At 31.6% G+C, this 72,089-nt stretch overlaps 2 protein-coding genes and 1 long non-coding RNA gene across 7 annotated transcripts in view; 2 read left to right on the top strand and 1 right to left on the bottom strand.

Moving 5' to 3' along the window:
* LOC115891581 (E3 ubiquitin-protein ligase MARCH8) overlaps positions 1–17,967 on the top strand; it is a 19,788-nt gene extending 1,821 nt beyond the window's left edge. Inside the window, exon 4 of the mRNA XM_030912076.1 lies at positions 17,455–17,967. Within this exon, the coding sequence (XP_030767936.1) occupies positions 17,455–17,887 (433 nt within the window). The 3' untranslated portion in view covers positions 17,888–17,967. The remainder of the gene's footprint in view (positions 1–17,454) is intronic.
* Positions 17,968–22,453: 4,486 nt separating this feature from the next.
* On the top strand, positions 22,454–60,815 carry LOC115891578 (period circadian protein-like). 5 transcript variants are annotated; one of them, XM_030912071.1, is made up of 23 exons: positions 22,454–22,533; positions 35,282–35,401; positions 35,460–35,540; positions 38,339–38,466; positions 38,821–38,904; positions 39,789–39,937; positions 40,001–40,208; positions 40,621–40,833; positions 40,889–41,074; positions 41,127–41,410; positions 42,104–42,250; positions 44,597–44,823; positions 45,365–45,529; positions 45,693–45,825; positions 45,980–46,171; positions 46,416–46,578; positions 47,008–47,144; positions 49,616–49,777; positions 51,304–51,423; positions 54,464–54,634; positions 57,479–57,646; positions 57,736–57,873; positions 60,450–60,815. In XM_030912071.1, the coding sequence occupies exons 2-23, from the start codon at positions 35,316–35,318 to the stop codon at positions 60,534–60,536; spliced, it is 3,429 nt and encodes a 1,142-aa protein (XP_030767931.1). In that variant the 5' UTR covers positions 22,454–22,533; positions 35,282–35,315; the 3' UTR covers positions 60,537–60,815. The 5 variants fall into 5 exon arrangements, with proteins under 5 accessions (XP_030767931.1, XP_030767929.1, XP_030767933.1 ...); XM_030912069.1 differs by having other exon boundaries at positions 57,467–57,646; XM_030912070.1 differs by having other exon boundaries at positions 22,487–22,537; positions 57,467–57,646.
* Positions 60,816–66,053: 5,238 nt separating this feature from the next.
* Positions 66,054–68,306, bottom strand: LOC115891577. Its single transcript, XR_004051881.1, has 2 exons — positions 68,220–68,306; positions 66,054–66,589 (listed from the first exon to the last, which is right to left on the bottom strand). It is a non-coding gene; the product is annotated as an uncharacterized LOC115891577 (long non-coding RNA).
* Between the last annotated feature and the right edge of the window lie 3,783 nt (positions 68,307–72,089).

Below are 72,089 nucleotides of genomic sequence, written 5' to 3'. Positions count from 1 at the left end.
CAAAATTTTGAAATACTCTAAATACAAAAATATTTAATTCTCCATCTATTGAAAAAATAATATACCTACAGTGTGTTCCATTTAAAAAAACGAAGAAAAATTATTTTATTTAATGTAAATACCTAATATAGCTTTGATTTCAGGTTCAGGACATTTCTTGTATTTTTAATATTTTTTTTAAAAGAGAATGAAAAATATATTTTTTATTTATTTATGAGGAATATCTCTGAAACTATCGAGATATATTTACTCATATCTTAGGATTATGTAAAGTGATCTGAAAGTTAATAAAGCAATAATATACCGGGTGTTCCATTTAAAAAAAAATCATCCCAATCCACTGACACTTCTTTGAGCTACTCTATAGAAGTTAAAACATTTTCCTGAAATACATACTAGTAGATACATACTTTAGATTTGCACTTAAACAAAATTCCCGAGTTTTTTATTTTAGGAGCTATGGATACCCGACGCACTATAGCCGGATCCTGTATTTGTATAGGTACAGGGTGGGTCAAACTGGACACTTTTAAAAGGAAACGCCCTCTTCTATAGGAGACGAAAACTAATATCGGTGTCTGGAGCTCAATTTTCATCAAAAACATGATGGTGAAAACCGCACATCAATATCTGATATCGTTTCGGAGTTTCGGGGTGTTTTTCAAAAATATGCATTTTTACAAATTGCTGTAACTTTTTTGCTATGGAAAATTTTGTATTTCTATGAAAACATTTCCAAAGCACCTTTTTGCAAATAGAATAGAAAATGCCCTTTTTGCATAGAATTTAATGGTTTAAGTATATTTTTTTGAAATTAGTAACTTATAAGAGTTATCAACAGAAAAATTGATTTTTACTTATACTTACCAGTTATGAGAGGGTATCTTTCACCCCTACTGTGTTAATGATTTCCTCGAGAAATGTTCAAAAACGGCCCCGTCTGTCCATAACAAAAGACGGTCGATATGTCGGAACACCTGTAGCAAAATCTCATGTCTTGGTTTGCTATTTATTTTTATTGTTATTAGATATAGTTTAGATGTGTTGATGTTGGTTAAATATATTTTAAATTGTTATAAAATTCTGCATCTCTCATAGCAAATATTATTTTCGTTTTAATTGATGCTCACAGCTAGAATTTTTTTGCATTACAGCCGATGCCGTTCAAAGCCTACTTATTTAAAGCGGGCGAATTTTTATATACTCTATATCTCGAAGAGGAATCGAGCAAAATATCAAGTGTGTTATATTTTTGGAAAGGTAATTTTAAATTATTTTCAATGAATTAAAAATATACAGGGTGTCCCATATAAAAAATCAAATTTTTTGTTGATAATTCTTAAATTATTAATTTTAAAAAAATTATACTTAAACCATTAAATTCTACGTAAAAAGGTGCTTTGGAAATGTTTTTATAAAAATACAAAATTTTCCATAGGAAAAAAGTTACAGCTACAAACAGCTTACAGTTACAAAAGTTTAATTTGTTAAAAATGCATATTTTTGAAAAACACGTAACTCCGTAACGGTGACAGATATCGATGTGCGGTTTTCACCATCATGTTTTTGACAAAATTTGAGCTCCAGACACCGATATTAGTTTTCGTCTATCTCCTATAGAAAAGGGTGTTTCCCTTTAAAAGCGTCCAATTTGACCCACCCTGTGCATATTAATTTAAAAGCAGCTTCTGTCATAACACTTTAACTTTTATATTATTATAACTCGTCTATCTCATATCAATTTGGCGCTTTCTTTTCAGATTTTTGTTTTGAGTATTTAATATAATCTATAAATACTGTTTAACTTGGCACAGATTCATTTGATGGTTCAGATATTTACGTAAAATATTATAACATAAAGAAAAAATAATAATAGACATCTCGTTTACAATTATAAAGATCTACTTTTTGAATCTGGAGCCATCTCAATATTTATTTATTTATTTAAATAATTTTGCCGGGTATTTTTCAAAAATGTTTTTCACCTTATATATATTTTTTCAGATATAAAACGAGATTTAGTAAGTTAGTATGTGACATAAATGAGGATTAATTGTATACATATTAAATTAGTTTCATTCACCTCCTATTTCACTAGCAACAGCTTGCAGTAATCAACTGTATCCATAGAGAAACCCTAATATTTAGCTTATAAAACAATAAACTTTTGGTTTCTAACCACATTTTCTCATGATGCATGATAATCAAAGGCCAAAATGACATTCCTCGCAAATTTGAAGTATAATTAGTGGAAAAGTCAATTTTTTTTTAACTTTTTCTACTAATTGAAAATGACTACCACTAATTTTGACGTTCTGAATGCATATATTGGAATAACAGGAACAAACCTCTACCCTAATTAAAACCACTAATTAGTTCGACTAATTGCGAGGTTCCGAATGAAGCTTTATTTGATAGAAAATGGCCTCGAAAATGGCATTCTGAATAGAATGACATAAATATGTTATATATATTATATGTATTAATCACAATTAATAAAATTAAAATAAAAATAGAATTAACAAATTATTTACTTAATGTAATTTATTACTAAATTTTATTAAAATTTATAGCGTTGATGTACAGCAAATTCACCCAAAAATAATGGCATTTAATATATTTACAAAAGGCCTATTTTTAAAAAATTTTAACATCCTGTAACTTAAAATGCATTTCCACAACCATGTTTATAGGAACTTTTTTTCATATTTTTGATGAGGAATCAATAAGTACTTATTTAACATTTTGGCAAATTAATTTCATTAATTTCTTAAAGAAATTGATTAAGGCAAATTAATTAAATTACGTTTATCTCATCAAGTAGACCGAAATCGACAAAATATCAAGAGACAACTTTTAGTCAGCATTTAACTTTCTACACAGTTTGGCTAACAAGAGAAAAAAGTCAGTAGCGTACATATTTTTTTTAGAAAAATATTACAGTGGTAACTGATATACACGTCCCTGGTGAATATGTCGACATTTTTTTAGCATTAAAATATGTAGCACTCATAGTAACTTTTACCCTCCAAATTTCATTCGAATCGCTATAAGCACTTGGAAGAAAATTATAATAAATCGAAAAACTATGAAGATTTTAACCCCCTGTAGCTACGAAACAAGGCAGACATTTTTACGAGAGGAATCTCCCTACGAGACATGGCACATGCTTTTTTAAACACCCTGTATTTGTAGTTTGTTTAGATGCAGAAATTTATAAAGATCAAAAAAATAATTGAACTTAAAATTAAAATAAACATTTTTCCAAATGTGATCAAATATTCTGAAGACACTCCGCCTGTCAATTTGGTTAAAGTGCCATATATGTATGTGTATTTTGTCTTCTTAAAATTCGAGATGTAAATTATTTTAAATCCGGAATAGGAAGATGTAAATTATTTATTATCAGGATCGGAAATATAAACAATTACAATCCAATAATTTTACAAATATATTCGCAACCTCTAAATCGGAAACCAGTAAATGAAAATTATTACATTATAAAAGTCAAGGCAAATGAGTATCACTTTTGCTTCCTTTAGTTTCTACGAAATTGTCTCTTTTTCTTTGAAATTTTAAACAGAAATGCTTGATAATATATTTAAATTTGATTCATGTGTTTATTATAAATTTTAACATAAACAGTTTTTAATCACAGTAATTGTATACGAAAACCGCGAAGTTTGTCATTCTTGAATCTTATTAATAATGATAAAATTAATTTTCGTGAGAACTTATATTGAACCTATTAGTTACACTTGTGATACTATAATATTCCACAGAAATGTATGTTCCACCTAATTATTATTTGTAATTGGAAAAATGATCAAACTCATTTGAAATTCATGAATGTCATTATAGTTAATATTGGGTAGTACAATATAGTACTGATAACGTCTGTTTTTAATTTTTGTTACTACACTCAGATGCAAAAAAATGCAACAGAGAAATTTAAGTGTTATATTTTTGTTATTTTTAGCTCTATTTTCATGAATTTTTAGCAAGCTATATACAGGATGTCCCAGAAATGAGTGCAAATATTTTAAGAGGTGGTAGATCTGGCCAAAAGAAACATATTTTCTCTTTATCACTTTTAAAATAGATTGAAAATAACCGAGTTATTTAACTTTTAAAAAAAAAGAGAAGTTTTAAAAATAAAAGAAAGTTTTAAAAATAAATTGCGACATTTTGAGAGCCGCCGCACAGTGGGGTATTTGACACCGATAGTTGATCGAATTTTTTTTATGTAGACCTTATATAAATTATTGCTATTTTCAATTAAAGAGTGGAGTATAGTACTACGAATGATCCGCGACCAATGCCCAAACCGCTAAAGCCGCTACTAATGCCAAATTGTGCTATACTGCTAATGGCACTATGCGAACGCTTTGTAGACAACAATGCCATCGCGGTTTACACCTCGCATTAGTATATCACTGATTTGCAAATTAGAGGAAACCAAGAATGTTTTTCTCATTTTATCAGCAAAGTCGCAAAAAGTCGCAGTGTTTTATTTTGCTGTATGAAAGCACATTGTTTACTAAGTAAAACGTATATAGACAATATGCTGAATTCTTCGAAATGCGCAACTAAATCTCTAAGTATAATAAAAATTTCACAAATTTAATCAAATTTTCTGAACGCCTAACTTTTAGTTGCAAAAAAAGTCGTTAGTATAGAGAATATCAAAATAAATAATATGTTTTTGTAGAATAGGTACATACCTGCAGCTTGCTGAGCCATTTTCAATCAAAACAATAATATAAACGTAAACGGAGCATAAGAACAACAACAATTTATAATTTTAAACATAAAATTTAGCCATTTACCTCTTATCAGTGAGAAGTAACAACTTTGACGTTTCGTTGAAACAAATGAATGCAATTAAACACACCCATAGCAACGCCATTCATAGCAGACATGATTTAGCTTATCATTTACCTTTTTTTGGGAAATCTTAAACACATTTGCTTTTTCGAATTTCGATCACCTTTTTCATGCTAATACTCCACTGTGCGGTTCTGGTTATAAACACCAGGACTGTATCGTTAGTCTTTAACTTTTTTTTTTAAATTTAGCATAGAGTATCCAATGCAGCGTAATATGACGTTACGACAATATTGACCAAAACCATCTCGTCATATTAAAAAAAGACATCAAAAAGTAACGATAATTGAAAAAATTGCAAATTGATTGTGATCAGTTCATTTCGCTCTTAAAAATTAACCAAACCATGTATTGACATGAATCAAAAATCAAAATGCTCAGAAGTCATGGTTCTGACCGTAAAATGATATTTTAGGAAAATTTACACACGAAATTATTGCACAGGGTGTTTTAAAGTTAAGGTAAAAAACTACCCCTCGATTAACCCTGTATAATATGCCAAATACTAAAGTTTATAAAAAAACTTACTTTACTAATTAAACTTGATATAATTATATACAGTTTGCTAAAAAAATCATGAAAATAGATTTAAAAATAACAAAAATATAACACTTTAAATTTGACCAAAGTGTAGATATTACAAATCTGGCATCTTGTTATAATCTGAAGCAATATAGCTACAGTAATTTCAGGACAGATATTTATTTACTATAAAATAATGTTATATTATCTATGTTATTTGTAAAAAAATATTATATGACTGCAATGACGCAATGACTGCGAAGAGGACTGCCTATGACTGCCATGTAATTATTATAAGCGGTTGCCGTAAGACTGCCAAGAAAATGTACATGTAATTCCAATAGTGAGACACCCCTTGTGTTTTACAAATAACATATATATATATTTGTAAAACACAAGGGGTGTCTCACTATTGGAATTACATGTACATTTTCTTGGCAGTCTTACGGCAACCGCTTATAATAATTACATGGCAGTCATAGGCAGTCCTCTTCGCAGTCATTGGCAGTAGGTTGGCAGTAAAATTATATTTTGGCAGTACATTTACATTTTTTACCCAAATGAGACACCCCTCGGTAAAACAGTAATGGAATTACTTGCATATTTTATTTTACAATAATCTTACATAGCTACGCCTTTGGTTTACTATACCCCAGCTATACCCTATCGACAAGCGAAATCTTGCGTCGGTGTTTACATGTCTGGGAGTGAATAGCTATGACAATCTAGTAAGCCGGAGAGAGAAAAATGCGGAGTATTTATTACACAACCCCTTAATCCAGCGCTAGATTTCATGCGGTTGGGAAAATACTTGCTCTTCTTTCTTTATTCAGTACATATTATTGTATTCAGCGTATTGACTACGCTCTTCGTACACACGAAAGTCGGTACCCAAAGTCAGTAATACCGACTCGGTATATTTGTTTATTATACAGGAAATATTCATTACAAAAACTGCACTTGTAATCTTGATGACTTATTGGTTCTGAGTTGGTGTAGCTTTTGGCGTGACTTTGTGTATTTGGGCCTGAGGATGGGATATAATTAATCCCGAAAGTCAAAAATGGTGTTAGCAGGTTTTTCAACGACGAATATCAAGTTGCTGAAATTAGGTAAAAATATTCTTTGGATATATCATATATACATGGTGTTGAAACAGATACTTCACTTACAATATCTTACTATATGTTTTTATCCCTTGACTAATTTTTTGAAATAAATAATTTTCTAATGTAAAACTGTGAGTTGAGATTTTTTATTTATCTCTACACATTTTTTTCAGCATAAAACACTTGAATTATAGTAATCTCGTTAAAACTGCACGTAAAAGTCGAAAAAAAACATTAAGCGACTATCAACATTTTTAGCTACAACACAGCTACAATAATTGACCTAAAATAAAACATATGATAATATAATAATCTTAACGTTCTTTGCCTGGCAAACGTGTTTATTCAAATTGAGATTGAGATGTATATTGTAATATTGGTTGACCCTGTATAATCAAATAACTTTGAAGAGAAACGATATTGTTATATGAAAAATTCTGTTTATGAAAATGCAAGCGCGTCGCGTATTTTTTCGCAATTATTCATTTAAACCCTGTTGTGTCCATTGTGTCAATTTTTTTTGTATTGAAATAAAATGTATTTTGTTTATTAAACTTCATTAAAACAATCATATGATAAATCTTTTTTAATTTAATGTAATTGTTTTATATTTATATAATATGTCCATTGAAAACTCTAATTCAACAACAATCACGAAATATTTAATCACCATTGCATGAACAAAATTGATGAAATATAATTAATTAGTTGCAAAGTAGTTCAAATAACCATAAATATGTTACGTAAAAACGGTTATGATTATATTAAAAATATATAAAAATAAGCCATCGTTTGCAACTACAAATTATGAATAGCTTCCTGGCAGAGACTTAAAACATGATTTTTTTCTTCTGGTGTCTGATTGAAGGAAGTGCAAATGATGTGTCTGATTGAAGGAAGTGCAAATGATGGGAGATCCTGGTATAAATGTTAAACCTTTATATTTATGTCATAATATATTGTTAATTGTATAAGTAATATCTTTAAGTACTTTGTTAATTGTTACAATTTTTGAGTGTGTTTATTAAATATTTTAATTGATACTTTGGAAATAATGAATATGCATGAGAAAGATAACAATTGTAATAAATATAATTTGGACTTTTAGACCCAATAATGACACCGACTGCTAAATTAGAAAATTCTAGTGAAAACAGTAATAAATGATGGCAACGTTCTCAACATATTATTTTTCGATTGCCTACATTTATTTTGTTTTCCAAGGTGATTATAGTTTACTTTCAAATTTGTGATAAAATTTATTTGCCCTATTCTTATATTTTATATTAGGGATGCTATATTTAGTTTATATATCTCGGTTTATATATTATTTAAATCGAAAAATAAATTGTTGCTCTCGGGTACCCGTCAAATATCCGTTGGCAGTTAATGTAATCATTGGCTACAAAATTTGATGGAATTTCAAAGATTCAATTATTAAAGATTATCATGCAATGACTAAAGAATACACGAATCCGTAATGCGCCTATTTCTTTTTCTAATAACAAGTGGCCGTCCTCACTGCGACCTATGAGGCCTATTGTTATTTTTATATCTGCACCCATTCTCCTGTACCTGTGTCTTGCACTAACTTATGCAGGTCCTTGATAGGATGGAAGCATAGTTACTCCGGTTCTAACCTAGCTTTCCCAAATAAAAAGTGTCGCTTGTATCCAGAGTCTGCAGCAAAGACTTCCCTGATACAGGTTGAACTTTAAATTTGACCAAAATTTTCTCCGTTCGTTTTTTTTGCATCTGAGTGTAGATCTGGCATCTTGTTATAATCTGAAACAATATAGCTACAGTATTTTCTGTCAAATATCCGTTGGCAGTTAATGTAATCATTGGCTACAAAATTTGATGGAATTTCAAAGATTCAATTATTAAAGATTATCATGCAATGACTAAAGAATACACGAATCCGTAACGCGCCTATTTCTTTTTTTAATAACAAGTGGCCGTCCTCACTGCGACCTATGAGACCTATTGTTTGTCCCCTTTTTATATCTGCACCCATTCTCCTGTACCTGTGTCTTGCACTAACTTATGCAGATCCTTGATAGGATGGAAGCATAGTTCCTCCGGTTCTAACCTAGCTTTCCCAAATAAAAAGTGTCGCTTGTGATCCAGAGTCTGCAGCAAAGACTTCCCTGATACAGGTTGAACTTTAAATTTGACGAAAATTTTCTCCGTTCGTTTTTTTTGCATCTGAGTGTAGATCTGGCATCTTGTTATAATCTGAAACAATATAGCTACAGTATTTTCTGTCAAATATCCGTTGGCAGTTAATGTAATCATTGGCTACAAAATTTGATGGAATTTCAAAGATTCAATTATTAAGATTATCATGCAATGACTAAAGAATACACGAATCCGTAACGCGCCTATTTCTTTTTTTAATAACAAGTGGCCGTCCTCACTGCGACCTATGAGACCTATTGTTTGTCCCCTTTTTATATCTGCACCCATTCTCTTGTACCTGTGTCTTGCACTAACTTATGCAGATCCTTGATAGGATGGAAGCATAGTTCCTCCGGTTCTAACCTAGCTTTCCCAAATAAAAAGTGTCGCTTGTGATCCAGAGGCTGCAGCAAAGACTTCCCTGATACAGGTTGAACTTTAAATTTGACCAAAATTTTCTCCATTCGTTTTTTTTGCATCTGAGTGTAGATCTGGCATCTTGTTATAATCTGAAACAATATATCTATACTAATATATAAAATCCTTAAGTGACTAACATACTGATTAATCACGATCCTGCTCAAACCACTCAACATAAGAAGCTCAATTTTGGCATATAGGTTGATTCTAGGGTGTAGAGGTTCGATAAGAAGCGATTTTTCGAAATTCCAGTTCCAAGAGGGTGAAACCACCCCTCAAATATTACAATATTTTTTATTTAAAAAACGGTCAAGTTTCCGAAAAAACGCTTAAACACGTTTATTTTATTTTGTTTTTTTACATATTTTAAGATTTTTTAAAAATGTATACAGGGTGTTTCGAAAAAGCTGGTCATTGATTAATCACGACCCTGCTTAAAGCGCTTGACGTAAAAAGCTGATTTTTGGAAAACAGATTGACTTTAGGGTGTAGAGGTTCGATAAAAAGGGATTTTTCGCAACTCGAATTCTAAGGGGGTGAAACTATCCCTCAAATATTAAAATAATTTTTATTTAAAAACCGGCGAGTTTTTCGGAAAAACTCTTAAACATTATATATTATTTTGTTGTTTTACATATTTTAGGATTTTTTATAAATTTATACAGGGTGTTTCATAAAATATGACCATTGAGTAATCACGATTCTGCTTAAACTGCTTGACGTTTAAAGCTGATTTTTGGCAAACGGATTGACTGTGGGGTGTAGAGGTTCGATAAGGAGGGGTTTCTCGAATCTCAAATTCCAAGAGGGTGAAAACGCCCCTCAAATATTACAATATTTGTTATTTAAAAAACGGTTAGTCTTTCGGGAAAACGCTTTGACAAGCATAATTTATTTGTTTTTTTACATATTTTGAAATTTTTTAAAAAATCATACAGGGTGTTCTAAAAAGTTGGGTAATTTCTTAATCACTATTCTGCTTAAACTGCTTGACGTAAAAAGCTTATTTTTGACAAACGGATTTTTCGAAAGTCAAATTCCAACGAGATGAAACTACCCCTCAAATATTACCACGTTATATAACTATATAAATTATGTTATATAATAATATCGCCATATTGTTTTTTCTCATGCTGACATAAATGTGAAAATTTTTTATCCAGTTTGTATGTTAATGGAAATTCTTGCTTTGCTTTATCATCACCATTACAAATGATTAATTCGACGCGAACGAAGTCGCTGGTACACGCTAGTCTATATATATATTATATTTAGCGGATTCTTGATATGCCCTACATATTATGCATAATACATACTCCATAATATTAGTTTGGTACCTTCTGTCAAAGTTTTTTATTCTGTAAACTTTGCTTCTGTGAACGTTTTCAGACGTTTTTATAGTTAATTTGCATACCATGTAAAGAAGCAACATCTACTATAGGTGTAGGCGAAAAATGTATCACTATTATAAATAAATTAAGATCATTGATTCAGACAAATGTGTGAAAAATCTAATTAAAAACTCATACAATAATTTGTAAAAACTATTTGCGAAACAATTAAAATTCAAATTTTTATTTAAATCTGATTTTTTTATATTAACCCTCTGACTGTTTGGTGACATAACTGGTAACAATTTGGTCTCGGGTATTCTTTAATCATTGTACGCATGTAATATGGTTGGTTCGTAATATTGTATGAGTATTGACTTATTAAAATAATTGTGTTTCCTTCATTATTAAAATATCATCAGGTATCATTAAAGTCTGATGAATTTAAAAAAAAGTCGTGAGGTCTCGTGATTTATATTAAGTCAGTAATGCCAAAACAACGATGATAATTTTAAATTATATGAAGTTATATGTTCTAAAACCAATAAAAACTATGTTTACTAAACTAAGCTTTCTACTATAATGATATATTGAAAACCAGAATAATCAAATTTTCGTAAATGGCATTTTAACGAGGTTATTGCATTATAAATGTATTTTTAATTACTAATAATTGCCAGGTGTTTCATATTAGCTTTCTTTACATCCACTTTATGTCCAGTAGTCAAAAATATGAGAGGAGAAATATATCTATAACAACGGCAAAATTACGAATTACTCTTTTTTAATAATCAACTTTTTTTTTAATTAATTATTTTCCCAAGCGCGTGAAATTAGCGTCGGGTTAAATTTTAAAATAATTTCTTTTTACATAAGAATATACACGTTTATGCGTAGTAATTTATGAAATGCTGTAACGACGCGACGTCACCAATCTCTTTCATCTGATTGTCAAGTGAAACAGAGACTTCAACAATGTATGACGTTGAATGATCGCTGAAAAAACAATACGTATGTTGCAGCTAATAACATGACATGATATAGATCAGGGGCCGGAAAGTGAAATAGCAAAAGCGGTTCCACCGTTTCCACGGAAATTTCAAATAAAATAGTTCCAGCCTCGGGCGCTAGGTGGTAGTGCAATTATTTTTTAGGTTAAGAAGTTGCTACTAGTTATTGCCAGATGGCGTTCAATCAGATTTTTTTTGTAGTTTCCATAGTTTCCAACGGCCATTGTCATACTATTGTCAAATTCTCAAAAAATATTGTCGTTGTCATAGCGCCATAGTCATAATATTATCAAAAATGATTATCAAAACGTTTTTCAAACTATAATTTGTTATATGTGTTTTTATCAGGCCCTAGACACTCAATAGTAATTTTATGGAACTACAAATTTAGTTTCTTCCGCATCGCCAGGTGGCGCAAAAGACATTAAAGTACAGGTTTCTAATTTATATATGAAGGTGACATGACAGCCTCTATATTTACTATCATCTATGGTCTAGTTGTCAAAATGTTGGTGATCCGTCAAAGTATTTTTAAATAATTATTAATTCAGATATTCCTGATTTGCCGGAAAGTTCGGTGATTTGTGTTTATAGTTTATATTTTTATTCATTTGTGCATTTTGATATTTACAGTCGATCATTATTTTCGTGCTGGATACTAAACATTTTTATTAAAAACATTTTAGACATCTTAGAAATAATACATTTATGAACAAACTAAAAAAAAATGTTTAATCATAAATAAGTAAGTACATAGTTGGTAATATAGTATTTTTAGTAATAGTTAAGTACTAGTCTATACTATATTATAATTTATTTGTTAAATCTAAAAAAATAGGCGGTATGTGCTCTATTGTTGGTGTTTAAAATCTATGTTTTCATAATTTTATTTTTAGTTTTGAATGTGTTACACTTTTAATGATCAACTAAAACATAAAATATAGTAAACAAGTCTATATTTATTATTTTATATTTTACAAGAAATAATTTTGCGCTTGAATAACGTTACCGTTTTAGTTAGCGTTAATAAACAACGGAACGCTAAAATTATGTTATGCTAAAACTCTCCATTAGTTTCTTCCGGATCACCACGTGGCTCTAAATGATGGACTTATTTGTTTTATATCAGTGTCCAATCTATCTCTAGTAGTGACATTAGTCTATGGTTTTTATTAGACAATTCCTTTTGTTTGTGGCCCTAAAAATATAATGTAAGTCTTTTATTTTTGCCATCATTTAAGTACCTATTTATATTTACTCCATTTACAAAACTTTGGGCGTATTACGTTGGTCTTATTATAATAAACGATGTTTAAATATTTGACATATAAATAAAAACTTTAAATAATAAATAATATTTACACATGTTTGGCTTTAATTTTATTTAATAATTGTATAAATTATACTGTTAAATCTTATTTTTTACACATCACAACGATACTTATTAGTATTGTTGAATTTGTGTAAAAAATAAGATTTAATAATCAAATTTAATTATTTTAGAGCAAAATTCAATAAATACGCTCATTTAAAAAGCCCGCGCTTCGATCCATTTAAAAGAAGCCCTACTCAATAGATGCTACTTCCGTAGGATGCCACTTCTGTAGAACCATTTTTCAGTATGGCAGAGTCCATTCTTTTTCTAGCTAGGTATATTCTTTGATATAAATTTAAATTAACCAACTACTTATTACTACAGGAAGGATTTCAACAGATGACTATAGTGTAAAATGAAAAGGTTTTTCACACAGGTGGATATATACGTAAAAGCGCGCGATCGTCATTCATTGCTAACATCTATATATACACTAAAAACAGGCACCTCAAAATTTTGATGTATTTTAAAGTTTTATAGTTTAACTTTTGATGATCTTTTAAGCTTTATTTGCAGCTAAATTATTTGATTCTAAAGTATCTTTTTCTAAATAAAAAATGAAAGTTCCCATGTGTCAATTATACGAGGGAACACAAAATATTGTTCTTTTGGTGTTTGGAACGCCGCGCCCTGGGGAATATATTAAAAAAACAAGGAATCATTTTATTATTTACGTACATGTTTTTTCGATAGTTTCATTTTTTTTTTTGATAGTTTATTTTTTGGTACAGGTGCCCGGTGGCGTAGAGGTACAGCTCTCGTCTACCAATCTAAAGGTTGTGGGTTCGAATCCTACAGCCGGCAGTTTATCAGCCGACTATTTTTAATAAAATAAAAATAGTTTAGGTACATAAACCTAATATTTTATCTCAGCCTTAAATAAGTACTTGGGACGCGCAATCCTGAGGTAATAATAGGCGGTTGAAGCGTAGTGCTAGCCACATTATCTTCCTTGTATATCGAACGGCTCTAGCATGGCGAGCTGTACTTTGCTACTCCCAAGGCGTTAAACGCTATATACTGAAGCTATTATTATTATATACTTTTTGGTTTCTCCCAAAACCTTTTTTTGGAGATATTCGCTTTTGAAGAAGACACTAACATGTTTCGTAATTTTTACATTAAAACCATACCTGTGCTTTTGGTCCCAGTCAAGAAACCTATGAAATAATGTTTATAATTTATGTAATGTCACTTATTGAAAAATCATATTATTATTGTGTTGTGCAGTAACTCTAGCAGAGATGATTTTAAGTCCAGAAGTTGTATCCACTATAGTTACTTTAATTGATCATAGAAATTAAAATTATGTCGCAAACAGATTTAGGTGTGCACGAAGTACAGTGCAGTCGCTTCCCCGAGGGAAGTTCACATGCTAGACGTCCAGGAACCGTTGTATGAGGACTGGACTTTGAATCGAAACAATTGACTTATTGTAAGTTTATCGCTAAGAAACCGCCGCGCCGTTTGTAAGCTTTTCAAAGTTATAATGAATAGCACCTAAGGAACGTAGGTACATGTAAGTGAACGTACATGTGAGAAGAAGATTAATCGAAGCAAACCTAATGTCAAGAAAGTCTGCTTCGGAATCACAACTTACTAGGACAAAAAGCAAAAGCATGGTTTTCATGCAAATATTACAAAAAATGTTAGTGTCTTTTTCAAAAGCGAATTTCTCCAACAAAAGTAACCTATTGAAATGAACCAAAAAGCAAACTATCGATAAAGGATGTATCTAGACGATAAAATGATTTTTAAATTCCTTGCTGTCTTAACATATTCCACAGGGTGTTTCAAACTTTCACATAAATATCAACATTTTGTTTTCCCGCGTATAATTGAGAAATAAGAACTTTCATTTTTTATTGAAAAAGAAATACTAAAATGTACGATAATTTAGCTACATATTGCTTAAAAAATCATCAAAATAGGCCCACTAGAACAAAATATATTAAACTTTAAAATACATCAAAATTTTTAGTTTTTTGTATCGGTGAGTGTATGGATCTTAACTGTATGAGATTGAACTAAAAAAATCTGTTTAAATTTTTCTTTCCTCAGCTATTACTTATTTCATTATTATTTTGGCATTGCTCCAACCTATTTGGTATCATGCGTCCCAGGAAGTTAAGTGTGTTATATCATTATGTTTTCAAAATAAAATATAACATAGGTACTAAATTTAAGATTAACATAATGTTATTTATAGCAATTAAAATTTTAAAAATGTGTAATTATGCACAAATATATACATCCTACTTTACAGATAAAACAACATTATTTTGTTATCTATATTTTTTTCTTTCTACAGTCATAAATTGCCCAACAATTAATGTATTTTTATCGACCTATTTTTACAATTGCAGATATTTGTCTGATTCATTGTTGCATTGTTCTGTCTAATCCATCTCATAAATGAAGCTATAGTCGGTATTCACTACAGCCTAAATTTATGTTTAGATTGATGAAGACAAATCGCCAAAAAAATAATTTAAATTTTTCAAGGTTTTTAGTGATACTTAGTGCGGAACCTGCACGCTCATTGGAGGTAGTAAAAAACTTGTAGACTTTTTCGGAGGTTTTACCTGCACTGTCAAAAGACCAAATAAAAATTAAAAACGATCAGAAAATTAAGAAAAATTTATAAATTCACTTTTTATGGTACCAAATATTTCTGAAAACCTTGTACAGGGATATCATTTTAAGTGTCTCACTCAATATACAATTTTTCTGATTCCTATTTAAAAATAGTAGAAATATTTTTTAATGTTATGCGAGGATGCCGATTTTAACAATAATAATGATAATAATAACTATTATCACTACGAACCTGCTACAATCCTTGAAAACAATGAATATGAAATGCACTGGGACAGAACTATAATAACAGATAAAAGACTAGAACACAATAAAAACCAGACTAGAACAAAGAAAACGAAGAACAGAAAGAAAAGAAAGAAGTTCTAGAAAAACTAGAACACACCAAACCAGACATAGTAGTGAAGAAGAAAAAAGAAAATGAAGTGATGCTCATAGATTTTGCGGTGACAAACAACAATAACCTAACACAAACATACAGAGAGAAGATTATCAAATATATTGATTTATGCTTTGAATTTAAGGATATGTGGAAATACGATCGAGTCCGGGTCATCCCATTAGTACTATCGAATATGGGTGTAATACCAAAAACACTAATTGAATCGCTGAAGGCAATAGACCTAGAACAATACCAGTACCAACTTATGCAAAAATCTGTAATCCTGCCATACAGCAAAGCTATTTCTATACAAGTAACTTCACCATCATGGTTGAGACGAGTCACTCCTCCAACCACGAGAAACCAACGGATGTAGTTGAGATAAAACGATATAATAATAATAATAAATAACGCTTTATTGTACAAAGAGCCAAAATAGCTTAATCGACAAAGCAATTAAAAAACAAACAATAGCACTAAAATATACAAATAATAAAAAATATCATACAATTCCAAAATATTTACGTCATTAAAATTACAAATAGAACATACATGGACATTGTAGAACACAAAAAAAACGTATCAATAAAATCAATAAAATAAAATTTTCTACCTCACAATTTTATAAAACCTCAATTTTGACAGATACGACGCCACCTTAATTTTTTTTAATAGAAACCCCCTCATATTTTAGCATCTTCCAGTAGACATATTTTAGCTAATTTCAAAAATATATAGTTTAGTATACTTTTCGCTTATCGTTTTCGATATACCATTTAAAAATGAAATGTTCCAGAATCATTTTAAGTGTCTCAGCTAATTTTAAATTTTCCTGTTACCTATTTTAAGATACTAAAAAGATATTTTAATGTAAATTTCGTTAGGATGCCTAATTTCTACCTCAAACATGGGACTTTTTTGGAGAGTTAAAATGATTCTGGATCATTTCATTTTTAAATATCGAAAACGGTAAGCGAAAGGTATACTAAAATATATATTTTTGAAATTAGCTAAAATTTGTCTACCGGATGATGCTAAAATATGTGGAGGTTTTCATTTAAAAAAAATCAAGATGGCGTCATATCTGTTAAAATTGACTTTTTAAAAGAGTTTCAGATAAAAAATCGGGATCCTCGCGAAAAATTACATTAAAATATCTTTTTGCTATCTTAAAATAGGACACAGGAAAATGTAAAATTGGGTTGAAACACTTAAAATGATTCTGGAACATTCAATTTTTAAATGCACTGTTTATCGTAAATAGTAAGCGCAAATATACAAACCATATATTTTTGAAATTAGCTAAAATATGTCTACCGGAAGACGCTAAAATATGTGCGGGTTTCCATTTAAAAAAATTAAGATGCGTTGTATCTATCAAAATTGACTTTTTAAAAAAAATTGAGGTAGAAAATTGGCATGGTCGCAAAAAGTTACATTAGAAAATCTTTCTATCTTCAAATACGAAACAGAAAAATTCTAAATTGAGTGAGACACAAACTAGCATCCGCTAGTTTAAAGCATACATCCGAACAATTTTTTATGTTGTCCATTTAGTGCTTACATCTAACCTTTTGAAGCTCAATGTAGTTTTTTCTTTTTATATCGTTTTTCTAATTTAACTATTTTATTGTTCCAGGATCATTTTAGTGCAGAACGCACCAGAAAAACCTCCCCCGTTGGACACCACCCACCAATACATCTTCGCGAAGGAGAACCTCTTAACTCACCCTATTCCCCCCGTGGGAGATTATAGCGTCCCTCCATCCGATCCCAACTCCAACTCGCAGAGCGACGTCCAGCTGTGCTACGTGTTCGAGGCCGAGTGTCCGAAGGCCAAACGGCTGGACAGTTGCGGCTCGTCCGTCCAAAAAGCGGACGTGCACGTGGAGGACCTGTGCGAAAGTCCCGATGGCGGCCAGTACTTCAGAGATAATATCGTGGCATTGGATATCGAATGTCCGGCCACCGGGAACAGGAAGCTGATTTCCAACAAGACTGAGCACGCACCTGGCACGTGCAAATCGTTGCCGAACCTGCTGACCGCCAGCAACGAGAATTTGTTGGTGTGAAAGCGGACACGGATCAAAATCGCCCTTTATTTTAATTATTATACTTTATTGTGAATAAATTTTATTTATTATTTAGTTAATTTGTTGTATAATTCTACATTAAATAATAGCTCCAATTTATTGACATAGGTCATTACGTTTACAAAAAAAATTGACGCTGATTTTAACTGAATTTAAGGTGCCAGGCCATTTCATTTAGACCATTATAAATAGTAATAAAAATCAGTCGTCTTTGAAGTTGCAAAACATTTCTGCTAGAATAGGGCTGAGGATAGTTTTGACCGTTCTCGTTCCCTTTCTTTTTATTGTGATAGTAAAATGTTAAAATACTTAAGAAATCATAGACGCCTCAGATATCGCATTAAATTCGAAATATCGGTTCTCAAAATGTCTTTATTTTTTAAAATTTAGTGCCCTCTAATGGACAAACAAAGCATTTTTGTATAGATGTAAGTTGTGTTCAATTAACAGATTTTGATTTCAAGAATTTTTTTACAACTATCAGTAGTAGAATAAATAATAAATAACATGTAGAATGTAGAATGTTTAGGAGGGGAGTTAATCACCGCGACCTTATAGATCTATTGTGTGTTCCCCTTTCTTGAGTTATAACGAGTTATAACTCATCATACAGTCTCAGGGCTTTAAGAAAAGCCAGTATCTGAGACGGCTCCACAGAGGCCAGTTCTCCATCCTCGACATCAGACGTACCAAGGTTCATGGCACGAATGGTCGTCTCGGCGCACTCAGTAATAAGGTGTTCTTGGGTTTCCCCGTTTTCCCCACAAAATCTGCATTCGCCGTTGTTTCTCAGTTTCAGCCTACTGAGGTGTTCGTTGAGGAGACAGTGTCCTGTTAGAAACCCCGTGACAATCCGAAGATTGTTTTTACTTAAATCAAGGAAAACCTTTGATTTTTCTCGGTCATAAGTTCTAAGGAACTTTTTCGAGTGTCTTAGACCGTTGGAGGACACCCATTCCAAGTTACGGATGGAGTCTTCCAGATTCTTCAGTTCCGCTTTCAGTTGGTTCCCGTTTGGAAAACAGAACGGTTCTGGTCCAGTTAGTGGAGTGTTCGCTCCTTTTCTAGCTAGATCATTTGCTTTTTCATTGCCTTCTATCCCTTGGTTGTGAATGTTTGTTTCTTTGCCTAATTTGTTGAGCTTCTCCAGGCATTCTTTGACCAACTTCGAATTGATGGTTACTGAGTTGATCGCGTTAAGTGCTGCTTGACTATCGGATAGGATGGCAATTTCCTGTTTTCGATAGTTCCTATCTAAGATAAATTGTACGCATCTTTCGATAGCGCAAATTTCTGCCTGAAGGATACTGGGGTAGGTGCCCATTGGTTCGGAGTATTCAGTTTTTGGCCCAAATACTCCTATCCCTATCCCTGCTTTGGTTTTGAAGGTGAGTAAGCGCTGAGTAAGCGTCTCTTTCTTCCAATCCTTTTTATTACTCAATACTACAGTGAGGTGTTTCTCAAAGTTGTAAATTCTTGGTATGTCATCCACTGGGAGTTGGAGAAGTGGAATTTTCTTTTTGAGGGTGTTCCAAGCCCCTGACCTGAAAATTCTCCCAGTACTGTTTCCGTCAGTAACCATTCTAAGCATACCTACCGACGACAATGTGCAGTTAGGTCTAGAATGACCTCCATTGCTGCTGTTGGACATGTTCTCATGGCACCTGTGATGCAGATACATGCCAGTCTCTGTACTTTGCACAGGTTTTGCCTTGCTGTACGTTGCTCTAGTTTTGTATACCAAGCAACTGCTCCATAAGTAATCATGGGTCTTACTGTCATGGTATACATCCAGCGCAAAATGTTAGGGGCGCAGCCCCACCTATTTCCCGCCAGTCTTCTGCATATCATGAGAGCCTTTGTGGCTTTGCTGGTAATGTTCTTAATATGCCTGTTCTAGAGAAGTTTACTATCCAGGGTTATTCCCAGATATTTCACTTCCTGTGATGGCAGTATTTCCTTTCCATCTAGATGGATTCTTTTGAAGTTTTTCAAACTTCGCTTTCTGGTGAATGGCACTACTGCGGTTTTATCTGAGTTAATACTCAGCCCGACAGTCCTGCACCATCTCTCAGCGATGCGGAGTCCCCTTTGGATAATATCACACAGGGTGCCTTCATGTTTCCCCGTGCAATGATGACTATGTCATCTGCGTACCCTATGCAGTGTATTCCCGCTAGAGTTAATTCTTCCAGTAGTTCATCCACTACCAAGCTCCACAGTAGGGGGGAGGTCACTCCACCTTGTGGAGTTCCTTGCGTTGTTTTAACAACTACAGTTTTGGTACCTATCTCAGCCTCTGCTGTTCGTGTTGAGAGCATTTCCCAAAACCAGCGAATTATCGTACTGTTTACCCCTCTTGTTTCAAGAGATCGCTTGACCACCTTGTGAGGTATATTGTCAAACGCCCCTGCAATGTCCAAGAAGGCACAAAGTGCTGTTTCTTTGCTATCCAGGCTTGCCTGTATTAGCTCAGTTTACTGGTACAGAGCAGTTTCTGTGGATTTGCCCGCTCTATATGCATGCTGACTATCGTGCAGTGGTTTAACTGTAGATGATTTACTCTAATATGCAAAAAGTCCACTACTTTCTCCATCGTTATTAATATGAACGATGTGAGACTAATAAGCCTAAATTATTTGGGGTTAGGCCAGTCGGTTTTGCCTATTTTGGGTATGAAGATTACTTTCGCTCTTTTCCAAATGGTTGGTCAAATGTCCCATCGCTAAGCTGTCCCATCGCTTCTTGTAATGTTTAATAGATGGAGTGTAGCTATTTCCTGACCCTTCTTTAGAAGGGCAGGAAAAATCCCATCTATTCCTGCTGTTTTATAAGGCTGAAAGGTGTCAATAGCCCATATCAGTTTTTGTTCTGTTATTACTAGCTTGGCCGTCTCCCAGTCTTCCCTGCGAGGATTGTGGGGTTCGGTCGGAGCTACTTGCGTATCAATAGATATGCTACCTGGAAAGTGTATATGAAGTAGGAGGTTAGCTCTCTCTTCATCTCCTTCCGTGCAGCTTCCGTCAGGTTTCTTAAGTGCCATGTTGGGGATGGGTCCACTCTTGGCCATAGCTTTGTGTAGCCTAGCTGCATAAGTAGTTGAAGTGATGTTTTCGCAAAAGCATCTGAAGTCAGACCGCTTTGCCCTTCTAATCTCCTTATTATACTCAGTTAGTTTCTCGGCGTAGAGCTGCCATTCGCCGCTGGGTTTGGCTCTGTTGAAGAGTCGTCGGACCTCCGATCTAAGATTGGCCAGCTTTTTGTTCCACCAGGGCTTGTTGTTACTTTTTTGTATGCCCTTACTTGGGCAACTAGATTCATATTGCACCACTGACTTCCTTTGCGTACCATTCTAGATACTGGTGGTTCCTAGCCCTACCTGCATCTATTTGGTCCAGGTTGTCTACGAGATTGGTGTGGTATAGTTCCCAATCGGTTTTTCTTGGATTCCTTCGAATTTCAGTTTGGAGTATGATTCCTCCTAATTTGAACTCGATGATTCTGTGATCTGATAGGGAAGGTTCCGTTGAGACCCTCCAATCTTTCACGTAACTAGTTACACTAGCACTCCCGATTGTTAAATCTAATACTTCCGCCCGCGTTTTTGTCACAAACGTAGGGGTGTTCCCTATATTGAGAACTTCAAGATTGTATGCTAAGAGGAATTCTAGTAAACACTCACCTCTAATAAATAACATAAAATAAGCTCAGTATGGACTGACAAATCTATAAAATTTCAAATCAAATTCAAATGTGTCAAATGAATCGTCAAACAGAACTGTCAAGGATCCCCACTCCAGGGCCCTTTGTCCATCTACCTTGCATGAATACATGGAAATACATATAGCATTATACTCATTCCTTAATCTTTTTATTCAAAGTCAAAAATGCAATTTAGGTACAGCTTTAAACGAAGCGGTCTAATACTTTGCTGTTAACTAAATATGATAGTTAATTTTGACATTTAATGGCACATACTTATGATTCTATATACAAAATATAAAAGACAACCCTCGTAACATCCAGTGAATGGATTGACATTCGACGAATACGGATTTACAGTTTTAACCCAAGTTTTAAATATCCTTTGTTTAATTTTTCTTTTGAACGTATATTTGCTTTTTATAATGTTACATGTGGCCTTGAAAACGTAACCCCAGCTCCCCTCTCACTTCAGTCCATCTCTCATTTCCCCTTTTATTGTAGAATCCATCAGTTTGTCCTTGACAATGATTGGTTAAATTCGAGTAGCTATTAAAAACTCTTAAATTGAATACTCGCAAGATGCAAAAAGGAACTGGAAAATAAGCAGCAAAACAATGCACTCGATCGGTAACTACACAATAGCGCTGTGGCGAATGCCCTACAAAGGACTCCAGAAATAAATTTAAACAAAGTTCAACCGCTGGGTTCGTGGGAGGCTGAGGACGGCAGGTCACGTTGCTGCCTGTGTGATTTTGTCAGGCGTCTCGTTTTACCGCGCAGTTGTCTCTATTTCGTTCCTCGTCCAAGAAACTGACTGAAGGTCAGTCAAAACAAAATTACCGAAGTAAGAAGATGTTGTTCCAGTTATTTTGGCGACCAGTTTGAAAACCGAAACCGTGTTTGTATTTTCGAATATTTTTGTAAGTATGTATTTATTTTTTTTGTGCTTTGTGTATATTTTATAACTGTATTATACCATAGGCTTTCTAAGAAGATATTTTTTCTGAATAGTTGAATTTTTGTTCAACTATTTAAAAATATCAAAAATATTTAATTTTTTCTTGGATTCAGGTTCGTTTATTAAATAAATTTAGTTTTCTTTAAACTCTTGACGTAATAATTGACCCATTAATTTGGTGGCATTTTCAAAAGTTTTGTTATCTAAAAAAGTCCATAAATCACAATACTAAAATACACATTTAAAATATCAATCTAACTAACAAAATATAGGTCTTCTACACAATTGCGTCAATTAATTATAAAAAAAAAACTATTAAAATAAAACACGCACCTTAAAATTTTTGTGTTGTTTTCTCAGCAATCTGGTTATTGGCGCTCTTCGACAATATTTAAAAATATGTATCATTATTTTTCGTAAAAATAATGGCATATTAAATTTTTCAGTGTTTTCGCCGTAAACTATTTTTTCAGTGTATGTTGCTGAGAAAAACGTGTTAATAAATTATCTTATGTCTTTTGGTTGTCATATGATATATTAAACAAATTGTTAATATTATTACAGGTTTTAGTTTTTTATAAATCGCATTCGCCTACCGCCATTTAATAATGAAACTATAACTAAACCATTTAATAATATAACTAATAACCAATTTTAAGTTTACAAAAGCCTATCTTATAAGATTTATCAACAACTTGACGATGCAAAAACTCAAGACTGCTATTTTAGTACTCGGTCAATTATAAGTACTAAATTGTATTGAATTTGAAAGTACTGGTTTTAATCAAAAATAATTAATATAAATATATTTTTTAAAGGAAAAAAAAGGTAATTATTATATATTTCTAAATGAACCGTGCATGTTTTTGCTTTCCTCTTGCGAGTCCTTTAGGATAATTATTGTTGGGAATATCCTTTCATGGTATCCAAACCATTTAAAAATGTAATTCAGAGAATTCAAGCTATCTTGTGCTGAGTAGCTTATTTGCAGTTTACATTTAAATTTGGTACCAATTTGCGTTATTTTTTTTATATTTGGGGGATTCCAATTGGCGGAACTAAATATTTTGTTCATGATAATCAAATATATACTGTGTAACGAATCGAGAAAGATTTCGACAGACGAGATCCAAAATATGCTTCTAAATTAAAATCTGAGACACTACTTTAACTATCAGGGATCCTGTAGTTGGACAGTCTAAATCTGAAATAATAACTGTAAATTAATATCTGTCATGTTACTCTTAAGAATCATAATAGTTATGAAATATAAACTACTAAAGTTCACTAACGTTAATTTATTACAGAGTTAGTAAAAATGCCTGCAACAAATGCTATTTTTAATAAGCTTATGTGAAATTCAATCAGCAAATCCAATAACAAAAAAATAACATGCGGTACATGTTACAACTGTCATCGCAAGAAACTACAAAATTGTCCCAGACTGGCCACATACATGATAAGGAATAGAAAATATTGATAAATCCCAATAATACTGTTTTGTTCAGTATATTTAATTATATAATATACTGAAAGATACTTAAAACATATTAAAGAAAAATATTATTCAGTCATCATTCATTTTTATTATATAAAAATTTTCAAAAATTTAAAGAAAATTAAAAACTTACATACCACAATAATTTCCAAATATATGGTAATCAGACCTTGTTGAATTATGACATTGATATTTATATTATAATATTACATAATTAAATATAATGAACAAACAATATTATTGAGAGTTACTTTCTCTTACTATTTTACTACTCGATTAAATTATTAACTCAATTATAATTCTCTAAAATTGTATTGATTTTGAAAGTAATGATTTTCTTCAAAAATAATTAATATAAATAGTTTTGAGTAGCTTATTTGCAATTTCCATTTAAATTTGGTACCAATTTGCGATATTTTTTTGATATTTGAGGGGATTCCAATTGGCGGAACCAAATATTTTGTTGATGATAATCAAATCTATAGTCTGTGTAACGAATTAGAAAAGCCTTCGACAAACGAGATCTAAAATATGCTTATGAAAAATCTCAGGCACTACTTTAACTATCACAGTTGAACAGACTATATCTGAAATGATAACTGTAATTGAATATCTATCACGTTACTTTTGGGGATAATAATAGTTATGAAATAGAATCTACTAACATTCACTAACGTTAATTTATTAAGAGTTCGTAAAAATGTTTGCAACAAATACTATTTTGTTAATAAATGTATGTGAAGTTAAATTATTATGGGTGTACCGTAACAAAAAAATAGCATGCAACATATGACAAATGTCATCGCAAGATATTATAAAATTGTCCTTTAGGCTGGCCACATGCATGATGAAGAATAAAAAATATTGAAAAATCTCAATAATATTGTTTGTTCAGTATACTTAATTATGTAATATAATATACTGAAAAATAACTGAAACCTATTAAAGAAAAATGTTATTCAGTCATCATTATTTTTTTGTTATATAAAAATTTTCAAAAATATAAAGGAAGTTAAAACATCTCTTCAAATCAAAAAATTATAAATTTTGACCGTCGCGTCGGGCAATGTCATGCATAATTTCCAAAAATATGTGAATCCTATCTCGTTGAATTATGAAATTGAAGGGTCCAGGGGAAAAGCATGATTTTACTAATTTTACAAGAGAGCACTGGACGGCTAGTGGTTATCAGGTTCTTTCCAGGTATTCTATATTTTTACTAGGCATATATCATAGGATTTAACAACTTATTGCCCTGCAGAGTTTATACATTTTGTAGGGACCATTTAGACCTACTATAATATTGTTAAATCCTATAATTAGGAAATTAGCGCTTATCAAGTTTTCCTCTGGACTGTTTAATTGTTTACATATATTGAACGAACAATATTATTGAGATTTACTTTCTTACTAGTTTACTACTCGAACAAGTATAAGTACTAAAATTGTATTGATTTTGAAAGTACTGATTTTCTTCAAAATTAATTAATATAAATATTTTTTTCGTTCTAGTAGACTTCTCATAAAATCGTAAAAAAATGTAATTATATCGTAATAATAAAATCGTTTTCTAAATTAATTTTAGTGGACATTTAATAAACCTGTAATAAGTCAATTTAGACTTATTTAGAAAAAATAATGCCTGGTGGAAATTGGTGAGTCTTAATAATACACAACACAAAATAATTATCGCATATTTGAAAACAATAATTATTACATATTTCTAAACGAACCATGGATTTTTTTGCTCTCCTCTTCTCGAGTTCTTTAGCATAATTATTGGTACGAATATTCTTTCATGGTATTTTTTTTTCAAACTATTTAAAAATGTAATTTATAGAATTCAAGGTATCTTATTTATTTACTTCCGCATCATGTTTGTAACATGATAGAAAAATTATATAATGAGGGGAAAAGTTTGTTAACTCTTTCTACTACATATATTAATCATATAGATAGTGTTAAATCTCCTTTTGATACAATAAACTAAATATAGTATTTTATTAATATTCGAAAATACATTTTACTAATTTATATAAAGTAAAACACAATTATCATAATATTGGCATTTAAAACGATCACCGACCGACGGGCGATACTATACATAATATCCAAATATATGTCAATCACACCTCATTGAATTATGAAATTGATAGTTATATTGTGATATTACACAATCAAATATACTGGACGAACAATATTGAAATTTATTTTCTTTTGAATGATTTGTAATAGAGGTGGGTAAAGATTGAACGAGTCGTCCATTTGAACGAGTATTAAAAATGAATTGTGAGATTCGATTCGCAGCTTAGAATACGATTCGTCCAATTAAATCGTGACCAGCACGGATCCATAAAGATTGAACGAACGGGTCGTAAAAAAGAATAATAAGAATTGAATCGGATCACAATGCGACTCGTTCGTTTCTACGGTTCGTTCGTTCAAAGAGTCGTAAGAATTGATTTATTGCTTACTTACGATCTACGAAAACAATGCTATGCATAATTTTCAAACATATGTTAATCATATCTCATTGAATTATGAAATTAATATAAACTGTGATAACATATACAAAACGAATAAAAAAATATACTGAACGATTTAGACTTTCTTTGCCATCTTTCATTGATTTTTGACATCTTCATTTTTTAAATTTTTACAGGTTTATAACTTGGTATCAATATTTTATTTGGAAAATAAGAAGTAAATACCGTATAATAAAAAAAAACGGCGTCGGTGATGGCTATGAAATGAAGATCGTCATTTCCGAGCCAACTGGACGCCGTTTTTTTTTCGATCATACGGTATAAATTTTAGATTATAAACATACAAATATTAAGTTCGATATTTATAATATATATATATTTAAATGATATTTTGGTAAAAATAAGGAATAGTTTGTTATGTCAATAGTCAACTATTAGGGGGATATTACGGTACAAATATGACGGAAAAATAATGTTTTTTTTGTCTTAGAACCAGAAAGCGCGGAATAATTAAATTTTATGAGAGTATTACTAGTATACTAGTTCGATCATCGATAATAGAGAATACTCGCATTAAATTTTATTATTCTGTTGCTTTTTGTTTTTAAGATAAAAATAAAAACATTATATTTCCGCCATCTTTATACAGCAATGTCTCTGTAACAGCTGCCTTTTGACTTAACGTTTATACACATAACATAACATATTACACTTTATTTATAACTATAACAAATAATCACCACTTAGAGTCTTTGCACATTTGTTTTAAAAGAATTCAAAAATACAAAATTATAAATTTCTACAATAGACACCTACAATATTTAGAGCCCTTTTATTTTGCTTTCTTGAGATTTATATTCCCTAGTACTTAAATATCTTTTATTGTTTTATTAATATCCAGGAAAAAAATGGCAGAATGCTAACCAATAAAAATATCTGTTATGCCCTTAATAGAAATTTAAAAATAGTTCTCTTTTAGAAAATTAATCAATAGCTAAGCAATGAAGTGACAGCTGACAAAAAAATTCACTGGCAGTTCTTTTATTAGGGAGATATTTATCTCTGCAGATATTTATAGGAAAAAAAGATGAATTTCACCACTGTTTCCCTTTTAATTGTTTGGACTACCACATTTTTTACTTCTATTGATTACTTTGAGATATATACACTCGTTTTTTTTTGTTTTATTGCATCTATTCTGAAAAATTGATGCCTAATTGAATACTACCTTTACTTAGAGTTATCTATTTCCAAATACGTGTTTCAAAATGAAAAGTGTGCGTAGGATGCATCGCGGCGAGCATCGCATCGAGATGCCCCACTATGTTTATATCCTTAGTTATTACAGTTATTTTTTTTTAATATTCTTAGTTCTGTAGTGTTACTAATATTTATTAAAACCAAGCCACGATTTTAATTTAGTATTAATATTCAATATATACTTTGGAGGTCCGTCTTCAATAGTTTTTAATTTTTCTTAAAACACCATACAACTGACGGATGATTGCAAAATTATTTCTATTTTACAGCCGCACTCAGACTCGGTTATCGTGACGCGCGACGATATTTTTTACTTCATACCGCGAACAAGATGTGTTTAAAAAATTACATCACCTATCGAATAAAACAGCGAACGGGAGACGTAATCGCGGCCGGAAAGTTTGCTGACCCTGGCTCGCGTTCGGCGGCGTTGAAGATGTAACAAGGACAGTCGCATCATCGCGCCCTCGAGATATTTTTTAGCGTTAAGGTACGTTCAGGGCTGAGAGGGTTGCGATTGCGTCGCGTCGAGGCGTTTAGACTGGAAGCGTCAGTTCAGCGTCTTGTGAGATTGTTTATACATTTCTAGTTTGCAACATAGCTATAAAGTGAGCAGTTTATTTAATTAGAAATCGTCTTAATTAGAATAGTTTATTTAATTAGAAACTTCATATTCTCCATTTAAATAATATACAAAAAAGTTGGATACCTAAAAAAATAAGTAGTCAATTAAATAAAAATATTATAAAATTTCAAAAATTTAGATTGCGGATAAATATAATTTCTTTAAATAGCCGATTGGAAACGTTTATATTTCTATATTGTATCAATTTTGCGTCCCAAAGTGCATGTCGTGCCTGGACTTCGATGATTTCGAGCCACCGAACGCTACAAATCTCGCCGAGAAACAATTCAGATTGAACTCGACGCCCGACGCTCATATTTTGAAGGGATGCGACGCATCACCCGCATCAATGGGGCTTCGCCGATGGTAGATACATGTGTAATAAATTTAAATATATTAAATTAAATTATTAGAAAACTTAAAAATATCGTCGAAGCAGTTTTAGAAATGTTTGAATTATAATCTTCATTCGGAACCTCGCAATTAGTGGAATAAATTAGTGGTTTCGATTACACTTTCTACTTTTTAGTTTACGATCGTTCACAATATCTAAGAACACAATTAAAATTAATAAAAATGCTTTATTTGACAAACATGCCCCGCTACGCATTGTTAAGACCGCGCGCCGAAATCAACCTTATATTACTTATAATATTAAGAAAATGATAGGATTAAAAAGAAAAGCATGTCAAAGATATCTAAAAGACAAATCTCTTGTTAAACGCCAGTACTATGTCGAACTGAGAAATTATATTAAGAATTCTATAAAATGTGAAAAAAGGCTTACTTTAAATTTATTGTAGAACAAAATAAAAATAATAATAAAAAACTATGGTAGAATTTTTCAGAATGGGGGGTTCCTACAAAATCAAACATCGCTATTAATATTCCTAAAGAACTAAGTGACCCTAATGCAATAAATAATTATTTCTTGACAGCGGCCGGATATTCAAAAGTTGATCCTAATACGTTAAGCTACTATCAAAACAACAAACTGTACAATAATGTACATTTTAGTATTAATTTAATTCATGAAACAGATATTTATACTAACCTAAGGGAAATAAAATCTAGTGCTTACGGTACCGACAATATCAATATAAAAATGCTAAACCTCGTATTGCCACACTGCATAACTCATATCAAAAATATATTCAACAGCTCAATCATATCTGGGAAATTTCCTTGTGCATGGAAATCAGCTAATATTATCCCTATATCTAAGGTATTGACGCCCGGTTCTTTTGGTAATTTGCGACCTATCAGTATATTACCGGCTATATCGAAATTATTCGAAAAGATAATTTATAAACAAATTTTAGAGTTTTTAGAGGCTAACAATATTCTTCCAATGGTCCAATCTGGATTTCGTGCTAAACATGGAGCATCTACAGCTTTGCTTAAGATTGTAGATGATCTTTCTCGCGCCATGGATGGTTCTAAGTGTACAATGTTAGTTCTCTTGGATCAGAGTAAGGCATTCGATTCGGTTAACTTTCAATTGCTTTTAGCTAAGCTTTGATTCATCGGATGTGATACTGCTGCATTGTCTTGGTTTGAAGATTATCTAAATGATAGGACACAACGAGTAAAGCTGAATAGTTTAGAATTATCCAACTTTAGCGTGACAACGAATGAAGTGCCCCAGGGTAGCATCTTGGGCCCACTCTTATTTTTATTATACACATTTGATTTGCCATCAGCGATTCATAAGTGTCAAATGCATATGTACGCTGACAATGTACAGATATATCTGGAAACTGCCATTGAAGATGCTGGGGACTCTGTTACTATTTTGAACGGCGATTTGGCTGCTTACGAAACATCGTGTAGTAACCATGGACTAATAATAAATTCTAATAAAACTCATACACTTTGTGTAGGTAATGCGAGGAGTAGAAACTTTATTGTTTCCAATTTTGATTTATCTATTGGTGGTACTCTGATCCAATGGGTCGATGTTGCCAAGAACCTGGGAGTTTACCTAGACAGCGGCCTGACTTTCGAATTCAAATTATAAAAAAATGCAAAAGAATAATTACAATAAAGAATATATTTTCTTTAATGGAGTATACAAACAAGCTATGTTTGAATTGAAAAGCATGTATAATCTGAAATTTTTGTTGGATGAAGCGACAAAACTTCACCTAATAAAGGCGCTGATATATCCACATTTGGACTATTGTAGTCAGATTTATTACAGTTTATTGACAAACTACAACCAAGCAAAAATACAGAGAGTACAAAATGCATCGGTGAGATTTGTTTGTGATCTACAATATAGAGAGCACGTAACTCCTCTCCTAATTAAATTGAATGAGCCTAGACTCTCTTTACGTTTTCAATACCTTTATATTATGTTATTATATAAAGTCTATACATACAAAGTTCCTCCATATTTATACAATTTACTTATAAAAAGATCAGAAATCCATAGTAGAGATATTAGATTAAATACTTTTACAGTCCCGCGGTATTCTAGTTCAAAATTTAAATGTAGTTTTTCCTATAAGGCACCTTTATTGTTAAACCCAATACTAGATATACTAGATTCACCATTTTCAAGATTTAAATTTGAGATAAAAAATCGTTTGTTTGCTAATTAAAAATAATACATTATTGTCTACTAATTAAATATAAGTGCAGAATCATTTACTTTTATTTTATGGTGGAGTGGAAGAGTGGCTAACGCCAAACTCCTACCAATTATTGTATATTTGTAATATTACTCTTTATACAATAAAAATCATTATTTATTATTTATTATTATTAAAATATCCGCAAGCAACAGCTTGGGGTAGTCAATTGTATCCATCGAGAAAGCCTAACATTTAGCTAATAAAACAATAAACATTTGATTTCTAACCAAAATTTCTCTTATAGGATGACAATCAAAGTCCAAAATGACATTCTTCGTAAATTTTGAAAAAGTCAGAATCTTCAAAAAGTATTAAATCTTTCAAAATTTAAACCGCCCTCATTGAAAAAATACCGAAAAGTGTTTAAAGCGTCCATTCTCAAAGTAATTATTGCTATCTTGTGAGTTTAATTTAAATTTTACTTACTCAAACCCGGGATAATTGTGAAAAAGTTGCATTAAAAACTAAAAAACTCTGTTGTGAACTATGAACTGCAAAAACCATCGTGGATCGTGGCATAACGTCGCGTCGGTTTCCAATGTTTCATAGGTATTTCACATACATGTCCTTATATAAAATAAAGTTTCTTGTATGCAACACACTGTATTTTATTTATAAAATTAAAAGAAAATAATAATAAATTTGAATAAATAATATTTCGCGACATAATTCCGGAAAAAGCCGAACCGATCCAAAATTATCAAAAGCTTGGGTCGCGACCGTTGCAAGAACAGCGCCAAATAGTGTTTACATTGTCCTTATGGACACTTTCCAATCTAAACTTGTTTCATTTATCTATGAGTATAATTAGTGGAAAAGTTAAAAGTTTGTTAACTTTTTCCAGTAATTGAATATTACAGCCACTAATTTTGACGTTGTGAATGCTTACATTGATATTAGAGGAACAAACTTCTACGCTTATTGAAACCACTAATTTATTCCACTAATTTGGAGGTTCTGAATGAAGCTTTTAAAGTCTACTTATATTTTATAATTTATAAAGCGATAGAGAGTAAAATAAAAATTAAAAAAGTTTCAATTAGAAAAAGTTTAATTAGAAAAACTTTTACAAAGAAATGTTTAACTTAAAAGCTTGTTAATAAAATATCAAATGTCAAAGGTGTACTCGTTCAATTGTTTCGTGTAACCTAATTAATGTTTATTATAAAAAAAAACTTCCAGCAACTTTTATTTAATTACAACAGTATCAAATGAACTCTTAAGTATTAAATGTCAAACTCTCCGAACTATATCATGTAACGTGTAAGTGATATTTCAGTCCTTAAGTTACAGAACAAAGAAAGATTGCCAGAATGGAAAGAGAAATGAAAATATTGGGCACGTTGCAAAACTCGTTCCACTCGATCCAATTTAATTACGAAACCCTGTCGCCTGGCTATAGAGGAGGCTATTTATAAATGCAAACATGCTGGTTACATAGTCGGAGGGCACGGGTAGGTCGGCTGAAAAGGGGTCGCATGCCACGCAACGTGCTCTTGACATCTTTCCAAGGTCTGTTTATCCAATAACACGGAATTGTAGATGAAATGCTAAGTTACTGTCTCGGTTATTATGGCAATTATTTTTTTTTTTTTTGAATGTCGGAAGGTCGTTCACTAAATTTATCATTTCATTACTTAATTATATAGTTATTTTTTAAAAGAAAGATTATTCAAAAGAATTCAATACTACTACTTTATAACAAGCTCACAGAAAACTTAAGTCTTTTTTTATTAAAATCATTTTAATGACTTAAGTCATTTGATTTTAAGTCATTTTTTGAAAGCTGACTTAAAACTTAAAATTTAAGTCTTTTTCAAAATGACTTGTGATTTAAATCTTTATCTATACTAATATATAAAATCCGTAATTGACTGACTCACTGATTAATCACGATCTCGCACCACTCAACGTAAGAAGCTCAATTTTGGCATACAGGTTGATTCTAGGGTGTAGAGGTTCGATAAGAAGGGATTTTTCGAAATTCCAGTTCCAAGGGGGTGAAACCACCCCTCAAATATTACAATATTTTTTATTTAAAAAACGGTCAAGTTTCCGAAAAAACGCTTAAACACGTATATTTTATTTTGCTTTTTTACATATTTTAAGATTTTTTAAAAATGTATATAGGGTGTTTCGAAAAAGCTGGTCATTGATTAATCACGATCCTGCTGAAAGCGCTTGACGTAAAAAGCTTATTTTTGGAAAACGGATTGACTTTAGGGTGTAGAGGTTCGATAAGAAGGGATTTTTCGAAATTCCAGTTCTAAGGGGGTAAAACCACCCCTCAAATATTAGAATATTTTTTATTTAAAAACCGGTAAGTTTTTCGGAAAAACTCTTCAACACGTATATTTTATTTTGTTGTTTTACATATTTTAAGATTTTTTAAAAATTTATACGGGGTGTTTCATAAAATATGACCATTGAGTAATCACGATTCTGCTTAAACTGCTTGACATTTAAAGCTGATTTTTGGCAAACGGATTGACTGTGGGGTGTAGAGGTTCGATAAGGAGGGGTTTCTCGAATCTCAAATTCCAAGAGGGTGAAAACGCCCCTCAAATATTACAATATTTGTTATTTAAAAACGGTTAGTCTTTCAGGAAAACGCTTGGACAGGCATAATTTATTTTGTTCTTTTACATATTTTGAAATTTTTAAAAAATCATAGAAGGTGTTCCAAAAAGTTTGGTAATTGATTAACAACGATTCTGCTTAAACTGCTTGACGTAACAAGCTTATTTTTGGCAAACGGATTTTCAAAAGTCCAACGAGATGAAACTACCCCGCAAATATTACCAAGTTATATAATAATATCGCCATATTGTTTTTTCTCATGCTGACATAAATGTGAGAAAATTTTATCCAGTTTGTATGTTAATGGAAATTCTTGCTTTGCTTTATCATCACCATTACAAATGATTAATTCGACGCGAACGAAGTCGCAGGTACATGCTAGTTGTCTAGTAGTCTTTTTTAATAAATCAGATTTTTATATATTTTTATGATAAATGTTTAACAGCGGCATACTTTTTAAACTGTTAGGCGGTAGGCGGCAGCCAAGCAGCGGAATAAAAATACTATGCTCAATACCACTAGCAAATAAAATGTTACTTCTTCGGAACCGACATTATTTGTCGTTTTACGCGTGCGTAGTGAGTCTGTTGTCTTTCAAGTGAATCCCCGACTCCGTTATGTCGCCAGAAAGACGAACGAAACAAATTGATTTCGAACATATTGAAGAAAATCTTAAAAGGCCTTAGCTTATGCCATCGACTTATTACATAGTGATCCACACACATCATCACTTTTTAATAGACACGAATTCGATGACATCAGAACTGTAATGGTAATAAGTACTCGGTTAAATTTTATAAAAAAAAATATTTTTGTGTTTGTAGTTGTTGTTTGTGTTTGTATGTTATTTATTTTATGTGATTTAAGTCATTTTTCCGACTTAACTCGAAGATCGTCATCATTTATTTCATCTCTGCTAATGTCAGTTTGAAATTCTGACGACTCTGACTTCAGTAAGAATGATTTATAATTACTTATTATGTATTTTAATTATTGTAACTATTAAACATTAATTGAAATGTTTTTCTAAACGTGTGACATTGTTTTTTGTAATTTGTAGTTTAGGTTTGTAACCTGTTACATTCATTTAACAATAAAAACTTTCTATTTCTTCACTAATATGTATGATAATAATTGTGTGTACTCGTATAATTCAACGTTACTGAAAATGCCAATAACGGGTGAATAAATAGTTGTATTGCCATTTGTTACACAGTGTTAAATAATATCATAATATTATTTAATACTGTGTAACAAAATATATATTTAACAAAACTTAAAATAAATCTTAAAACCTTAATACCCGTAGTCTCTGAAAATATCATTATTACCTATTTTTATACGAGCAAATACTATTATTTTCGGCAAACGTACCTGATTTGTCCGTCTACAAAAGTATTAAAGCTGTCTGAATTTTATTGGAACATATACCCTTAAAATTAAATTTGTCCCATCTTTTGACACTGTACACAACAAAACGCTTTTTGCATTTATAATGAAGGTCTTGTACTGTCAAACATTAAGAAATAGACTATAGTCTATTGCATAATTTATATCTTCCATAAAACTTCTCTAAACATTTTCCTTACCTATAATCCATAAAACAATATTTTTAATTTCAGACTAATAATTACCAAAAATCGTTAACAAATCAGAATGGAATCTGAATCAGGAACAAGTAATACGAAAATATCCGAATCAGGATATTCCAATAGTTGTAGCAATACTACCTCCCAACATAGGTAACATTAAAACTACAACACATTGGAACAAAAAGGAATAATTGAAGTTATTTTTCAGTACTAGTACAAAATCTAGACATAGTGGAAGCAATTCCAGTAGAAGCAGTGGTTATTGTGGTGCCCCTACAGGCGAAGAAAGGTAAGAGCACGAGTCAATAATTATAAAATAATCTACAAATTACTAATTTATCTACAAGACAGTCAGTCATAATCATTGCCTGGAAACTTATATGATGAAATTTTGATAAAATAATTTAGTACTCACTAAAAACACGGTATGTCGCTAGTGGTAGGAAAAATAATTTTTAGAGGTTACTAGTTTATTTGGTTGCCTGTGATATGCATATACAGGGTGTTTCCTAATTAATCTAAAAAATAAAAAATCGTTAGAAAACGGCTTAAGGCGGGCTCTTAATAAGTATATTTATTTTTTTCTCGGCAACCGTTTGATGAACAAGAAAAACTCAAAAGATCAGTTTTGTTGAAAAAGGATGGCCAGTCAAGAAAAAAATATATTTTCTTTAAAAAAGCCGTAGTGTACCATTTATTTTAAGCAAAATATCGATTTTTTTTTAATTTTTAACACCCTGTAGATCAGAAAGGAAGTACTTTAGACCCAATAGTTATATAAAAATTGTTTTAAGAACACATGAGGAATCACACCACAATTTTTTAGACTAATTAGAAAACACCCTGTATATTGTCAACTTTACAATGATTGTTGATAAATCAAAAAATACCTTTTCTGTGAAAAAAGCCCGATTTTCGCAGGAAAAATTTTGGTTTTTATTGAATTTGGGCCTGCGTCTGCAAATATCGGTATATTCTTTAATATTCTATCTATCTAAATTTTAAATATCATAGTCAGAAATAGTTTTATTATTTATTAACTGTAAAAATGGTATACTTATAAGTTTTATCAAATATTGTGATTTACTTTCTACCTTGTAGTCAAAATTTATTTTTAATAAACTGTAAAATATATATATTCTTATGTTTTATTAAAGTTACTCTGATATACTAATATATCAGTGTAACTTTAAAACTAAATCCTTTGAAACCAAATATAAACATAAAAAAATATTTACAGCAGAAAAGGCGAAGGCGCTGGGTTAAACGTAGTCTCTACTAAGAACACGGAGGGGCGCTTTGACCCAAAATTTTACTATTAAGTTTCATATCTATCTTAATAGAAGATTATTTTCTTTTATCTATGGTCATAATCATGTCATGATAATACATTGTTACCTAATGACAATTAAAAAGCTTGTTTTTTTATTTCTTGTTATGCACTTGTTCACTGAACACTATAGGTGTCTTTTTTAACACATTTTTTTTTCAATATTAACGAATGTGTACAGTCAACTTGTATACAACTTATTTTTGTATACCGGGTGTTTTTCAAAAGTAGCTGACCCCCTATGACTTTTTTATTTTTTCAGATAAAAAAGAGATTTGGTATGTTAGTATATAACATAAATCGGGGATTGATTGACATATTCAATTAGTTTCGGTCACATCTTGTTTCGCAGAAAATGACTACAACTTTTGGATTTTAAATTGTACCGTATTGTAAGGTATATTTTACTTTGCTTGATATGAAATGACATTTCGAATAGATAACATATCATATGTCGACTTTTGACATTTTTACTTAAAACAAAAATACCAATCTAGAGTGTCATGGCTTTGTTAAATCTACTAATTTTTAACCAAAGAGCCTTGAAAAAATAAATTTCATCGTTTACTGCTCGTAGTGTTTTTCGTGTCTTTTCCTGGCAGATTGAAAAATGCCATTTCTGAAATTCAGCACAGAAGTAGCAGCGCCTGACGCCCCAATTATGACTTGAGCACAAAAACGAAACTTACAGTACCGAGCAATAATAATCCCCACCATGTTACATGGAAGCGAAACCTGGGTACCGATGCCGTAACACCGGCATACGGACGAATTAAACAAGTTGCAACAGAGACACCTTATACAACTGTTAAGAATAAAATGGTAACCACAATGTCTCAAACGTATCGGTCCTTGAAAAAACTAGCTACGAGAGCGCTGAAGTCATGATTACTATATCCCGCTTAAAAAAACCGCCTACCTGTTCTTTAGAGTGGGCTTGCAGACGGTAAGAGGAAACCAGGAGGACAACTCAAAAGGTACAACGATATTTACGATGAAAACTTAAAGGGGATAAGCATGCAGAATTAGTGGGGGGAAGCAGCGAACAATAAAACGTAATGGAGAAGGATTGTAAATTCAGTTAACAACGACAACCAATAAGTAAAAAGGCAACTGAGGTTTTTGAATGTCCGGAGAGGGGAAGAGAGATAACATCACGTATCGGGCTTTTTAGTCACAGGAAAACTCCTTGCGTAACCATCTTCTGATGCGTATCGAATACTCGTCAGCGAGTAATGACAGTACGTAAATAAAAAATGCCCAAATTGTATGTTTAATCATAACTCACTTTTTTCAAATGAAACGAGGGTGGCTCATTACCAAATTTGGAAACAGCATTTTTTTACGAATCGTTCGGTACCACATACTTGGTATTTCGAGTTAAATCGTTGTTATATTTATTTTCGTACACTCTAGATTAAAATTTAATTTTTTTTTTAAGCAAAGGTGTCAAAAGATGGCATACGATATGTCATTCTATCCGCATTCTATCCGCAATGTCATTTTCTTTCAAATAAAGTAAAAAAATACCGAGTGTACCATTTAAAAATCAAAAGTTGTAGTTGTTTCCCGTGAGAACAAATGACCGAAACTAATTATTGAATACGTCAATCAGTCCTGATTTATGTCTTAAAAACTCAAAATCTCATTTTTTTATCTCAAAAAGATAAAAAAGTTATAGGTGTGAGCCACTTCTGAAAAACACCCGGTATATTAGTTTTAGTATAAATTGTTTAACTATATTTTCCTCTGTTCAGCTCTGAAAATGTGCCGTGCAAACGTTCCAAAGAACATAAAAAGAAAAAGACTAAAACTCCTCCCGAAAAGTTTTCCGCTCCGGCCGAGATGACAGTTGTAGAAAATCCCACCGACGACAACATTACTGGTAATTCACCTTCTCCGTTTTATTTACCACCAATTTTCTTGATAACGGGACTTTTTTTACTACACGCACCAATACCTTATCCACTATACTCTAAATCACCACACTTCCAAATCACATTGAATGAAACAAACTAAATCCTGAATGTAAACGGAAAATAGTGGTCTTAGGTCTATCTGAAACCGTGAGGGCAGTCGTTCTGGGGGCTTTAAGTCTGGCGCAATGGGGGCTCGCTCTTAAGGTAATTTAAATTCGGACGTAATATGGCAAAATTTCATTTGATGTTTATTAAACATTGTATTAATTAAGATAACAAACTGGTCGTTACTTGATTATTAATTAAAAACCAATACATAGGTGTAGAATGTCCGGCTCCCACGACTGAGGCCTCTGAACCAGTTTGCACTGCTGTTGTAGCTGCACTACCTGCCTTTGCAATAGGTAAATAACTATTAAATATGACCATATCTAAGCACAAAATACTAAAATTAATTGCTAAATTTTTATAAAGAAAATCGATAATATTAATGCAGAATCATGTTAACATTTCTTAACATTGGCAAAATATATCACACATGGTGTAGATATGTGTGATCAAGAAAAATGGCGTCAAGAGAGAGACACCTTTAGGATTCTCACGGATTATACTTTTAAATGTATACAGGGTGGTCCGAATTGTATTCGGGAAACTTTGGCAGCATATTCTGCAGATAAAAATAAGTAAAAATGTTCGTATAAATGTACTAATCGAATGAAAAAATCGAAATAAAAATTAATCCCCTAGACCCTTATCTTAGAAACGAAGCAGTTTAGGATATAAATTTATAATTTTTTGGCACATTTTTATCTGCAGAATATGCTGCCGAAGTTCCCAGAATACAATTCGAACCACCCTGTATAATTATAATCGGTAGATTTTTCTGAAGGCAATTAAGGCGTCTTTTATTTTTCGATCGCATTGTTCATTTAAAAAAATATTTATTTTTAAATTTTCTGTTTCGGAAATAAGTTTTTTTAGGAGTCTGAACTATTGTTGGCGGCGACTATAGCACTAAGAGAAGTGACTTTAATAACTTATTATTCAGATTTTAATAAAAACAGTAAAGCGAGAAAATAATCATTAATAATGAAAAATGATTAATTAATTTGACAATAGAAGACCTCAAATATCAAAATTAATGTTTGATATTTTAATACGAATAAAAAAATAAATACTATCAATAGTTATAATAACTAAAATCTAACAGTCACTTAAAGCTCGATGCGCTAGCGCGAAAATTTAAGTATATACAACTCTGTCTTTGTTTCCTTTTTGTTCTTGATAGAAACTAGCAGTAACGAGTTAGAAAATATACAAGAATCCACTATTTGTATGGAAGAGGATTCCATAGTTGAAAAGGCCGATGATGAATGTGATAAGGAAAACCTCATTCCTTGCAACAATAACGAACCGCAGACTTTAAGTCATTTCAACGTGAGTTAAATTAGTATAGTCTTAATTTGTAGTCTTCAAAAATTGTATTAAAAAAATTCTTAGGAAGGATTTTGCTGCGTCATATCCATACATGATGGCGCGGTGATTTACACGACACCTAGTTTAACCAACGTGCTGGGATTTCCCAAGGATACTTGGACTGGACGATCGTTTGTCGATTTTATCCATCCTAAAGACAGGGATACCTTTGCCAGTCAAATTACCAATTGTTTAGCTTCACCTTTAATGGATGCTGAAGGAAAACTACGAGGTACCTATACATATTAGATTTGACCTCTTTTAGTTATATCATACATATATTTAATTTATACCAGTTTTATTTTTTAATGATTAAATTGCGTAAAGTAATTTGCTTTTTGCGCTAGTCTTAAAAAAGACAAATATTTTGTCTATTTTATCAGAAGTGTTAAGTATTTTTTTTTTAATTATTAGTTAGTTTAGTATTAAGAGGTGGTAGATCTGATCAAAAGAAACATGTTTTTTCTTCGCCATTTTTACCATTTTTAAAATAAATTGAAAATAACCGAATTATTTAACAACATTTTGAGAACCGCATTTATAGCAGAATCCTCAACATAAAATCTATTACCGTGTCTTCATAAATGTCTATACTCTTAGTTTTTGTTATTATTTTTTTTGCTAAGTTTTTTTTTGTTTGGCAGACTTTAAAAACAACCTCTACGTGTGCCTACGACAATACAAAGGATTAAAATCCCCCGAATTTGGTATTGTTAATAAGCAAGTATCTTATCAAGCCTTCCATTTGACCGTCACCATCAAAAGGATAGAAGAAACCCAAGACTTAAAATTCTGTAACAACAATCATGGGATATTTCTTGTAGTGATAGCTGTACCTGTACATAGTTCCTATAAAGGTAAAACAAAATTTAATGTTTATTTACATCCTTTCATATTTTATTTTGTTATTAGTACCAGGAGAGAAGATAGTATCAGTTAAATTCGGCATACGTCATACCGCATCAAGTATATTCAACCATGTAGATTCCGAAGTAGTCAGTCATTTCGGATTCTTACCTCAAGACATGCTAGGAAAGTCAGTTTTTGACTTTTACCATCCAGAAGATATGCCGATTCTAAAAGAACTTTATAAATCAGGTACTGCTCTACCTATATATTGAATACAAATACTTACTATCGAATATTTTAGTGATAACAACGTGCCATAAAAAAGGATCGGTCTTCCGCTGTCATCCTCATAGATTTCTAGTACAAAACGGCTGTTTTGCGATGATCGAAACTGAATGGTCCAGGGTAATGAATCCATGGTCTAAAAAAATGGAATTCGTAATACGCCTACAACGGGTTCTTCAAGGACCACTCAATCCAAATGTTTTCGATACTCCTAGCGACGAAGAGTTCAAAAAAATTCCTGAGGAAATTATCAAACAGGGAAAAGAAATTCAAATTGAAATTCTCAAAATTCTCAGTGAGGTAAGATACTAAGATAATGTTTATGATTTGCGCTTTCTAAACACAGAAAATCGTATCAGAACTACGAAAATTCAGATTTTTCAAGGGAAAAGGCAAAGAGAACTAACAAAAATGGCATTTCAACTAGAAATATTCATAATTTTGCTTTTTATGATGCACACTTTCTATTTTTTATTTTTTTATTTTATAAAATATTTATAGAACTGAAAAATCGTAAGTTCGAAATATTACTGAATCGGTATTCTATCTAAAGTCACAATAATCTTAAAGTAATTCAACACTTAAAATATCTTTCCAGATTTATATATTTTACAAAAAACCAATTATTATGTAAACGAGAAATAATTCAAAATAAACACAAAAAAATATAACAAACTAATCGCATAGAATTAGTAATTGTTATTTTAAGTTGAAACCATTTATAAAATTAATGCATATAGTCTTTTATCGATCCTTGAAAATCTAAAAAAAATAATCTCAATTTAAAACAAAACTCATTATGGTATTCAATAATTTTTGGAACAAATAAGCTGTTCTGTTAAAATAATAAAAAATAATAATGAATGATATTTTTTATGAGTTTTAATTCTATATAAGAAATACATTAAAACTGACTAAAAAATCAAAATAAGAGCAAAAAATGTTGTCTCAGTATCATTACCCATTTTCTGATACATATCTTTCAATCGGCAGGAAATACCTAAACCAACCGATATCGCACAACAGGAAGTGACCAAGCGATACAAAGTTCTGGCAGATTTTATGGAAACACTTACGAACGATGTTAATCCATCAAAACTGGAAATTGAATTACCTCAAGATCTCGATCCAACGATATCCGTAAGTTGTATACCATATTAGTAACTTAAGTTATAGTATTTCGATTAATAAAAATGGAGGTTTGCAATCTTCAATAAATAAAATGCATAGGAAAATATCCGGCTATGTTACTAATGTTACATTAATTTTCATTCTATTTGTGTCTTAAAATTAGACTCTTCCTTATAAGAGTAATAATATAACAACCTTCATATTGCAAATTAATAAAAAAAATAATGACAGTTATAAAGATAAAGCATAAGGTAAAAAAAATGTCAGTAATGACATAATTTTTGTGGTTACGATGAGCATTTCTTAAATTTTTAGTATGTTGATTTTGAGTTTGTATAATAAAAGATTTATAAATTTTCATATTTTTTATATACTTATGAAAGATTTCACATACCATTTTTAAAAATTTATAATATTATGTAGGCATGTACAGGGTGGGTCTAATTCGACGCTTTTAAAGGGAAACGCCCTTTTTACAGGAGATAGACGAAAACTAATATCGGTGTCTGGAGGTCAATTTTTATCAAAAACACGATGATGAAAACCTCACATCGATATCTGTTACTGTTTTGAAGTTACTTTTTTGCTATGGAAATTTTTCTATTTTTATGAAAACATTTCCAAAGCACCTTTTTACGTAGAATTTAATGGTTTAAGTAAAAAAAAAAAAATTAATAATTTAAGAGTTATCAAGAGAAAAATTGATTTTTTATTTGCGACGCCTTATATATTTTTAATTAAATGAAAAGAACTTATATAATAATAAGAATATAGCACACTTGATATTTTGTTATAATCCCCTTCGAAATAAAGAATTTTTAAAATTCGCTTCTTTTAACTAGTAGGCTTTAGACCCCTTATTGATGATCTGCCCCTAATGGAACTCGAAAATATATTTTTCCAGCAACACAAGGTACTGCCTTAGAACGCTGAAGTTATCAGCTAACTTTTGTAGCCAATTTCGAGAATAATTGATTAGCTAACCAAAATCCCAGCCATTGGCCGTTGAGGCCGCCGGACTTAGTGCCTGGGTTTTTATCTTTGTGGAAGAATATAAGGTTCTTATTTTTAAATTACCTATATAATCTAGACAAGAATTAGAAGTACTATGCGAGGATATCTTTCACCCCCCATGGAGTTAATGAATTCCGCGAGAAATATTCAAAAACGGTCCCGTCTGTCCATAACAGAAGACGGTCGACATGTCGAACACCTGTAGCAAAATCGCATGTCTTGGTTTGCTATTAATTTTTATTGTTATTAGATTTTGTTTAAATGTGTTGATGTGGTTATATATAGTTTAAATTGTTATAAAATTCTAAATCTCTCATTGCAAATATTATTTTCGTTTTAATTGTAGCTCACAGCTACAATTTTTTTGCATTACAGTTGGCACGGTTCAAAGCCTACTTATTTAAAGTGGGCGAATTTTTAAAAACTCTATATCTCGAAGAGGAATCGAGCAAAATATCAAATATGTTATATTTTTGGAAAGGTAATTTTAAATTATTTTCAATGAATTAATAAAATACAGGATATCCCGTATAAAAAATCAAATTTTTTGTTGATAATTCTTAAATTATTAATTTAAAAAAAAATTATACTGAAACCATAAACCGTAAATTCTACGTAAAAAGCTGCTTTGGAAATGTTTTCATAAAAATAATTTTCCATAGCAAAAAAGTTACAGCAATTTGTTGAAAATGCACATTTTTGAAAAACATCCTGTTCAACGGTAACAGATATCGGTATCAACCTGTCAACGGTAACAGATATCGACATGCGGTTTTCACCATCATGTTTTTGATAAAAATTGAGCTCCAGACACCGATATTAGTTTTTGACTATCTCCTATAGAAAAGGGTGTTTCCTTTTAAAAGCATCCAATTTGACCCACCCTGTACAGGTTGAGTTTTCTGCAATGAAAAAGTTAACAAATTTCGGTTATTTTAAAATGGCTTCCTAATTCCATTATAGTTTATTTTAGACAAAAAGTTTTCAGATAAAAGTTGTAGGTCTTTAATGAGACTCTGTCCTCCATTTTTTTTCTAAAGCCTATCATTTTTGACATATGAAACAAACATATGTTTTTTTTAATGGAAAACATAGTTGGACATTGACTTCATAAAAAGCATCATTTTTAAATCTTTCCAGCGATATTACTTTTTTTTTCGAAAAATTACTGAGTTACTACACTATATGTGAAGATTGCACGCCAATATGTAATATCCAGGAAATCTACAAATATTTGTGTTCTTGGCTTGTGAACTAAATAAGTTGATTTTGTTGATTCTTATCAAAAATACAACTTAAAACTTTAAGTCAAAATATACCAATAACATTAACGATTTTTAGGAGAGAGATTCTGTGATGTTGGGGGAGATATCTCCACACCACGACTATTGCGACAGCAAATCCTCGTCGGAGACACCTCCGAGCTATAACCAATTAAACTACAACGAAAACATCAATAGGTTCTTTCAAAGCAACCCTAAAACAACCATTTCCGATGAGAGCAACTCCCAAACCAATACTATGGATACCGATTCTAAAAACATCACAGATTGCGTGGGAACTACTCAGTATGTCAAATTTTACTCTTGATATTGATTTCGATTTACTTGTTTCATAATCACTTTATAAACTTTTATCTTATAATTAATTTATAAGTACCAGTTTAATGACTAATAACATAACTTCAATGGCTATGGGACCCACTTTTTTATTTTTCCAATTTGCAATCATTATATTGAAGAATTTAGAAATTTATTCCAGTTGCTTATTACGTAGAAAATAAATAATTAAAACAGCAAAAAACAGCAGTATTTAATAGAATAACAATTCAAATAAATATTTAGATTAAATAATATTTAATATACAGGGTGGCGCACCTCATTCACCTCGGTTGATTATACGAAAACTGAAAGATGTAGAAACAAAATATTTATATCTCTCTAGTGGTATTTTCTGGTAAATCAAACACAATTTTAGTAAAATAAATAAAATATTGAAAAGCGTATTTGTATTTTTTTATAAATTTCTTATTTAAGGAGTAAATATAAATCGATATTATATAAATAAATAATGCGATTTATTTATATTATAATATGTATTTCTTTTTAGAAAATGTCTTTCACCAGTGGAAAATAGTGGCGCATCTAGAACAGGAAGTGCTGGAAACCTCAGTTCGGGAAGTAACCCCAATTTGGAAAGTGGTACAACTAGTGGAACAAACACATCTAATAATTCATATAAACCTCCACAGTTGACCGAATCTGTACTAGTCAAGTAAATATCATCTTTTCTTCTAAATTTTATTATAAGATATGTATGATAAAACTATTTTATGTAGAAGGGTAGTCATTCATTTAATTACTACGGAAAAAAATATTTTTATTAAACTATCTTTTTAAATTAAAGTTTTATATTATTTCAATAATACTAATTTTAGACATAACGAGGATATGGAAAAAATTTTAATCCAAAGGCACCGCGAGGAAAGATTTCATAACAAAGATGCAAAGAAATGCCATCAAAAATTAGAAAAGCATGCAAATGAAACATTAAGAGGAGACGAAAACCAGGTAAAGATAAATTGTTTATTTAATATTTATCGGAAATTGTGTAATAGAATGACGTTCTAATAAAAGATTAGCCTTATTAACCTCATAAGAAAATGTTATATATAAATCTAGATATTACCCAACCAGATAACCAAACTAATAATTTACTTTTCAGCAAACGCATGGTGTTAAACGAAGCGGATCGCATTCATGGGAAGGTGACTGTCACAAGATGACAAAACATCATGCAAATAATAATAATACCCAAGAATACTGTAGACGTAATCAAATGCATCACTATACTGCCACGCATCAGTCAACCAATCAACAAGACCTGCGGCGTACAACTCAGCCACTTCAAACAGAGGTAAATTATGAATATTCCCACTAAACACAGTGATTGCAAAAAAATGGCAGTCAAATGCCATGGCAAATGGCAAAATATGACAATAAATAAAAGAAAATATTGAGTTACCGAGAAACACTTTATGTGAAAAATTGACCCCATCTGTTACCATCTTTTGGCAGTCACTGTATAATAACGAATTCTGAAACTAACGAGAAAACTTTCTTAAAGTAATAAGTCTAATATAAATGAAACTTCTGAATAGATGCATGAAGTTAATGCGTGGCCTCCTTTTTCATTAACCAATCAATCCACCAATGCAGGCTTAAACGGGACAATGGCCATGAATACAGGGATTTTCCCTGTATATTACCTCCCCGCCTCTGTCCAACAAAGATCCTACGTTGAACCACTACCTCGATATCAAGGTAAGACTAATAAAGATTTTTTAATTACTGAAATTAGGAGAATCCTTAAAATTAAGTTACGCATGTAAAGAATTGAACCGCTGATCTGTAAGTTTTGAAACTCCTTTTTGGTCCTAACCCGATTATAAAAACAGTATCTAGCGATTTGAATCTACAACACTAGAAATTAGTTTTAAAACTCCACCATCCTATCATTTTAAGGCAAGAGAATAAAATCTCTTGGCACACTACTCAATTCACACCACTTAGAGGTCTGATATCTCGTAAGTGTGGATTTAGACAGTCGCTAAATCGGTAAGTCATTATATGGCCGAGGACCGCAGTTCGAACTCCGCCTAAACAAAATAGGTCCCGTGCAGATTAGCTCTAGCAGCAAAAAGTAGACATTAATTTAAAATACTTTACTGTTTTATTTATTAACGTTTGCAGTGCAATACTTGCCAGCAAATGTATTCTACAACACGATGTTTCCAACACCACCAGTTCTCTGTCCAACAGTACCGGTGTTTTCTATACCGGTCACCGCTGCTCCCACAGCTAGACCAGCCAATGCAACTCCACCAAGGGTAAGAAACCTGTACAGGGTGGTTCAATAATAGAGCTATAACTTGGGACCCGATAATGACAGAACTTAAGAAACAAATAATATTTATATGTATATCAGTAAAAAAAGATATCACTGTAAATTAATTCCTAGTTCGAAAGTTGGTTTTATTTTACAAAGAAATAAGTTGATACAATTGGAATGCATACTTCAAAATATTGTGAAAAAACTGTATAAAACTGAAAAAATCTAATTGAGTTATTTTATTTAAAAAAAAATTACTGTAGTGTTAATACCAAACAAACTGGGAGTATTTTAAACAAAACACTACATACCAAAAATATTAAAAAGAACTATTTCTTACTTTCAAACTTCAAGTAACTCCCTGCATTTATTATTATAATTATCAATATAACTTATGTACAAATAAAATAATTTTAATATTGCACAGGAGTAAATAAAACAAAATATTTTATTAATGATAACACTGAATTTTATACCTTAAATTTGATTAATTTTAATCTTAATTTTTTTAAACCAGTACCTTTTTAAATTATCTTTCTGCAGTACTAAAATTTATTATTTGCCTATCATCTGATGGTAATTTTACTGGTGTATAAAACTCTCTGTCTGGGCACCGAATATTAACTATAAACTGTGGTCTACAGTTAATTTTCCCTCGATTTTTCCTCTACCTAACTTCAAAAGAAACAAAACACACGCAATAACACGAATCAAAATGCATCATCTTCCAAAACGCAGGTCATTTCACATAATTTGACACAAATTATAACCTATAATTTGGCAAGATTTTGACAAGCCTCAGAAATCTTAAGTCGAGTTCATACGCATCTGCGTCCGTGCATCGTTCATCGTTGCGTCACTCCAACAATATTAAAATATGATCTGTCATTTTTGAAATAAACCAATATAACTTGATAAAAACAACAACAGACGACGCACGACGCATTTACTTATAAACCCATCATAGTTAACTTAAAGAATATTAGAATTTTTTTTAGCGAAATAAATAGATACTGGTATCTAAGATTGGTATGGACGTCATCTGCTTTTTTTCTGTCATCCTCTGTCGAAATCCATTCGAAATCTTACCTGAGAAAAAACAGAGTTATTAATATTATAAGGACCTCAATAAATTGCACGCTTAAGCTTAATTTTCATGCGTCCGTTATCGGATGATACGATGGTCCGATGGCGCTCTGATTGGTCATAGCGTTTGCGCGCCACTTTTCATCCGTAAATTTTTTACTCCAGCCGGTCGACGAAGAAAGATCTTACGATAACGGACTTTTTGATACTTATTTGACAAATTTAATCTAACCTTAATAAAAATATAATAGTACAAGAGCTACCGTCAGGAAAACGAGAATTTTAAGAAAGCTGGTTCTTTAATATGTCTTTTTCTATGCTCTCCTGACCTAGCGGCGAGCCGTCTGGCTGCGGTTTACTACAGCGCATCACATCTGGACAGGCTATCCCATTTTCGTTTTTTATGGGATTTCTGTTTATAAGGGTAATTAAAATAACTTTGGGTGCACGTCATCAACGATATCATGGGTCGTATTATGATGTGCAACCAAAGTTATTTTAATTTCCCTATATGTATAGAGTTACAATGATGCGATTTTCACATTACTTTGCTACTTTTTTATGAAACTAAATATGCTACACACAGGTTTGTCCTCGCCTCCTTAGTTCCTGAAATACAGGACGAACTTATGCTGCGCAGTAGTGAACAAATGTTGAATACAGATATGATGCGCACTAGTAAACGCAACGTCCACCGGCAGCCAGACGGTCCGCACTCTGTTCAGAAGAGCACAGCAAAAGATATATTAAGGAATCAGCTTTCATAAAATTCTCTCTTGGAAACGTTGCTAGCTCTTGGACTATAAGTAAAACAGCGAAATCGGTACGGAAATGAAAATATAAATTGACACCAATCACAAGCAAATCGTATATCCGATGAACGGAGGCATGTAAATGCAATAAATTTGAAAACTTCGTAATTTTCTAACCCATCGAAGTCTTTAAATTCAACCAATAAAATTAATATCGTATCATCGTATCGTCGGACAAAATATGCATGAAAATCAAGCTTTATTTCTTCACGTCATTTTTACATATTTTCCAAACCAAACCAAACAATTGGAGAAGGACGGTCAATTGTATTTTTACTTTCATATGGTGATATCTCTTTTTTAGAGCAACCGATTTTAATTTCTTCGTAATTCGTATAAAAATATGCGTTGTTTCGGGTTACTCCAAATTTTTATAACACAGAAAAAATGACAATGCAAACATGAAAATAATTCTCATGTCTAAAATGTTAGTAAATCAAAAACCTAGATGTTTTTTTCTTATGTTTTATCACTAGCTATTCCCCGGTCACATCCAGCGCCCTGATTTAGAGGGCCACCATCTAAATATTATGTGTAGGTACCCCTTGATTTATATAACTTATTTTTTTAGATTCATCCGGAAGTTCAACCTGCTACTGACATGACCCGATTTGACATGAGCTCAAATACGCAGACGCCAGTCTGTCATAGGCCTTCCTCTCAAGCGACTTCCGTTAAAGCCGAACCAGGAAGTAGGATGGGCTCTATTGCTTCCGCAAGTGTAGCCAATAAAGTAAGGCTAATAATACATGACAATATTTCTGTGATCGCAAGGAATACGTTAACAGTAAAAATATGAGCATATTTTTTAGTTGTAGATAATCTATAATGAGGCAGAAATACAGCAATTAAAGTTCATAGTTCTTTTAACTGTAACTGACCTGATTTACTCAAACACGTTAAAAATATGGTCTTTTTAAACTTTCAACTATTTCTTTCTAACATAAGTATTATATGTCTTTGGGTAACGAAATCGGATTCTATTTTTTATACTATGGTGTTTGATGTTTACATAAAACTTAAAAGTGGTTAGTCAATCTATATTTTATATTCTATTTTCTAGTCTTATAATTTATTGCGACATAATAAAGAAAAATTACTGTAATATGAAATATGTTTGTTAGATTTACTTTGCCTAATGTAACTCAAACAGAAATACATATTTTTCCACAATGTTTCAAAATTTGATCAAAAAATTGGCCCTCCGTATCTTTTTAAATATTTATATAATAATTTAAACAATTCTTTGACTGAATCTCTGGGCTATTGAAAAATTATTTTCGTTATTTTCATCTAAACCCACTTTTTGCTTAATGTTTATTTTTGCTTAAATCAAAATAGTTGTTATTCCCTGCGATCAAAGATATACCGGGCGCATCTCAAAAGTTGCTCACCCCTATAAATTTTTATTTTTTCAGATAAAAAAACGAGATTTGGAATGTTAGTATATGTCCTAAATTAGGATTGATTGACGTATTCATTTGGTCACTTCCTATGTCACCAGAAATGACTACAACTTTTGATTTTTAATTAGCACCCTCGGTATATTTTTACTTTTGATAGAAAATGACACTCTGGATAGAATGACATATCATATATCAACTTAAGACACAAGTGTATTTTAAATTTCAATCTAGAGTGCCATGGCTGCGTTAAAAACACTAATTTTTAATCAATGAGCATTGGAAAAATAGGTTTTATCGTCTAATGTTTTTCGTGTCTTGTCTTGGTCGGTTAAAATATGCCCAAATCGTATTTTTAATCATATCTAAATATAATAAACATAATTTTTTTTCAAATGGAACAAAGGTGGCTCTTTAGCATATTTGGAAAAAGCATTTTTAACGAATAATTTGGTACCAACACTTCATTTCAAGTCAAATTGTTGTTATGAACCGCATGTTACAATTTCAAATAAACCATATAGGAAAATGTCAAAAGTTGACATATGTCATTTTAAGAGTGTCATTTTCTATCGAATAAAATAAAAATATACCGGAGGTGCCACAAAATTAAAATTTGGAGTCATTTCCGGTGAAACAGGAAGTGACCAAAAATAATTGAATACGTCAATCATTCCTAATTTATGTCATATACTAACATACCAAATCTCGTTATTTTATCTGAAAAAAAATAAAAAAGTAAAACTAAGGAAAACTAAGTGAGCCACTTTTTGGACGCACCCGGTTTTCGGTTTATGTTGTGCAATATTATTAACGGGATAAGTATCAGTCAGGCGATTCCTTGTCTTATTTTTAGGCTATGTCCGAGTGTTCTCGAAAAGACATGGGACTGCTTTCGGTCTGTTCGCCAGGTACGCCGGTAGTCAGCCCGCCCGATGGAGAAACGCAAGCGGGACAGTACAAATCTGAATCTAAGGTTGCCAATTCAAGCATCCCATTCCTTATTGCATATCGGCCTGGTCATTCTAAATCCGTGGTCTGTATTTTAACGCGTAAAACAAAGATTAACAACAGCCTACATATAACGTGTAACCAATTGACAGAGATAAAGGCACAAAGAAAAGCAGAGTTGCCTGCAGCTACATACGTGGTAGCCTGTTGCTACGTGCAGAAGCCCTCGATTATACAGTCACAGATAAAAGTTCGTATCATATGAAACTTTTTTATTTGACTGTGTGAATTTGTCTTAGGCAATAGTTTAAAATGACTTAAGAAAAGTTTGCCTGTTGTCCCCAGATATCTGTCAAATTTGACCCTTTAAAGTAAGAAATGGGTAAAAATAGGTTAGCTGGGTAGAACTTCGAAAAACTTTATTTGAAAAAGTTAATTCCATTTTAATTTTATATAGGTGTGCCAATTTTTAGCCATCTAGATGAAAAATAAAATTTTGTAATTTTTAACCAATAGCAGCCGCTTGTTGTAGAAGAAGCAAAATAACTGATGGTAGTTCGTTTGTCAGGGGAAATATTTACCTAGGGGTCATATATTCAGTTAAATTCAGTTAAATTTACTCGAATCTGTTAATAGCTTTTTAAAGAAAAAAATTAATTTACTTGTAGACAAAAAGTGATGAAAATATCACTGAATGACACAAAGTAAGTTCCTGAATTTATGGAAATGGAATCATAAAATTTCTATTCGTACCGGGTGGCCAACTAAGAATTGATGCCGGCTGTATCTCAGAAACTACGTATCGTATAACTTTAGAAAAAAATATTGTAATAAGTAAATCGACCAACATAAATCACTGGAAATTATTTTTTAAGTACGAAATATATTCGCTATGGGGCGCTTCTCTGATAGTCAATCAGAAAACAGGGTTTTTCTCAAAATATGCAGGTGGACAGGTATTTTAAATATTACTATTGTAATCATCGAGAAATTTGTAACTTTTTTGATATAGAGTAATTTTGCTCTATCTCATAAAATAGACTGGTGGGGAAGGCTACAAATTCCCATTGATTACATTAGCAATATATAGACATAAAAATGTATAAAAATATTGTCACCTCGATATATAGAAGAATTATTATAGATTGATTTATAGATTTTCATAAAAAACTATTGATTTATTAAAAACATTGAACTAAATATATGAATACTAGATAAATATTTGAATGATAAACGGGTTCATGTCAGTTTTTTTTCCTTCTATCACGAGAATTGGTGGCTATGGCGAAAAAATGGTTTCATCTAGATGGCTGGAAACTGGTATATTTATGTAGAATTAAAGAAAGACAACTTTTTTAAGTAAGGTTTTTCTAAATTTAGCCACGAAAACCCGTTTTTAGCCATTTATTACTTTAAACGTCCAATTTGATAGATACCCGACGGCAACAGAGTAAATTTTTAATCTATATCAAAGCAGAAACTATCGCCCAAGTCAAATTTCATCAAGTCAATAAATAAAAAAAGTTCCATATGATGCAAACTTTATCTGGGACACTGTATGTATACAGATGAGTTAGATGGGAAGGATATTGAATTAACCAGGTACACAAATAAAAGTTTAGGAATATTGTGTGAAGACTAGGGGTTGCTGGACCAAACCTGCAATATGCGAAACGCATATTTCGGTAAAAAAAATTGTAGTGGACTTATAATTACTAGTGCAAAATCTTTTGCACTAGTAATTTAAAGTCACCGAAATCTGACAACAATACCTCATAGACGAAATGTATCAGACCACTTTTTTTGTCTCGTTGTGACATATTCGATTAAAACATAGAATATTTCCATTATTATCTTACACGTTTAAACCCAGACCACGAGTTTAGGATTAATTACCAGGTCAGTATGTCGCGAAAAGTTTCTGTAGAATTAGCTTTGAAAGGTTGATTTACACGTACTGAAATTATAGCAATCAATTCTAAAAATCGTTCCCAGTTAATAATAATCCATTTCTGTAATAAATCCAGGATTTTTATTATATGTATTTCAAATGTTTCAAAATATAACCACTGAAACCATAATGACTGAAACAAACTTAAAAATCAACATAAAATAATAAAAGCTAAGTTTAAATTAAGTTCCTGGGGAAACACCCAGTCACAATTGCATTGATTGGAATATTTGAGTACAATCTTATCTCCAAAAATAGTAGTTATGCGAGTAAAAGTAGGACAAATAAAATTTTAAAACTAGAAAAAGTAAAAAATATCCCAAAAAATGTTACATGATTCAGTTTTTCTTTCAGTTCAAAGATTCATGTTTCAGTTTCACATATAGTTAGCTATATACCATAAAATATTAAAGGATAAAATTGTTAGTTTAAAATTTTAAACTTTGGATTAATTTTACATTTACATACCTACCTATTACCCTTGTAGAATATAGAATGTAGAATATTTAGGAGGGGAGTTAGTCACCGCGACCTTAAAGATCTGTTATGTGTTCCCCTTTCTTGAGTAATAACGAGTTATAGCTCATCATAGTCTCAAGGCTTTAACAAAAGCCAATATCTGAGACGGCTCCACAGAGGCCAGCTCTCCATCCTTGACATTAGCCGTACCAAAGTTCAAGGCACGAATGGTCGTCGTCTTAGCTCACTAACCTTGTATATATATAGCGCATTACCCTTGTATATAAGGCTATTATCATCAAATAATGCACATTTTAAATATTACCAAAATATAATACAAAAAGTATCTTCCATAATGAGAACGATAACTTTAAACATGTTTATCCATTAGACTTAATAACTTATACGTGTACATCTTCCTTTGCTTACATGGCGATACTAAAGAAAACTAACAAGAGGTGCAATCCAAAATTGAAGGAAATGTACCTAAAAATATCGCCTTGTAAATTTGGCTTTAAATTAGAATTAAATGTTTTTTACTCGTCAAATTAAATAAAACTACTAAAGATTATTTGACTCGTCCAAGTTTAAAATGATTGTTCCTCATATTTTATTTATTTCCTATATAAAGCATGTCTATCTTATTTATTTTCAGATGCAGGAAATTCCTAAACCTAAACTAGGAATTAGCTACAGAAAAAATAACAACTTGGATGAAGAGAGCAGTTGTTACTCTTCCTCGTACTCCTCGTTTCTGAAAACTGACACTGGGTCTGGATCAAATGACGATACCACATCACAGAACAGGACTAGTCGTACTGACGATGTGAGTATATGTAAAAACAGACGTAGTTATAGACTCTGGTATAACTCTCTATCTACCATGTTCTACTCCATATACAGTATCGTATCGTTTTATTGTCTTTATTGAGGAGAAAACTCTATCTAGAATCTAGTACCATACGATGGAAAAAAAATAAATAATAATTTTGGCAAGGTCAAGCCCTAGACGTCATTACTTGGCCCGAACTCTTCTTTAATTTTTAATGGCGCTTACTGCCAGTTCTTAATAATGTTGTAATTTATTTTTATATTGAGAAAAGTGATTTTTAAAATAGTGTAGTTTCAAATTCGAGAAAAAATATTTTTTTGGAAATAGATTTGTGTGTCTGGAAACGTTCTATCCTTTTTTAACCTTTCTATAATTAGTGAATTTTAAGTTTTATATCAATTTTTAGTAAATGACGTCTAGAGATTGACCTCGACAAAATTATCATGTATTGTCATTCCCCAGCCGTTTGAAGCTTTTTTTCAATCATATTCATTATTATTTCGTTTCAAATTTGGCATAAAATTCCCCAAACTGTAAAAATATAAAAATAGCAACAAAAAGTAATTTTAACTTCCCGTGCCTTTGGAGCATATACAGGGTGTATAGAATAAATGCTAAATAAATGCTAAAAATTCTGGCCGTGATTGCTTTTTAGTAACAGAAAAATTCTGTATATGAAACAAACTTTTTCTTTTTACGTTTCCCTAAAAACTTATTTGCTTATACCGGGTGCGTCTCAAAAGAGGCTCACCCCTATAACTTTTTTATTTTTTCACATAAAAAAACGAGATTTGGTATGTTAGTATATGACGTAAAATAGAATTGATTGACGTATTCAATTGTTTCTGGTCACTTCCTGTTTCACCGGAAATTACTACAACTTTTGATTTTTAAATGGCACCCTCGGTATTTTTTTACTTTATTCGATAGAAAATGACATTGGGAATAGAGTGACATATCATATGTCAACTTTTGACATTTTCGCTTTAAAACAAATCGTATTTTAAATTTCAATCTAGAGTTCCATGGCTATGTTAAAAACACTAATTTTTAATCAAGCAGCCTTGGAAAAATAGATTTCAGTGTCTAATGTTTCTCGTGTGTTGTCCTGGTCGGTTTAAAGATGCTCAAATCGTATTTTTAATCATATCTTAATTTTTTCAAATGGAACGAGGGTGGCTCATTAGCTTATTTGGAAAAAGCATTTTTTTACGAATAATTTGGTACCACACACTTGCCATTTCGAGTCAAATTGTCGTTGTGAACTGCATGTTACAATTTTAAATAAACCGTATGAGAAAATGTCAAAAGTTGACATATGATATGTCATTCTCTTCAAGGTGTCATTTTCTATCAAATAAAGTAAACAAAAAACGAGGGTGCTATTTAAAATTCAAAAGTTGTAGTCATTTCCGGTGAAACAGGAAGTGACCAAAAACAATTGAATACGTCAATCAATTTCAATTTATGTCATATACTAACATACTAAATCTCGTTTTTTTATCTGAAAAAATAAAAAAGTTATAGGGGTTTTGAGACGCACCCGGTATAATGTGAACCAAGATCAGTTTTTAAAATAGTTCAAAAAAGTAAGGAAAAAAGTTCAAAAAAAGTATTTCAAAAACGGTTCAAGTTAAAAATTGAAATCTGATGTATGGATCAAGTAAGTTATTTATTATTGATGTTATTTATCAAGTCGTGTTTTTGTGTGGAATAATACTTACAGCTATAAATATTTTATTATCATATAGAGTGTTCAAAGAGCTAGTCCTTTTTCAATGTTTCACTATAAATTTTACTCCTGTCTAATTTTGAAATAAAAATGTTTCTAGTTAAAAGTCAATTTAGGAACTTTTTTGCCTCTACAAATTTTTCTGCAAAGCCAGTTTACAAGAAAAAAAGACAAGTATGTTGTGATTTTGGTTCACCCTGTATAAATAACATTTTAGAGAAACGTCAAATTAAAAATTTTTATATGAAAATCGCCTAATATTTTTTAAAGGTCATCCCGATTTTTTTTTTCGCTCACCCTGTGTATGTTTTATATAATAACTCCATTAAATTATTTATTCATAAATTATCATTAAAGAAATAAAATTTGAATGAAATTTAAGTTTTAATTTATTGATGGTGGCGCCTCCCATACGACGCGACGCAGAGGCTTAGGCAGAGGAACGATAGTTTATATCGAAATGAACTTTAGGGAGTATATGTAGGTTAAATGAAATCATTTTATAAAAATATATACTAGAGTTCTACAGCGTGTTCCCAAAATAAGTTACACATCAAAGTTGTTTTTTTTTTAATGGAACGCTCGTCATTTCTCGGAACACTCGGAATTTTACGTCCGTAGATATTTATTATTTGATAAAATCTAGGTAGCTGCAATATACTCTTGTTAATTTAACAAAAATAAAAGGATATTGATTGTAATATTCAACGGTAATAAAAATATACACGTTTAAAATATATTTTACTTATTACAGAATTAAAACTAAATATACACGTATTGAGTGACAAAAATTACCTAGATGACATAAAATCAAAAGATTTTTTAGTGTTCAAAGGGATATGTGAGATTCTACTTCGAAAAGCAGCCACAATCATTTCCCTCATATTGTCGACAATAGTTGGTCGAGTGGTGTAAACACTGTCTTTAACATATCCCACCAAGATCGTTCTCCTTTGAGCCTCCGTGTCATATATTATGAGATGCGCCATTTTAAAAATGAATAAAATCAGATGTTTTTAACTGTGGACATAAACAAGACATTGATAAAACTTTATGTTCCTTCAGTATTGACGATTAAAATATTCAAATACTAGTTTTCCTTAAAGGACATATTACGACAACACCAAAAATCATACCCTATGAGGAAAAAAGAACCGCCATGGTTGGAATCTGTATCCATGTCTCCAGAACTAATTTATCGATACCAAGTATCCGTCAAAGATCTAGAAGATATACTTAAAAACGATTTAAATGTCCTCAAAAATGTCAATCAGGTTAGTATTATATAAAATATTTAAGCTTATTTCATCGTTTCTTAACATTTCTAAATAAAATTAGGGTTCAATTGAATTTATTTTTTTAGCCAATGATGGTCAACGATCAACTGCATCAACTTTATATAGAAATGGAATTGGAAGGTTTATCTAAAGCACTAACACTAGAGGAAGGGTTTATGTCGAGCAGCAGTAGTGGCGATGACACATCTGCGAATGGCGCTGAAGTAAGTACTTAACCTTACATTAATGAAAAATTATAATAATAATATAAAGATAATATATACAGGGTGCTACAGATTCGAGGTACGAGCATTGGTATCTCGGTAACCGTAATAGATACGAACATGGTTAAATTGGGGCGAAGTTCCGCTTTGGAATGTTCACAAAGATGACATCAAAAAAGTTTTAAAAATATCAAGGATTGCTGAGTTTTTTGGAAAAAACGGATTTTTTTGAAAATCAATTTTATTTTCTCCTGTCGTTACTTTTTAGAAAATCAAAAAACTAATTGCACTTTCTCCACTAGCCACTTTATTAGGGCTATCTGATAGTATTTTTAAATTTCCAAATTAACTGATAATTTATGAGATACAGAGGCCAACTTAATTTTTTTAAATATGGACCTGCACTTTTTATTTCAGGTTTTGAAAGAACTCGATCTCCTGAGTACAACGATATGCCACACTTAATTTTTTTTTTTGTTTTGGACATTTAAACACAATTTATTTAAACTAATTTCAAGTCCGGCCCTGTTTTTTTTAATATTTAATCTATTCATCGTTACAATATTAATAAGCTTTCAAACTTAACAATGACGTGGCGTAAAACATTGAATACAGAAAATCAAATGCAATAATAAAAAATAATATAAAAATAATTTCCCCGGAAGATGGATTGGCAATGGTAGGGCAGTATAATGCCCAGCGAGGGTTCCTAGACCTGTCGCCAAGGGGCGAGGAGGACATTACTTGACATCATTTTTAAAAGTGAAATCAATACATCTCACTATTTACAATAAAGAGTACAAAATACATTCGGAAGTATAAGAAGAAAGTTCAAAGAGCTATAAATAAAATTGAACGAAAAATAAATTTGTGCAAAAGGGTAATCCTTTCGAACATGTAGAGCATTAGAAACTACTACTATTAAAAATAACTACGATTAATATTATGCATATTATTAGATCACACACTGAGATATCAAATTTACAATAAAAAAGTTAAAAATAATATCTTATTGAAATTGCTGACCTGGATATTATTTATTTGAATCTTCCAATTGGCTCAAGTTTCCTTATTCAATGTTAATTAGCGCTGATCAATATTGTTGCGATGAATATAATTAGATTAAATAATTTAAAAAACCAAAGTCGGACTTGAAATTATTTTAAATAATTATTAAATAGTTTTGTTGTTGTTCAGGTACCCAAAGCAAAAAAAAAGTATAAAGTGTGGCATATCATTGTACTCAGTAGACCGAGTTCTTTCAAAATCTGAAATAAAAATGCAGGTCCGTATTTAAAAATATTAAGTTGGCCTCTGTATCTCATAAATTATCAGCTAAATTGAAAATCTAAAAATACTAGCAGATAGCCATAATAAAGTGGCTATGAGAAAGTGCAATTAGTTTTTTGATTTTCTAAAAAATAATGACAGGAAAAAATAAAATTGGTTTTCATAAAAATCCGTTTTTTCCAAAAAACTCATCCTTGAAATTTTTAAAACTTTTTTGATGGCATCTTGGTGAACATCACAAAGCTCAACTTTGCCCCAATTTAACCATGTTCGTATCTATTATACGGTTACTGAGATACCAATGCTCGTACCTCGAATTTGTAGCACCCTGTATAGATCGATGGAAAATCGTCCATTTAAGACCGATTCTCACCTAAACATCGGCAAGTTATTAGCACAGTTACGTTAGCCTAGTGATGTAAAATTATCGGTAATTTATAAAAAAAACAGCTTTTTAAATATTATTTCTTTTTCAAAACTGTAAAAACATTACACAAAAAGGCAAGAACGTTTTTTTAGACTAGTCAGAGTGGTAGAGATCTACCAGCCCTGAAAATATTTGTTTATTTAAGACTCGCCATTATTTATTAAAATAATGTGATTTAAAGCATTTAACACTGATTGGAAGAGAATTCCATAATTGCGGCGCAAGAAAAGAAAACGATTTCTGAAAGCCAGCCGTCCTATGTTGAGGTATTCTGAAACAATGTAAGTTTCTTGTTACATGAGCGTGGTCAAAAGGTATAAACAATGATTTTAAATAAGGCGGTTGGCCAGTTTGTAAGATACGGTAGATAAATGTTAACATATGAAGTTTTCGCCTATTTACCATAGACAGAATATCAAATTGATTTGAATATGGCGTAATATGTGTACGAAATGAGATATTATATGAAAATCTCATGCAGGAATTTTGAAGTTTTTGAATGGATCTGGCAACCATTTGAGTCAATGAAGAGCCGTATACCACATCTCCGTAATCAAACAAGGACAAAATTAGCGAATTGCACAGATAATATTTTGTATTCTGAGGAAGATGTTTCTTAAAATAAACCAAACCTTTTAGTCGCATATATGCAATTTTCAATTTATTTTTTACATGTATATCAAATTTTAAATTAGAATCAAAATATATGCCGAGATTTCTAGCGTCCTTAACTATTATGTAGCATTATACTTTGTCTAATGTTATATAACTAAAATTTAAGTGTACAGATCATTATTTATTAATGTATAATTTTTACAAACCTATGAAAATATGTAATTAATAAAAGATTTTTTTCTAGGGAACAAAAAAAAGACGTTCTTATAGTTCACTGATGATGATATATGAAGAAAATGCACCGTTACCACCTCCAGAAGCCAATTGTTGAGTACTCAAAAAATAGCACAGCTTTACATCGTTTTATAAAATCGACATAAAATTTTATTTATAACAATTGTATTTTTATACGAGTATATTATATAAAAGTTCTTATCTTTTCTACTTATTTTGGTGGTTTTATGTGTATATTTTTATACAACTAATCTGTAAATTTGATACATTTTATATATTAGAAATCAATGTTCTCATAAAAATTCTTATTGTGGTATTTTTACTATGCCTATTTATTTTATTTTAGATGGCAACTAGAATTAACTAATCAACTAGAATTAAGCTAATTTTAAATGTTTATATAGAAATATACTTATTTCTTAAGAGTTTTATCTTATTTTTCAACCTCCAAATTTGTTTCGATATGTTTGCAACCATAAAACCCGGATCCCATTAGCCAACACGCTACGCCACGTGATGCCATGCTACCCCATGTCATGAAGATCTGTGCATATGTTTTTCCATTTAATTACATGTATTGCGTACACACTAGGCAACACGCGACGCCATCCGACGGTATAACCCGCTATGACACGTGTGATGGTTGATTCGTCGGTCCCAGAACTCACCGACGTGTGTCACGGCGTGTTGTTCCCCGCTTGCCTCTCTAGTCCCCGGGACTAGAGAGGCAGTCCCGCAGCTATCTACTTTTGTAGTTGAAGTAGGGATGCCCCAAAATAATAAAATAAATCGATATTTTGAATCGATTCAACATCGGATATAACAAGATAGATCCAGAAAAAATCGGCAACAAAAGATTGATCCCCAAAAGATTGATTTAATAATATCGATATTCGATTCTGAATATATTGGTGTACTGGTATTATGATTATAATCTAATATCGGTATGGGTATCGATACTTCTAGTATTTTCGTAACCCTACTGATAACTTTTTTAACTCCAATAAAAATTTCAGGCGTGTTAACACGTGTTACCTAATGTGTACACCCATTCCCACGTCGCAACATGTGGGATAGCGTGGCATCACGTCGGGTGTTCGCTAATGGGGTCCCGGCTTTAACCTCTTGTTTTAATACATACAAGGTGTTTCAAAAAACATGTGCCATCTCTTATGGGGTTGATTCCTCACGTAAAAATAAGATTTATTTTTCATATCAACATAGGTCCGATTTTGCTTTGTTTCGTATCTACAGGGTGTTAAAGTCTTAATATTTTTTCGATTTATTATAATTTTCTTCCGAGTACTTTTAGCGTTTCTAATGAAATTTTGAGGGTAAAAGTAAATGAGACATATTTTAAAGCTAAAAAAGTGTCGACATATTCACCAGGGACGTGCATATGGGTTATCACTGGAATATTTTTGTAAAAATAGCATGTACGCCACTGACTTTTTTTCACTTGTTGGCGAGATAATGTAAGCAGTTTAATGCCGATTTTGTTTTTTTGTTTTGAAGTTGTGTCTTGATATTTTGCCGATTTCGGCCTCCTAGATGAGTTAAACGCAATTTTATTAATTTGCCTTGATCCAAGTCAATAGCAACCTTTAAAAAATTTAATATCATTAACTCGCGAAAGTTTTAAATAAGTACTAATTGATTCCTCATCAAAAAAATGAAAACAAGTTCCCATAAATGCATAGTTTTAGAGTTACAGGATGTTAAAAATTTTTAAAATTAGTTTTTTTGTAATTATCTTAAATACATTTATTTTTGTATTTGAAATTGCTGTAGGTTGCAGTAATAGTAATAATAACTAGTATTAATAATATTTAATGATAAATTAGGTAAAATCTAATTTTATTAATTGTGATTAATAAAATTGCGTTTATCTCATCAAGGAGGCCGAATTCGACAAAATATCAAGAGATAACTTTTAAATGGCAATAAACGGCCTACACAATTTTGATATCAAAAGAAAAAAAGTCACTGGCGCACATGTTTTTGTTTGAAAAAGATTCCAATGATAACCCATAATATGCACGTCCCTGATGTATTTATCGACACTTTTTTAGCATTAAAATATGTAGCACTTATAGTAGAAATTTTTTAGAATTTAGAATGAGTGGGAGGGGGGTTAATCACTTCGACCTTACAGATCCATTGTGTCCCCCTTTCTTGAATCATAACTCATCATACAGTCCCAGGGCTTTGACAAAAGCCAGTATCTGGGACGGTTTTATAGAGGGTAGTTCTCCATCTCCAATATCAGTCGTACCAAAATTCATGGCACGAATGGTTGTCGTCTCGGCGCACTCAGTGATGAGGTGTACTGGTGTTTCCCCACAGAATCTGGATTCGCCGTTTCTTCTTAGTTTCAATCTACTGAGGTGTTCATTGAGGAGACAGTGTCCTGTTAAAAACCCCGTGACAATCCGAAGATTGTTCTTACTCAGACCCAGAAAGATCTGTGATTTTTCTTGATCATAAGCCCTCAGAAACTTCTTCGATTGTCTTAGACCATTGCAAGATTTCCATTCCAGGTTGCGGATGGAATCTTCCAAGTTCTTGAGTTCCGCCTTGAGTTTGTTACCACTTGGAAAGCAGAACAGTTCTGGACCAGTTAGTGGAGTGTTCGCTCCTTTCCTAGCTAGATTATTTGCTTTTTCATTGCCTTCTATCCCTTGGTAGCACTTATAGTAACTTTTACCCTCAAAAGTTCATTCGAATCACTAATAGTACTTTAAGAAGAAAATTATAATAAATCGAAAGATTATTAAGATTTAACACTCTGTAGCTACGAAACAAAGCAGAATCGGACCTATGTTGACATAAAAAATAAATCTTATTTTTACGTGAAGAATCTCCCCACGAGAGATGGCACATGTTTTTTGAAACACCCTGTATAGTCGGATTCACGAAAGATTATTGCAACACACTCGATATTCTGAATTATTGAATAAAAAAAGTAAGTATTTCAAGTTAAACGTTTCCATTTTGCTGCTAATGCTAGTCAGGACGGGGCCTATTTGGCCGAGTGCCTAAATCGACTCTTATTCGTGAGATATCCGATCTCATCCGGCCTCGAACCGGCCTGAATGAGCAGTGTGTGTCAATAGACTTGGTGCATTTCAGTTGATTTCAAAAAATTCTGACCGCAGCGCTGCATACGGCAGAAATCAGAAATTTTCGCTATGTGTTTCACGCCGTCCCGGTTACAGTTCATGTTGATCGCATTAAAATAATATTGAAATCCTATGTATTAAGTATTTTAGTTTTTTGCTAGTGCAGTTATTGAGACTATAAAACATTCAGGTAGGAGGTTTGTGTGATGTAACACTGTTTCAGGTAGTAAAAAATAGGTAAAAAAGAATTCGAACTAGGCGTCGTGTTGTGTTGTGACAATTTCAAATGTTAATAACATTGCCAAAAAATGTTAACGTATAAAGGAGAGCGTAATTAGCGCGTTGTTGGGTGCAATAACATTCAATAACTCAACTTTCCCGGATATTCAACTCTCCCCAAACAACATTTGATAGCTTCATAGTTTCTCACACCGATTTGATCAAAAGCAAAAATGGATTCAAACAGTTCAATGACACAACTGAGTAAACAAAGTGCTTGTTACAAAATCAGAAATTAAATAGACATAACTATGAGAGGATAAATTATAATTTACAATATTAATAGTATACTTTTTTAATCAACTAGTGATTAAATGTTTTATGAACATCTAAAATCTTAATGATGTACCTTTAAAAAAAATCGTTATAGACGAAATAGCCCCAATTATGACCCACTAGCAAAACTGGTGCGTAAAACTATGCTCGCTACCGTAGTTGAACGCATCTAAAAAGTTTTTTGGCTGGAATAATAAATTATAATACAAGTTACACCTTCTAAAGATATCAAAATGATTATACTTTTTTATTTTTTTAGAGTAATTATATAATAGGTACATCTTCCGTATAGGTACTCGCTATTTAAACCCATATATTTGTATATGTATATCAATTTCTTACGATATTCTCCGATAGTGCCAGCACAGGCGGTGAATGGCACCAAAACTATAACCGAAAAATACGCGTCAAAGGCGGCTGGGGAACGACAATCAATAAGAATTTTGGCAAGGTCAAGCGCTAGAAATCTTCTACACGCCATTTATTTACTTATTACTTATCGTCTAGACGTCATTTACTAAAAGTTGGTATAAAACTTGTCAAAAGTTCAGTCAAATAATTCAGAAAGGCTAAAAAAGGATACAACACAAAAGTTTCCAGACACACAAATCTATTTCCAAAAAATTATTTTTCCTCGCCATTTAAAAATAATGTTTATTCAATATAAAATTAAATTACAACCTTCTTAAGGCCAACTGGCAGTAAGTGCCATTAAAAAATAAAGAAGAGTACGGTCCAGGTAATGAAGTTTAGGGCTGGACCAAAATTATTATCGATTGTCACTCCCCAGCCGTCTTCGACGCCATTTTTTTTCGATCGTATGGTACCTATAATAAATGTTATATCTTGTACAGGGTGGTCCGAACGGTATTCCGGAAACTTGGGCAGCATATTCGGCAAATAAGAATAAGTCAAAATGTATGTCCTAAAATGCTTAGTTTCGGAGATACATGGGGTAGAAGTTTCATTTTATTTCGATTGTTTCCTGGAATGTGTCTGGAATTTTTTTGACATGAAAAATTCGATTTTGATGTCAATATGACTCCTATTTATAGAGGACGCCACCTACATATTTTTTAACTGGTTTGAAGAGTAATAATTTTTCGTCGCAGCTGTATAAAACTACAGAGTAAAAATATATACATTATCTAATGTTTCTCTAGATATTTTGATTCGAAATTATCAATACCTGTCAACATTGATAATAAACATGTTGAAAAATAAATTGATGAATTTAAAAAAACAAAAAGTTCCCAAATTTATAATTTTCAAATAATTTCAGTCAAATAATTATCTACTCACCATGTTTATTTTTTGTCAAAAATGACATGTATTGACTATTTCCATTCTAAATATCTTGAGAAAGCTTGCTCGTAGCGATTTTTACCAAGAGACATTTTTTTATGTAGAAAATTACGGAAATGTATATTTTTTCACTCAGTAGTTGACTCGCTTTATATAAGTACAGACAAAAAGTTATTTTTTCAAAAAAAAAATTAAATAAATTAAAAAAAAAACTTCTTTCTTCAAAACAGTTAAACATGTAGGTGCTGCCTCCTACAAACAGAAGTCATATTGAAATCAAAATTCTTCACCCTGTATCTCCGAAACTAAGCAATTTTAGGACATACATTTATAAGAACTTTTTTGCTAATCTGCAGAATATGCTGCCGAAGTTTCCGGACCACCCTGTATAATATGTTATTTTTTGACAAGATTCAATTTTTGCTTTGAAACAATATTAAAAAAGAAACAACAAAGGAATAAATTATTCTAAACTAAAAATAACGATAATTCCGTTACTAAATTTGATTAAACTTTATTTGCCCCGTATTATAAGTTTTTCAGCTAATACTACTTAGTTCGTTAGATTTTATAACATTAATATAAAGTATTTAATTAATTTCTTAGAAATAAGAAAATGAAACCACTTAAAATCTGTTTCTCTTTGAGAAATATTTAATTTTTAAGCTTTACTTTTGTATGCTATAATATATACACCATAATAATGATACTCGATAATATTTAATTTTAATACACTACATTTTACATCCATGGTAACTAAAGAAAGTGCAATTTTTTTAAAGTGACATTTAACTAAGACGATTGTTCAGGTTCTTCATATCCGCCCAAAACAACCACCTTACTACGTTTCTTATAGTTTCTATCAACCAAAAAATCCTCCTGCTCCTCTTCGTCTGAATCTGCGACAGCTGCTGCCTTTTCTCTTTTCCTCTTAACCACTCCTTTCTTATCGAGCTTATAGATACCCATGTCTGCCCCCTCTAATACAATATAACTCTGACTCCTGTTCGAGACTGTATTACTTCTTTCCTGAGACTGACAGCTGGTCAACACGTGCTTGGCAAAATGGTTACTAACAGAAGTGGAGTAATCGCATTTAGTGCATTTAAAAAAGTCAGTTTCAAATTTATCGCGATGTAGAACAACGTGTTTGTGGAGATCGTTTAATCTGAAAGAAAAACATGTTATTAGACCAGTAAGCGAGGGTTTTGGGGTCCAAATTCTGAACACCTGCACCGATTGACGTGAAATTTTAACAGTGAATACAGATATATGTAAGAAGCAAAAGTTACATAGTAGCGATGTGTGCTTTCACCCTGGGGGCGAGTGCCACCCCTTCTCGGGGGTGAAAAATAAATCACCCATTTTAATAGAAAAAATCAATAAAGGGATGAATTCTAAGCAAAAAATGTTCTATAACATTTTTTCAGAAAATTAATATTTTCCTAGTTATTTAGGATTAAAAATTTTCATTGATTTGATTTTTGTTCATGATTGATTTTTCATCTAAAAACTGCATATTTTTCTGCCATTTTTTATAAATCACACGAAAACCTTGCGTTTTATCGCAAAACTCACATAAAGCAAAAATGAAGCATTTGGAATAACTAAACGATTCATTTTTTGCTGATTACTGTAGGTGTAATAATAGCCGAGTTATCACTCTGTGTGATTTCTTATTTTTCGAAAACTAAATTGCAACCTTTTACCGTAAAATAATGGCGAAAAAACACATTTTTCGAAGAAAATGATTATGACCGTTTTTAAAGTGCTTGAAAAGACCTTTTGAATGTTTTTTAAAGTTCATAATCAAAAATCTCGACATAATGTGGATCAACCTGCTCTCACTACCGGTTTCGGGGCCCTACCCCATCATCAGGTGAGCTTGGGTATTTCCACAAAACGACGAGCACAGCGCAGAGTATATACATACGACTTGTCGTAAAGTAGCGGTAAGATATTAAGTCCCGCATCGCGAGATAGCGGCCTGTGTGCAATGGTAGTACTTTCGTACCACCGAGGCACAACTATCGATAGTAAATAAAGGCTTTTTTCGGCTAGCCCAAAAAATATAATGGAAAATAAATTTCTTGCAGTTTTTAGGTATATAATAAAATTATATAAGAGTTTCTTGACGTGAATAGACGCGTTTTCAGAATGAATAACCTGATGAATGGTTGCCTGACTTATGTTGACCTCGGTATATTGATTTGTTGTTGAAGATGTTGATTTTTTAGCTTACGTTATTTATTATGTTACTCACAGGCACGAAAAACGGGCACCTTAAAATTTTGCTGGATTTTAAAGTTTAATATATTGCGTTTTAGTCGACCGATTTTGATGATCTTTTCAGCAATTTGTAGCTAAATTATTTGACTTTTTCATATCTCTTTCTAAATTAAAAATGAAAATTCCCATCTGTCAATTATATGAGATGAGGGAACATAACATGTTGTTTTGGTGAAAGTTTGGTTTGGTTGTGTGGGATATGTTAAAAACAACACCCTGTGGGATATGTTAAAAAAGCAAGGAATTTGAAAATAATTTTATCATCTAGGTGCATCTCTTTTCGCTAGTTTATTTTATGATTCATCTCAATAGCTTTATCATTTTTGAAGATATTGGCTTTTGAAGAAGACACTAACATTTTTTCGTAATTTTTACATTAAAACCTTGCTTTTGTTTTCAGTTGTGTTCACGTTACTATTGTCTGTGTATATTTACTTTGTCAATATAAAATTAAAAACAACAAAAAAAATCTTAAACATTTTAAAAATCTATCAGTAAACTGTACTAACCTCTTTGAAGTATAACCACATTCAGTGCAATTATAAATTGATCCATCTTTAATGTAAGGTTTGCCTCATGAGACATTACATGTTTTTTAAATCGCCTTTCCGTCTGGTTACGTATGGACATAGATGACAGGTAAATTGATTATCTCCATAACTCTGGTGACCAAGTAAATGTTTAGGCAAATCTCCTTTCCTTTTAGTCGAATAAGAACAGTGAGGACATGGATACATCAGAAACAAAAAAAAATTAAACAAAATTTATTATGAAAAGAAAATTGGTGTATTTTTAAGTATAAGTAAAAATAAGCTATTTTGAAGTCTCTTTACTGCCAGTGCTAATATGCAAAGAAATTACTTTATTTACGGAAACTCCCAACCGCATTCATCAGCCATATAATGTCATATCTCCCATCCACCCTCTAACTGGGGTCTATTCCTAAAGGGCCTCTCAGTAGATTTTTCACTTTTACATACGGGTTTGGCAAATTATTATTAGCAATAAATTTTCAATACGATAAAAAGATGGCACGGTTGCAGTCCAACCCGCAGTGTAACAAAGACAGATAACTCTGTTTTCCCTTCTAGAAGTGACACGATGAGTGAGAAGATCGCATCTGGGAGAGGGGCGGGGCTAAAAGCGGCTGCCGTGCGTCGGCGGAGGAACTTCGACGAAAGAAAAAATCGGGAAAAAATTTGGTAGAGTGGCCTCAAGGTTGCTAGGTTTGTTAGATAGTAAATTTATTTCTTACCTATTTGATGATCTTTTAAAAGCTTTATTAAATAAAATAATTAGATAATTTTTCACGGCTTTCTTTTACTAACAAATATCGATATTTCATCAAATAATCAAACAAAATCAAAAGTATAATAAACTGCACAAACAAAATAAAATATAATATTTAAGTACAAAATTAGCATTTCTATGTGTTTATAGAATTGAACACGCAAATAAAATACAAACAAAAGAAATATAACAAGAATTAGAAATAGCCAGGTATAATATTATTTAATATCAAAAAATCTTATTAACTTAAATAATATTAGTATATTAATAAAAACATTTAAAACTAATAAGTAGGGGTACCAGTCACTTTTTACCTTTGTACAAATTTTGTTCGCTCATATGTAGAATTAATTTCATGTCAATGGGCAAGCTTTTCTTTTTATTAAAATATTTTTTAGACAGAAGAAGCACAAAAATATTTGTCTGTGTTTAGTTTGTTTCTTAACTTATTTGTTCTTTAACTCGTTATTAACTTGTTCTTTGTTTATTTTTTTTGGAGACAAATGCAGGTTCAACTTCAGTAGATGAATGAGACAAAATATTTTCTAAAGATACCATCTTCGGAAATGCCGGCAATACAACACATAATAAGGGATAATAAAGATTTTTGAGAATGTCTCCGTAATACTGCAACCAGATAGAACGATGACCTATAATTTCTAAACAAAAGTTAATAAACTATAATATCTGCGAATGTCAGATTATACGGTTTACGACGCGATGGTCGCTTAATTTTTAGTCCAAATGTGTCAGATTTTTAAAAGTGCTTCTATTGTAAAGACTAAAGACGCAGTTGAACAAATCGTTGGATTTTTATTTAAATTGGTAGATCGTTAGCTTACTGACGGAAATCGGTAAATCCGGCAACATTGTGATCGACTGACGCGCTGGAGCGACGCGGAGGCGCGAAAAGAAAAATAATATTAATGGCGATAAAGGGCAGGTGGATGGGAGGCGGCGTCATTTCCAAAATTTGTTATCTTATTGGAGTTTGTCTAACTCGACAGTCGTTTTGGAAGTGGAAACGGGGAAGTTGTCCATCTCTGTTTAAGCTTAGACTTTTTATAGGTGTTTCATTCCAATGCACGTAAACTGATTCACTTTAATAAATGCCAAATATTTATGACTGGGATAATAAGTGGACTTTTTTTTTTTTCTTATTTCAGACTTACAATTTATCATATAATGTCACTATTCAAACATACTATTTATATAAACCCACTGGGAAAATAAGTACAAAAAAATTCACTGCCTCCTGAACTATGATGTTCCCTTTTTGCCGCTAAGGCTAATCTGGATGGGGCCCACTTTATTTACGCGGACAAAGAAATAAAAAATTAGGTTAAGATTGAGTTTATAAGTTTACAGATTGTCAGACTTCAAAATCGGAAGTCGTTCTCAGAACTTCAGAGCAGTCGAGCGACACGTCGAAAAGAACCAATGAAATTTGCACAAAATTCAAAATTGAAAGGTGTTTGAATTTTGTAACAAATCTCATTGGTTAATTTGACGTGTCGCTGGCGACAATACAAAGTTCTGAGAACGGGGCTTAAGGCGTGCAGACAGCATCTTGCGCCGCGATATTTCAAAAATGCGCATACGCAAAAACCCAGAAATGATACTCGGTTGCATTTCAAGTGCAATCTAAACAAAAAAAAAATAAACTCCAGAGATTAACCAATGCAGTTACCTAGACCAACCTTTCGCTACACCTCGGCACCTGTAAAATAATGAAAAAAATTCTATATTTGTAAGATCCGAACTCAGTACATCTCGATCCAAAAGCGACCATCTTAGCAATGGAGCCACAGCTGCTTTTGTAACTAGACTATAGTTAGGCATTACCTACTTAGTTCCACTGTCTCACTGAAAACAAATACGCAAATACCGCGGCACAAGATGCTATCGACATGCCCTGATCAAAAATTAATCAACTATGTTTAAATATAAATGTAATAATAACTTCTGCAGCAAAAGTCTGGGTAATTATTGGAAAAACTGGAAATCGTCCGATTTTCACCAAAATTGGTATACACCCTATTTTGAGGTCGTAGATGACAAATCTGAACTTTTTTTTTCTGGCGGTCTCTTACCGTTTTTCAGAAAAACAAAAAATTATTTCGACATCAAATTTTTCTTAATTTCTCATATTTTTAAGGTTTTCTAGCACATATTTTGTTAGGTATTCGATAAACAATGAGGTTTTTGCTATTTTCTGTTAATTTTTTAACCAATTCTATGCATAATAGAGAAAAATTTGCTAAAATAAATTTGTAAACAATCTGAAAATGTTGGGTTATGTGTTTCTGACATTTAAAGCAACGTTGCCAACGCTAAACCTAAATTTAGGGCGTTTTTTTCGCTCATTCTGGGATTACAAAAGGCGGTTGCCAGAGGAACGGCCCCTTCCCATAACTGCTATTTTACTAACGTGATCTAACTACACAAAGTTGCACAACAGAGTTTTGATTGCATTGGTTACAACTTCTATGCGGTGGGGGTTAATCTTTTTTTTGTTATATTATATCAAAAAAAGATTAAACCCCTCCGCAAAGAAGTTGAAACCAATGCAATCAAAACTCTTTCGTGCAACTTTGTGTAGTTAGATCACGTTAGTAAAATAGCAGTTATATACAACTTCTATGTGGAGGGGGTTAATCTTTTTTTTGTTATATTATATCAAAAAAAGATTAAACCCCTCCGCAAAGAAGTTGAAACCAATGCAATCAAAACTCTTTCGTGCAACTTCGTGGTTATAAGTAATCTTTATATAACTCCTTTGCAGAGGGAGTTAATCTTTTTTTAATACAACAAAGATTAACCCCCTCCGCATAGTTGAAACCAAAATGTGGCTTTTAGATAAACTATAATATAATAAAAATATAGTGAAATTATTACTTTATAGGACCGAAATAAAGAAAAATTAAATGTTGAAATTATTTTCCGTTTTTTTGAAAAACGGTAAGAGACCGCCAGGAAAAAATTCAGATTCTTAATCTACGACCTCAAAATAGGGTGTATACCAATTTTGGTAAAAATCGGACGATTTACAGTTTTCCCAATAATTACCAAAGTCTGTAATAACAGAA

This window comes from Sitophilus oryzae, unplaced genomic scaffold (assembly GCF_002938485.1).
Source record: "Sitophilus oryzae breed Bouriz unplaced genomic scaffold, Soryzae_2.0 scaffold_1188_pilon_pilon, whole genome shotgun sequence".
In the NCBI taxonomy this organism is placed as follows: domain Eukaryota; kingdom Metazoa; phylum Arthropoda; class Insecta; order Coleoptera; family Curculionidae; genus Sitophilus; species Sitophilus oryzae.
The sequence above is the reverse complement of the archived record's forward strand: the minus strand, read 5'-3'. Positions and strand labels throughout refer to the sequence as shown.

Coding starts and splice junctions, on each gene's coding strand:
- LOC115891578 (XM_030912069.1), top strand. CDS start 35,316: ATGGAATCTGAATCAGGAACAAGTAATACGAAAATATCCGAATCAGGA. Junction 35,541..38,338: donor GCCCCTACAGGCGAAGAAAG/GTAAGAGCACGA, acceptor TCCTCTGTTCAG/CTCTGAAAATGTGCCGTGCA. Junction 46,579..47,007: donor ACCACTACCTCGATATCAAG/GTAAGACTAATA, acceptor TAACGTTTGCAG/TGCAATACTTGCCAGCAAAT.